General features: G+C 44.6%; 2 protein-coding genes across 5 annotated transcripts; one reads left to right on the plus strand and one right to left on the minus strand.

Moving 5' to 3' along the window:
• The first annotated feature begins 5702 nt into the window (after window positions 1-5702).
• On the plus strand, window positions 5703-13360 carry LOC100285951 (uncharacterized). 3 transcript variants are annotated; one of them, NM_001413921.1, is made up of 9 exons: window positions 5703-5976; window positions 6093-6438; window positions 9240-9402; window positions 9520-10764; window positions 11012-11507; window positions 11626-11965; window positions 12444-12542; window positions 12637-12757; window positions 12867-13360. In NM_001413921.1, exons 4-9 carry the CDS (start codon window positions 10608-10610, stop codon window positions 13082-13084), a joined length of 1431 nt encoding a protein of 476 aa, NP_001400850.1. In that variant the 5' UTR covers window positions 5703-5976; window positions 6093-6438; window positions 9240-9402; window positions 9520-10607; the 3' UTR covers window positions 13085-13360. The 3 variants fall into 3 exon arrangements, with proteins under 3 accessions (NP_001400850.1, NP_001400851.1, NP_001152312.1); NM_001413922.1 differs by having other exon boundaries at window positions 9240-10764; NM_001158840.2 differs by lacking the exons at window positions 5703-5976; window positions 6093-6438; window positions 9240-9402 and having other exon boundaries at window positions 10463-10764.
• Window positions 13361-36145: 22785 nt separating this feature from the next.
• LOC100281270 (uncharacterized) lies at window positions 36146-38726 on the minus strand. 2 transcript variants are annotated; one of them, NM_001154189.2, is made up of 4 exons: window positions 38219-38701; window positions 37015-37073; window positions 36540-36596; window positions 36146-36376 (listed from the first exon to the last, which is right to left on the minus strand). In NM_001154189.2, the coding sequence occupies exons 1-4, from the start codon at window positions 38675-38677 to the stop codon at window positions 36295-36297; spliced, it is 657 nt and encodes a 218-aa protein (NP_001147661.2). In that variant the 5' UTR covers window positions 38678-38701; the 3' UTR covers window positions 36146-36294. The 2 variants fall into 2 exon arrangements, with proteins under 2 accessions (NP_001147661.2, XP_023156042.1); XM_023300274.2 differs by lacking the exon at window positions 36540-36596 and having other exon boundaries at window positions 36179-36376; window positions 38219-38726.
• Between the last annotated feature and the right edge of the window lie 33363 nt (window positions 38727-72089).

Here is a 72089-nt window from a genome sequence, read left to right on the forward strand (position 1 = left end):
TTATCTTGATCATTTTCACTCTTGGATTATCTCTCTTAATGCCCAAACAAGTGAGTGTGACTTAGAGATAGGAAAATGAATTTGATTTGCAAAAACAAACCAAGTGGTGGCAAAGAACGATCCAAATATGTCAAATTTGAATCAAAAACATTTTTTGTTCTCAAGTATGTTGATGTTGCACTTCTATTGGTTGCGTTTTGATGTGTTGGCATAAATCACCAAAAAGGGGGAGATTGAAAGGGAAATGTGCCCTTGGACCATTTCTAGTATATTTTGGTGATTAAGTGTCCAACACATATTGAGTGAGTTATTACATGCCAAATAGAGAATGAAGTGCAAATCAACAAGAAGGTATGTTTCTAGACTTAGTACATTTGTTTTTGTACTAATGAAGTTATCTAAGTGCTAGAAACATGAAAAGAAAGGATTGGAAAAGAGGGTCTGTGTGCAGCCAAGACTCAGCTCGGCTTGGCACACCGGACTGTCCGGTGGTGCACCGGACAGTGTCCGGTGCATCAGGCCAGCTCCGACGAACTGGCCACTCTCGGGAAAACTTCGACGGCGTACGGTTATAATTCACCGGACTGTCCGGTGGTGCACCGGACTGTCCGGTGAGCCAACGACCGCCAGCGCAACGGTCGACCGCCAAATCTGCGGGCGACGCGTGGCCCGCTCCAACGGTCGGAAGGGGCACCGTACTGTCCGGTGTGCACCGGATAGTGTCCGGTGCGCCAATCGACGCTAGAGTTGCAACGGTCGGCTGCGCCAAATTAGAAGGAGATCCGCACCGGACATGCTACAGTGCCTGTCCGGTGGTGCACCGGACTGTCCGGTGCGCCACCCGACAGAAGGCAATATTTGCCTTCCAAGATTGCCTCCAACGGCTCCAAGCTGCCTTGGGGCTATAAAAGGGACCCCTAGGCGCATGGAGGAGTAATCCAAGCATTCCTTAATCATTCCTAAGCACCAAGACTCCATTCTCGCGCATTCGATTCTTTGAGATAGTGACTTGAGCTCCATTTGAGTAGAGAACTCTTCGAGTTGTGTTGTGAGCTCAAGTTGTGGCTTGTGTGCGTGATTGTGCTCTTGTTTTGAGTCTTGTGTGTGTTGCTCTTCCCTCCCTTACTTCCGTGCTTCTTTGTGATCATAAATTGTAAGGGCGAGAGGCTCCAAGTTGTGGAGATTCCTCGCGAACGGGAGAAAGTATAAGAAAGGAAAACACCGTGGTATTCAAGTTGATCATTGGATCACTTGAAAGGGGTTGAGTGCAACCCTCGTCCATTGGGATGCCACAACGTGGAGTAGGCAAGTGTTATACTTGGCCGAACCACGGGATAAATCACCGTGTCTTTTGTGTTGTCTTTCTTTGTGACCATTGTGTTTCACAAGAGCTCGGTCCTTAGTCACTTGGTACTATTGCACTAACACTTAACCAAGTTTCTGTGGCTACAAGTATTTGATTTTTACAGGATCACCTATTCACCCCCCCTCTAGGTGCTCTCACATAGTTAGCACTTAATCCAAGTGACTAAGTGTAGGAAACATACCTTTTCTCCTTGCTTTCTCTAGGGTTTGCAATTTGGCTCATTTCAAGTCCAAAATGCATTTTTCTTGCAGAAATGAGTTAGTAGCCAAAACAAAGTGCTAGCAGCATAGAATAGGGTATGTGCAACTTATTCAAACACTTAAACCTCTTGTTTATGTTGATTTGACGAAAGTTGCGCTTTTGACCCTCCAGTTTAGCTCATTTGACTTGATCTCTTCAACTTGCCTTCTATGGACCTGCGCTCATACTCATATGAAGACAGTTCAAGATGGTGTGTTGAGTACGTAATCACCAAAATTGGTAGAAATTGCCCTATGTAACATTCCCTTTCACGTACCTAGCATTCTCATGAATTAATTATAACTTGAGTAGGATTATGAAAGACAAGTGATCTTAGGATGAGCTTGACGACTTCGTGGTTGTGGCCGTTCCACTTGGCGCTCTTGAGGTTCAAAACTTGGTTGACCATCATCTTGAGCCGGTTCTATATAGCTTGTGGGCCTCTCCTTTATTGAGGATGAACCGTCCTAGTTCTCCCTCGACCATCTCCCTTTGGTGAGCTTGGTGACATGGTCACCTTCATGCACTGTCTTGAGGACATCCCATGTTTCCTTGGTGCATTTCAATCCTTGCCCTTTGTTGTACTCTTCTCAACTAAAAGATGATAGGAGTATCATGGTCTCTTGCGAGTTGGAGTGCCGACTTTAGGTGGCCTTGTCTGAATCATAATCCTCATCTCCCACCTGTGGCACCTGCGCTCCAAATTCAACAATGTCCCAAATGCTTTTGTGGAATGAGGTTAGATGATGCCTCATTTTATCACTCCACATAGAATAATCTTCACCATCAAATTGAGGTGGTTTCCCTAATGGAACAAAAATCAATTGAGAGCATTTAGGAATGAGAGGATAGCGGAAAGGAATTTGGTTACTCTTTTTGTGCCCTTTGGTGCTTGGAGGAGGTCGATTCGGTGTCCGATGCCGAAGGTGATGATTCAGTCTTGTAGATGACCCCTTTCTTCATCTTTTTTCTTCTTGGCATCCTTCTCCTAGTGCGAAATGGTGGAGCCGACAGATTCATCATTCCGCTCCTTGTGCTTGTCACCGTAAGACTTGATTCTCCCGATGGCACCTTGTCCGAAGGCTCGAGCTTTCCTCCCGATGACACCTTCTCGTTCTTGGCATGTTCACCCGACATCTAATGAAGTGTTGGGCTCTGATAATAATTGAAAGTCGCCTAGAGGGGGTGAATAGACGAAACCAGAAATTTATAATCTTGAACACAAAACTTCACCTAGGGTTAGCGTTAGAACAAGTATAGATGAAATTGGAGTGCGGAAGAGTAGTTCTTCTAGCTAAGAGTTTCTCAATCAATTGCATATAACTTTGGAAGCCAACTCAAATCGATCGCAAGCAAGAGAACTAGAGAGATGGGATAGGGAACAAGCAAATCACAAAGATTGTGATCGACACAAAGACACATGCGATTTGTTTCCAGAGGTTAAACTTCGAAGAGTTTACGTTCCTGTTGAGTAGTCCATAAAGGACAGGTCTCTTTCAACCCTTTCCCTCTCTCACACGGTCATAAAGACCGGATGAGTTTTCTCACTATCTCAGGGACACCAAGTCCTGCAAGGATCTCCACACGAAGAACAGAGTCTATTGCTTCAATTTTACAGTCAAGAGAATGAGGAAGGGAGTGCGAATGAAAACTCGAATCGAGAACACAAGAACTCGCTACTCTCAATTGCGCAAGCTGCTAAGTATCTCAAACACAAATCGATCAAATGCGACACGGGATTAGCTTTGAATGCTTGAAGAGGTTGCACTTAATATGTAGTAGGTTGGAATGAGTATTGTGTCTTCAATGTGCTGGTTGGGGGGTATTTCTAACCCCCTAACAACCAAAAGAGACATTAGAGTAAATGGGCAAAAAGTTGTCTACGAAGCAGTGCACCGGACCCTAAACAGTGCCAGTCTGGTGCGCTACCGAGTCGTGAACAGTGTCATTGCAGGTGGCCGTTCTCCTCTTGACAGTCGACCGTTTGGGATGTCAGACGGTTCGGTGCCTCAACTTCAATAGTGTATGTTTTACATGCTCTCTATGAACTCAGTCCGAATAGCCACCAGACCCGCCCAGTGCGCCGACGACGAAATGACCAAGTCTAACCCCTGTTCTCGAACGGTTCGGTGTGCCACCGGACCGGTCTGGTGCCTCTAGCAACAGTGCAATTTTTCTTACTTTGTCCAAATCTTTTTGACTGGCTTTGAGGGTGTTCCTATGACTTAGAAAAACATATCTAGTGACAATCCAACTAGTCTAAGTCATGGTTCTTGGACTTTTTGTTCTCTCTAACTCAGAGTCCTATTTTTGCTCAAACTCAGAGTCCTGTTTTTGCTCAAACTAGCTAACCATCTTCTTTAGATGTGTAAACTAGGTTCCTAGGGATATTTAGAACTTATCCAAAGCATGGAACTACATATAGTTCATATTTTCTAGGTTTTATCCTTTTTGGTTGGTTTTGCATGTTTTTGACTTAGAACTGAATTGAATGGACTTATGCACATGTGAATCAAATACTAGGCAAACTAGTTAGTCCATAAGGTTGTAATGGTCATCAAGCACCAAAATCACTTAGAGAAAATGGTTAAGCCCATTTCCATTCTAGTCATTAGCTTATCAATGCATTAAGAAAACACACGATCTCATTAACCTCAGAAAAAGACAAGTATATGTGAACTCTCTACTATTATAAAGCACCCGTTTTCCTGGTTTCCATGGTTCATCCATCATAAGCATCGAACAACTATGCCATTCTGAAATCCTAGATCACACGACTAAGCTCTATCAAAAACACCCTATACATGTATAGTCTTAGCCTGTCAAGATTCGATATGCGGTAGCCCCTCCTCCCGGCTCCAGCCACAACCCATGGCGATGACGGTGCCGCAGATGGCAGTGACACCTACTGCCCACCATTTGCATGGCGCGAACGCGGCATCCCTGGCCCCCGCTGCACCTCGATTGTCTTGCCACCACTCGCTTCATGGTCACCACATGAGATCCCCTAGACCTACTCCACCTTGTGGCAAGGGAGCATGGCTCATCGTCGTAGATGAAGACGACAAGCGAGACCCACGCCTCTAGGCTATGACCTCCATCGATGTATAAAGCCGCCAACACCCACCTCCTCCTCAGATCCCTCTCCCCTACTCAGATCCCTCGCCACCGTCGTCTCCACTAGAGATGGCAATGGAGCTTCGATCCCCGATTCCCCGCGGGGATTCCTCCAATAGGGAATAAGGACGGGGAAGTTTTTCCCCCACGAGGATGTAAACGGGGAAAATTTTCTCGGGTAAATGTTTCCTCGTCTTCATCCCCGTTCCCCGTGGGGACCCGTTAAACCTGTACGTGATGATGTTTTCGTGTAATAGTTAACGATAAAATAAATGGTTACCATGTTAAGTGATCAATCATTTGACAAATGTGTTTACACATGATGATTTATTACATCTAACAATAAGTATAAGTAAAAATGTTTTGCATTAATAACAAATGGTGTATGTTCTAATTATAATTTAAACGGTCCGTCGGGATTTATCCCCGTGAGGAACGAGGATATGGTAGAAATGTCCCCTATAAGGGCTAATTTGGGAGCCACAAAATCGAAGAGAATTGGAGGGACTAAAATCCCCTCATTATTCAGTTTAAAATAAGGAGAGGATTTTAGCCCTTCAATCCCCTCCGGCATTTGGACTCCCAAACTAGCCCTAAGGACTAGTTTGGGAGTTCAGAAATCGGAGGAGCTTTTAGCCCCTTCTTATTCAAACCCCTTCTTATTTAAAATTGAATAAGAAGGGGATTCTAGCCCCTCCAATCCGCTCCGGTTTTGTGACTCCCAAACTAGCCTTAGGTCTTGTTCGTTTTTATCGGATTGCACCTGAAATCGTTGCAGCTAATCAAAGTTTATATAAATTAGAGAAGCACTTCGGTTAGGAATCGTTTCGACCCACCAATCCAGCACAAATGAACAAGGCCTTAAACGTTTATAAAGATTTTCACGAGAAAATTTTTATGTCGACGGCTATGGGAGCTATTCACAGAATGGGAATTTCCGGTTGCCATCCGTAACCTCCACCCACCTCGCGCTCTCGCTGTTCTGCAACACGTGGGTCAGTCGAAGCGGGCTCATCTGCACTGCTGGGTTGTCTAGGACACGACCCTACATCGCGGCTCGCGGGCGTCAGGGCGCAGATCAGCCATGCCTTCCATCGAGCAGTTCCAGCATTGGATGGCAACCAACGTGTGTGCTCTTGTCTTCGTTTATCCGTGCGTGGGTTCTTTCGTCTGGCTGGGGACTCCTGCACGCCGGCTCTCGTACGACCGCCGTTCTCCCGGACTTCGTCGGCTCCCACTTTTGGAACTTCTAGGTGATTCCATCCCTCCTTGCACTCGCTATGCGTGAGCTTGATGGCGCCTATGCGATTTACTTTCTTTGACGACTCTCAGTGGGGCGTGCCTGATCCTCTTATGGCTCCTCTTCCAGTCTATTGTCGCCTTCTAGCAGAGATTGGTGGAAGACGACGATGTCTCGCTAAAGGAGAGGAGTGGAGGAGGCGGGAGCAGCAAGAATGGCGTGCTCCACCAATCTCTGCTTCTCAGTGTCGATTCCTCCTCTCCCAGCCTCTTGTTCTTCTGACTCCTCCCCCTTCCGCACAATGGAGCGTGTGTCCTGCACTCTGTCCAGGTATGTTTCTTGTTGCCCTACCTCCATAGGCATTGGTGAAGCGGTTACGGTGATGGGGATGGGCAAGATCGTGCGGTGGTGCGCTGGGAAGTAGCACTTCCTCGCCAAGAGGAACACCAGGCGCAAGAAGAGGCTCTCCAATATGGTATTCTTCTATCCATCCACTATAGTGTCACTGAAATTTTGTTCAGTTGCTTAATTTGTCTCAGAGGTCATTTGTATAGCTATAAAATTCTCCGTTGGTCCGTCTCCGTGACATGTTGATGTGGAATGTTGATTTCAATAGCGCAATGTGCTCTCGTCTTTTTATTGCTTGATATTTTTATTGTGATAATGTTCATGGAAATTGGAAATGCAAAATGCAAGGCGAGAGTTTGCTTCGCGGATATGTTCTGCGGTGCTTCATTTGTTACTTTCTAGGCATCTCGGTGTACTCATGGACTATTCCTCAAATGTGTGTGGGCTAATATAGATGGCATGAAAAGCTTTTGGCTACAATTTCTTCTTTTATTTTCACTAGCTAGGTAGGAATATATGTTTGAAAATTAGCAACTTGTAGTGTTTGTTAGGTACTAAAGTAACTGGATTCCACTACTCAACACAGAAATGCATCTCATCCCATTCATCAAATCTTAGCCATGCTAAGCAACCTGACTCCCTGCTATCTAACTACCATATCATGTTTGCTATCACTATTTTTTAAAGCAAGAACCAGTGCATCAGTTGAAGTATACATAACAAATCAAATTTTAGGCGATCACATAGTATGAAATATCATGAGCAAGGATTATCATAGATAATCTTTCATGTAAAATGAAAACACTATAAAATTTACCCAAGGGTAAAAGTAGAATAAGTACTCATACAAACTCTAGCATAGATTATTCAATTCTTTTGTTTTTGTAATTAGCATGTCAAATAGCCATTTAAATTGGACAAATAAGACAAGATAAAGGATCAAGAAAGCAAAGTGCTATATCAGAATTAATGGTTGATGTTTTCACAAGTCGTGTTGACCAGCGCTACTTTTGTATTTGATATTGTGTAGAAAAAAGACATTGGTGTTAGCAATCTTCATGATGTATGACATTCAACAAAAAGGAAGAGGGCTACAAGGACTGTTAAGTAGAGTTAGTACCTGCCAAGTTATTAACACTTAGATCCAGCTCGTTTAGGACCAGAGAATCACCCTTCTGAAGCCCACTAAGCACAAATCTAACAAACACATTGTTTCCGGGTCACAAAACTTTAAGATCATAAACATAATTGAACCCTAGGAGGTCACCAAATAAGAGTGAACTTGCCTGCTTGGGAGCCTAGGAGATCATAAACTAATATGATGTTCATAATATGGTGTCTCTGGTCCTTTTTCCTTAAGAGCTTATGCTGACCCCCTCGAAAAATGGGAGCCTGGACTTGCCTGCTTGGGACATTTTCGCATGTGAGCTGAATGATTTTTTTGTTTAAAAATTTAGTTGCTTATCTTTTTTTGTGTGGAAGGGGAACCATGCAATGTGAACCCTGATGATGCAAATACGCCCTTATAACAGGATAACTGTCCACATGGTAACTAATTGATTATTATTGCAGGGTTTTGAGCATGTATGACATAAGGGTTTGAACCTTTGTTAATTCTATATTCACATCTAGGGCTGGAAAAAAAGCTCGAGGCTCGCGAGCCGGCTCGGTGAGGCTCGCGAGCCTAAACGAGCCCGAGCCGAGCCTAATTCCACGGCTCGCTACACTAACGAGCCGAGCCGAGCCGGCTCGGTGAGGCTCACGAGCCGGCTCGAGGCTCGGTCCAAACTACTACAACTATCACTTGTCAGTTGTTAGTTTGTTTATTAGTGTACAGTCATCTAGATCCAGTGACCAGTGTGTTGTTTTGGTCACAACTCACAAGGAACTAGAGTGCAGGGACATAATTTTTTATTATATGGAACATATTGTGCTTCAAATTTGAACTAACGACTGTAATTACTGTTGTTGAGTACTTGAGTGTCCAGGCTCGTGAGCCGAGCCGGCTCGCGAGCCTATATCGAGCCGAGCCTCGTTACCGAGCCGAGCCTGGCTCGGCTCGCTATTCCACCGAGCCTGGCTCGGCTCGGCTCGTTTCCAGCCCTATTCACATCCACCTAACCAATAGAACACACATATTTTGTGTTTTATTAAACCAAAATAAAGTCTATACATATGATATATAAAAACTGTTGCATTGCTCATGTATTGTACTAGTGTGCATTTAATTAACAGGTTCGTACAATCAGAGTAGCTTAAGAGCAATCTAGATATCTCGCACTCATTACATAGAATCACATACAGAAAATCAGGATCGCCAAACACTTAGATTCGCTAGTCAACAGATTCTCCTCACAACCAACTTTTCTAGGAATTCAGCTTCTCAGGGAAAAAAAACTGTCCTAAACAGGCCCGTGAGCTCTCAGCGTAAATCTGAAGATTGTCGGTTGTATCTGGTGGAAGTAATGCACTAAGCACAGTTTTTTGTGATTAAATGAGCTCTAGACTCATGTACTATCTCCGTTCTCGAATAGTTATCATCCGCTAGTTTATTTTAAAACTAAACTGCAATAAATAAAGAAGAATGGATGGAGTATTTTGTAAACCTTAAGATGACTGCATGCGCCGCCCCACTCAAGATAGAAGAGCAGAAGCTTTCTGGAGACATTGACATGCGGAGACTGTCTTAAAGTTAAATTTATCAATTCTAAATAAAAGATCTTCTTGAGACATTGACATGCCGAGACTACCTTAAAGATAAATTTATCAATTCTAAACAAAAGGTTCTTGTTGTATCAAAAGCTGGATGTGTAGCAAAATAGTTCCATAGTAGATTCACTAGTATATCTAGATTCAATTTTTTATTCGTGGAGTTATTTCAGATATCCCCTCAATCTTATGGTCTGATACTCTGATTGTGTTGTGCAGTCAAAAGAATCATAGACACCATAGATCTCTGGCGATTGTTGCGGTTGGCGACACAAAATTGGAACTTAATGTGTTCCAAATAGCGACAATGCCTCACTCGAAACAGGTGTGGCAATTGCAGCTTCATTTGCTTCCAAGCAAAGAGGACCAATGTTTCAGTAAGGTTGTTTCACTCACTATTTTAAACTCTATAATATAATTTACAATTTAAAATAATGTTTTATATGACTATATATATGCTCAGTCGATTACAGTCTAATAACGGGACTTCTAATAACAGGACTTTTGATTGTCTTTGTCTACAATGGTTTATCAATTTCACCCTTCCTACACATGAAACTCGCACTAGGTACAACAGCTATGACAGAGAACAAAAAGGTAGTCTTTTGTTGACTAAGGCCTTGTTCGTTTCTGCCGGATTGGTAGGTCGGAACGATTCCTGACCGGATTGTTTCTCTAATTTATATAAACTTTGATTAGCTGGAACGATTCCAGTTATAATCCGACGGAAACGAACAAAGGACTAAGACGTCTCCAACCGTCTCCTCTCCCCTCACCGTATTTGCTATTGTGGTCTCCAACCGTCTCCTCTCTCCTCACCATGTTTGCCATTGCATTGCATGTACAACGTCACAATATACTCTTTCAACAACTCACCCCGCTCTATGAATGAGGGAGTTTTAAGGGCATGTTTGGTTCGTATCTAACTGTATTACACTTTGCATAAGGTTAGTCGTTCGAATTGAAGAACTAACCTTCGATAAAAAAAAAGTTAGGCAAAGTGTAGCAAATTAAGCAGTGAACCAAACATGTCCTTAATCTCCCTGCTTCCATTATCTTAATTTAATTACCTGATAATAATGTGTTGTCTTGTTCTTGATTCATAGCGGTTGAAAATAAGTGACCAACAATATTCGTTCCAAATTTTTAACTACCCGTATCCGTTCATGTATCCTGGAGAAATATATTACGTTAGGATACAGAATAACTTTGTATCTAGTTCCTGTTTTCATCCCTAAGCAGACAGCACTGTCGCAAGCCATAATCTGCAATAACAACATATAATTGTGCCATCCAAAAAACGTAATTATTGTTTGTTCGAGATAATGCGCTAATAACGTGTGGCTAGTTCTAGCAACTGGATGTGGGTGCCTGCAGTGTGGGCCCGAGCAAATCCATCTCTTGCGCTCGCAGACAACGGCCTTCCCGCCGCCGGTACAATCAGATGCAGATGCTAATGATACAGTCCGTCCAGACCCCACCCGCCGCCGCCCACCTCCGCGCTGCTGCGCCCGCCAGCACGCCACCGCTCCTCGCGCGTAGGCTGGCCGGTTCTCGTCCAGCTCCCGCCTCCGCCGGAACAATCAGATGCAGCCGATGCTAACGCTACAGTCCGTCCAGCCCCCACCCGCCGCTGCCCACCTCCGCGCCGCTGCGTCCGCCAAGACGCCACTGCTCCTCCCGCGCAGAGCGGCCGGTCCTCCTCCAGCTTCCGCCTCCGCCTCCGCCTCGGCTGAGTTCCCAGGTATCATTCTCTATTGCTTTGAGAAAGAATTTATTTATCTCTGGAATGCATACATAGACCCCTTTCGGTGTAGTCTTCTTGGATAGTTGGATCAATAATCTCTCACATTTCTACTATTCTACTTCCCTCCGTCTGACCAGGCAGCGAATTTGTCGCTGCCGGCCCCGAAAAGGCTGCACTTTCCCCACTCATCAGTCATCACGAGCCCCCAGCATGACACAGTACTGAACCCCGGGGGCAAATGCAGGATCCGTTCCAGACAGCGCTCAGATGGCGCCCCGACGGCGGCGGCGCCGGAGCGTGGCCGGCATCGACCAGGACGAACTCCTCGATCCCGAGGCCCTCGCGGACCCCGACAGCGGCTTCTACGAGATCAACGGCGTGAGGCTGCACCACAAGGTCTGCAGCCACGAGGATGAGGACTCGTCCAGCGACCAGTCCACCGGTAGTACCATTGCCTCAGACTCAGACGCTGTCCTGAAAAGCCAGATTGGCCTGCCCATACTGCTGCTGCACGGCTTCGGCGCGTCAGTCTTCTCCTGGAGCAGTGTGATGCGGCCTCTCGCCCGCATTGTCCGTGCCAAGGTTCTTGCGTTCGACCGGCCGGCGTTTGGGCTGACATCCCGGGCCAGTCGCTCTGCCGATGACGCCAAGCCTCTCAATCCTTACTCCATGGCGTTCTCGGTCTTGGCCACGTTGGCGTTCATCGACTACCTTGGCGCTGAGAAGGCCATACTTGTTGGGTAATACTAGTCCTCATCCCAAATCTGAATTGCTTGCTTCTCTCGCTAGCTCTGTCTATCTGCATTGCTTTCGTGTGATTATTATTATATGTACGTGTGTGATGACCATTGCCCCCAGGCACTCAGCTGGTTGCCTTGTAGCAGTGGATGCATACTTTGAGGCACCGGAACGGGTGGCTGCTCTCGTGCTAGTTGCGCCGGCTATATTTGCACCAAGGAAGGCGGTGAAAGAGGGCCAGTCAGGGGAAGAAGAAGGAGGGCAGCAAGCACAGAGGGTTCCCAACGATGAAAATTCGCCTCCAAATTTGTTCGCTAGGATTTCGGGAGGATTTCTTGAGCTATGGAAGCACGTTGCGGGGCTTGTTCTCAAGATGATCACAGCGATACGAGATGTGGTCCGATCTTTGTGTCTTAAAGCTGTCGTTGCTTTTCTTCGGTCATCGTTGGGTGTGGTGCTGGTAAGTCTTTTTAAAAAGATTTTGTGGAGCTAATTAGTAACGCCTAACCTGATTGCATATTTAACAAGCAATTTGTCTTAGAATCCCAAATTTAATTTGTTTGAGACTTCAGGAACTGGGTTTGTCCTTTTTAGACTTCAGCAACTATAGCAGTATATAGCATTTGCGCAGCCGCTATTGGTGTACTCTGAATCCAGCTATTGGTGTACTCTGAATCCAAGAAACTGATCAGATGCTCCCATCGCACTATTTACATTGGTTTATTTAATAAGCTGAAATCTGTTTGAGCGCTAACTACAATAATTACTTTCCTGGTGATACGTGAATCAGTTCTACTAGGAACTAATACAGTTTCGAAATCTTAAAATGTGCACAAAAGATGTTTACTCAACACAAGAGTTTTTATCTGATACATGTCCATGGGCGCATTCAAAATTTTATGTCACATTCTTTTAATGGTTGGACTTCGGTGACTTAGGTAAGATGGGTGATGGATAAATTTGGTATACTGGGCGTCCGGAATGCATGGTATGACCCGAGCAAAGTAACTGATCATGTCATACAAGGCTACACAAAGGTGAGATTTCCGCGCCTTAATTAGTAGAACTCTCCAACTGTCAAATTCTTAATTGTGTTGTACAACTGTGTGGAAACTCTGCTGGCCTTTCCAGCCTCTAAAATCCAAGGGTTGGGAGACAGCTCTGCTGGAACACACCGTATCCATGATCATAGATTCTGTGTCTGCATCAAGAGTACCAGTTTCAAAGAGGCTTTCTGAGATCTCATGCCCAGGTTTTTATTATTTTTCTCTTGAAAACCTACAGTTAAGAGAAACTAATTCTACCACTCCACAAAATTTCGTGGTAATGAATTTCTATGATAATTTGCCATGTCATTGCAGTGCTAGTGGTGACAGGTGACACCGATCGCATTGTTCCTGCTTGGAATGCCGAGCGTGTGGCACGCGCTATACCTGGAGCAACTTTTGAGGCGATCAAGAGTTGTGGTCACTTGCCCCACGAAGAAAGGCCTGAGGAATTCCTGTCCGTCGTTGAAAATTTTCTACGGACAACGTTTGCAAATCCAAATGAACAAGTATTTCAAGCAGCTGTATCATGAATTATGTGTTGAGTACGATCTATTTGCTTTATAATAAATCTTAAAGACCCACTCGTGTACAATGAGAGTGGAATTTGGAGTTTAAGCACATGAGAAGTAAAAGAAGTTGAAGAAAACTTATATAGTTTGTCTCCTGCTTTTTTTTAAACAAAGCAAGAGAGGGAGAAAACTAAAGCTACAAGTGCGCACGTTTTATGTTTTCTTTTGCGTGATAATTCGTGCGACTTGTGACTTACGATGTGATGATTCATGCTAATTTTATTTCTATCTTTTGTTATTTTCTAGAACCAAACTTCGCATGTGAGTGGTCATTCTAAACCTGATCCCGTGTATAAGCATAGAGAGGATGTTCCTCGAAAGAGATGAGAAATAACCAATCTACTATGAGTTAAGGTTTTATATGAGGGAGCCCTTAGTGATGTGCGGCCTCAGGCTCCTCCATCTTTAGCGTTGGCATAACAATGACGGCGGGAAAGAAGTGTTTCCAAAACCTCGTTCTAGTTCCATTGAAGACCTGCATGTGTTAGGCGAATCAGATTTTTTTAATGATCACACCACTATTCATCGTGTTAGGCGAATCAGATTTTTTTAATGATCACAGCACTATTCATCGACTTGATATGCACTGCTATTAGGAGCTAGATAGCTAGAGGAGGGTAAATATTCTATAAAAAATATTTAATAAATTTAAAATTATTACTAAAGCTAAGTTGATTAATATAAAGACGACACATAAGCTTATTCTTGCTCTAGCTCTTGTTAGCTATATGTAAACCCCCTAAATAATTATTACTACAACTTGATGCATTCTCCAAAAAAATCAAACTAAGCTTTTCTGTGTGCACCAGACATGTCCGATATACTCATCGAACACATCCGATGCCTATAGCTTAGGCGTGTGTATTTGGGAACGTTTATGTTAACCCTGTCTGATGCCATATCCTATGGCACACCGGATAAGTCCAGTGAGTACGTGACTGTGCACAGTTCTACACCCTCTCCGAGTGCTCTGTCTAGTGCAATATTTGATGGCACACCGTATATGTCCGGTGAGCACAGTTCTACACCCGTTCTGAGTGCCTGGTGTGGCATCCGGTACCACATATGATATGTCTGATGATCTAGATGGTTTCAAAATCTCATGCAAGGCATCAAAATTATAATTATACACATCCAAACATCTAGGTAGTTAGAACAATACCGTTATAAATCTCATAGATCACCGTAGTAGGGGAAGGGTTTAAACTTAAATTTCTGCATATTTTCCGACAGATCGTCCCATTTTTCATCTATTGCAGTAGCTATCTTCATATTTGAGTCCCGACCAAAACAACTCTTTGACAAGATTAGCACTGTAATCTTTCTTGAGCCTTTGTTCTGTATCTTCAGTTGAGATACAACAAATTTTGTTGATGTGGATTTCTCATTCATATGTTCTGCCATGGATTTCCAACCTTATCCAACCATTTTGTCCATAATATCTAGATGGATTAAACTCTCTAAGAACTAGTTTGAAAACTTAAATCCCCTCCAGGATTTCCGGGGATTGATGGAAAAATTAGCTTAATTTTTCCTTCAATCCACGGGAATCCCCCAAAGAATTTAAGTTCCAAACTAGCCATAAGCCCATAAGTATGCTAAAAAATAGTACGTGGGTCAGTCCATTGTGCCCTTGTCTCCCTGGCCCCTGAGTATTGACAATGAAAAGCAAGAATTATTGACTTGAACAAGCTAATCACTATAACGAAACAAATCCATGGGCACAAAACTACAACAGACTATGAACTAGTCCGAGCAAGGGATCGAGGACGGTGGGACTAGAGATGTTAATGGGAAATTATCCACTAGGTTATAACATCTCAAACCCATCTCTATACCCATCGGCAAGTACTCAATAAGTGCAAAACTTATTCTATACACATCCTTATTCGGGTTTCGGGTCCCCAATGAGTCTTCATCCCCAATTAAGGGATAACTAGATACTAACAGCTAGCACAAACTATCCAGATTTCAGACATCACTACATCGGCAAGTACTCATTTATGAACCATGATCCATTCATCCATCTATCAGAAAAGAAATCAGTACTTCGGGACCAATACAAGAAATGGAGAAATAGAGTCTGATCACCTTCCTTGGTCACCATCTGAGTTCGTTGGCGCCTGAGAATTCATGGTCGTCATCGTCGTCCTAAGCTCCTAGCAGTCGGCTATGCTCCTCATCGCTGGTGAAGTCGCCAGTGTGCAGTGCCAACGCAACGTCCAGGCGTGCGGCAGTTAGCCGGCTAGGCAGGGCATAGCATATGACTGGTTATTTTAAGGTTTTGATTTTTACTAGTCTGCTAGTTGCCTTCCCGTATTGCCTTGTTAGTCTAGGAACTGGGGTGACAACAACGTCCTAAGATGGTGACATCCCAGTCGACAACGAAGCCAGCGAGGGAGCTCTGCGATACGTTGGGGGGAGCCAGTGAATCGTGCGACGGAGTCGACGAGGGAGCCACACGAACCATGGGGGAGGCGACGGATCAAGCAATGGAAGATTGGAAGGTGATGAGGGAGCCACAAAACCAGGTGATGCCCGCGACATCGTGAGGGAACCACGTAAGGGCTTCGTGAGGGAACCACGTATTGTTCGGTCAGAGATAGATTGAGAGGGATTAGAGGGGATTCAATCCCTTTCTATACAAATTTAAATAGGAAGGGATTTAATCTCCTCCAATCCCCTTAAATCCCTTTAAACCGAACAAGCCCTAACTAGGTCTCAACTATGACCATGCAACATAACAAAACGGAGATCCAGTCCGACCGATATAGACTCGATACAACACGACTTGTTTAGAGCACAACTTATCAGACCTGACGAGCTAAACGGGTTATGCTGGGACAGCCCGCATGCTATAGACTAGACAACGCACGCCAGCTTGCTAACTGTGCTAGAGCGGCCCATTAACCCCGTCAGCCCGTTCGTTTTAATTAAATAGGAAAATCATCCAACAAAGTGGTTAGATGGGGGATCAAACCCACGTAGTCTGGTAGAGGCGGCGAATAACACTGGCTACGCATTGCTTGCGAGTTGAGCCCAAGTTTGTTTACACCAAATAGCTAATAGATATTATAAATATATGTAGACTATTTTTTCAAAATAAAAAAAACATGTCACACTAGGCCGAGACAATAGCCCAAACACGACACGTCTCTTGGGCCGGGTCGGCACGAGCCCAAATTTAATAGTGCCGGGTCAGGCCACGACACTATTAGATGGACCGACCCGCTAGCCACGACCTATTTGGCTCCACGTGATTGGTTGGTGAAAGGGAATTAGGTTTACACCTATTTTCTAAACTGATTTTGGTGGTTGAATTGTACAACACAAATAATTGGACTAACTAGTTTCCTCTAGTTTATAAGTTCTACAGGTGCAAAGGCCAATGAAAAAGACCAAGAAAAGGGTTCAACAAAGAGAGCAGGGGATAACCGAAGGCACCCTGGTCTGGCGCACCGGACTGTCCGGTGTGCCACCGGACAGTGTCCGGTGCACCAGGGGACTTGAAGCTAAACTCATCACCTTCGGGAAAACTCGGAGGCGCTCCACTATAATTCACCGGACTGTCCGGTGTACACCGGACAGTGTCCGGTGCTCCAAGGAGAAGCGACTCTGAACTCGCCAGCTTCGGGAATCCGCTCCGCTATAATTCACCGGACATGTCCGGTGTACACCGGACTGTCCGGTGTAACGGCAGAGCAACAACTAGTCTGCGCCAACGGTCACCTGCTATAGCATTAAATGCGCGCCAGCACGCGCAGAGGAGCAGAGCAAGCGCGGGTGGCACACCGGACAGTCTACAGTACATGTCCGGTGCACCACCGGACAGCCAGGCGACCCCACCAGTCAGAGCTCCAACGGTCGAACCCTAACGGCTGGGTGACGTGGCTGGCGCACCGGACAGTGTCCGGTGTACACCGGACTGTCCGGTGTGCCATGCGACAACAGGCTTCACCAACGGCTAGTTTGGTGGTTGGGGCTATAAATAACCCCAACCACCCCACATTCAAGTCATCCAAGTTTTCACACTTCTACACCTTACAAGAGCTAGGCATTCAATACAAGACACACCAAAGTGATCAAATCCTCTCCCAAATCCACACAAGGCTTTAGTGATTAGAGAGAGAGATTTGTTGTGTTCTTTTGAGCTCTTGCGCTTGGATTGCTTCTTTCTTTCTCATTTGTTCTTGTGATCAAAACTCAATTGTAACCGAGGCAAGAGACACCAATTATGTGGTGGTCCTTGCGGGGAAGTTTTGTTCCCGGTTGATTTGAGAAGAGAAGCTCACTCGGTTCGAGGGACCGTTTGAGAGAGGGAAAGGGTTGAGATAGACCCGGCCTTTGTGGCCTCCTCAACGGGGAGTAGGTTTGAGAGAACCGAACCTCGGTAAAACAAATCCACGTGTCTCACTCTTTATTCGCTAGCGATTTGTTTTGCGCCCTCTCTCTCGAACTCATTATTATTTCTAACGCTAACCCGGCTTGTAGTTGTAATTAACTTTGTAAATTTCAGTTTCGCCCTATTCACCCCCCTCTAGGCGACTTTCAGTATCGGAGCCCGGTGCTTCATTAGAGCCTAATCGCTCGAAGTGATGTCGGGAGATCACGCCAAGAAGGAGATGAAGACCGGCGACAAGCCCACTACAAGCCACAGGGAGACTTCATCGGAAGAGTCCCGCAACAAGAGGAAGGAGAAGAAAGACTCCTCCAACAAAGGGAAGGGGAAGGAAAAGAAATCCTCTTCCCACAAGTCGCATCGGAGAGGCGACAAGCAAAAGAGGATGAGGAAAGTGGTCTACTACGAGACCGACTCTTCATCACCATCGACCTCCGGCTCCGACGCGCCGTCTGTCACTTCTAAGCATCATGAGCGCAATAAGTATAGTAAGATTCCCCTACGCTACCCACATATTTCAAAGCGTACTCCTTTACTATCTGTTTCATTAGGCAAACCACCGGTCTTTGACGGTGAAGATTATAACATGTGGAGTGATAAAATGAGGCATCATCTAACCTCACTCCACACAAGCATTTGGAATGTTGTTGAGTTTGGTGTACAGGTACCATCCATAGGGGATGAGGACTACAACTCGGACGAAGTAGCCCAAATCCACCACTTTAACTCCCAAGCCACCACTATACTCCTCGCCTCTCTAAGTCGAGAGGAGTATAATAAGGTGCAAGGGTTAAAGAGTGCGAAGGAAATTTGGGACGTACTCAAGACCGCGCACGAGGGAGACGAGGTGACAAAGATCACCAAGCGGGAGACGATCGAGGGGGAGCTCAGTCGCTTCATGCTTCACCAAGGGGCGGATCCACAAGCTATGTACAACCGCTTGAAGACCTTGGTGAACCAAGTGCGCAACCTCGGGAGCGAAAAATGGGATGACCATGAGATGGTCAAGGTTATTCTTAGATCCCTCGTTTTTCTTAACCCTACGCAAGTTCAATTAATTCGAGGTGATCCTAGATACAAGCTAATGTCTCCCGAGGAGGTTATAGGAAAATTTGTGAGCTTTGAGCTAATGATTAAAGGCTCAAAGAAAATCATCGAGCAAGGCACCTCCTCAACGCCCGAAGCACAACCGGTGGCATTCAAGGCGACAGAGGAGAAGAAGGAGGAATCTACATCAAGTAGACAACCAATCGATGCCTCCAAGCTCGACAATGAGGAAATGGCGCTTATCATCAAAAGCTTCCGCCAAATCCTCAAGCAAAGGAGGGGGAAAGATTACAAGCCCCGCTCCAAGAAAGTTTGCTACAAGTGTGGTAAGCCCGGTCACTTTATAGCAAAATGTCCTATTTCTAGTGACAGTGACAGGGGCGACGACAAGAAGGGGAGAAGAAAGGAGAAGAAGAAGTACTACAAGAAGAAGGGCGGTGATGCCCATGTTTGCCGGGAGTGGGACTCGGACGAGAGCTCCACCGACTCCTCCGACGAGGACGCCGCCAACATCGTCGTCACCAAGGGCCTCCTCTTCCCCAACGTCGGCCACAAGTGCCTCATGGCAAAGGACGGCAAAAAGAAAAAGGTTAAATACAAATCCTCCACTAAATATGAGTCCTCTAGTGATGATAATGCTAGTGATGAGGAGGATAATTTGTGTACTCTTTTTGCTAACCTCAACATGCAACAAAAGGGAAAACTAAATGAACTAATTAGTGTCATCCATGAGAAGGATGAACTCTTGGACTCCCAAGAGGACTTCCTAATCAAGGAAAACAAGAAGCATGTTAAGGTTAAAAATGCTTACGCTCTAGAAGTGGAAAAATGTGAAAAACTATCTAGTGAGCTAAGCACTTGCCATGAGACTATTGACAACCTTAGAAATGAGAATGCTTATTTATTAGCTAAGGTTGATTCAAATATTTGTGATGTTTCAATTTCCAATCTTAGAGATGATAATGCTAATTTCCTTGCTAACATTGAAAAATTGAATGACTCTCTTGCTAGCCTTAGGATTGAAAATGAAAAATTGCTTGCTAAGGCTAAAGATTTTGACGTTTGCAATGTTACTATTTCCAACCTTAGAAGTGAAAATGGTATATTACATGCTAAGGTTGTAGAATTAAAATCTTGCAAACCCTCTACATCTACCGTTGAGCATGTGTCCATTTGCACTAGATGTAGAGATGTTGATATTGATGCTATTCATGATCATGTGGCTTTAATTAAACAACAAAATGATCATATAGCTAAATTAGATGCTAAAATTGCCGAGCATGACTTAGAAAATGAAAAATTTAAATTTGCTAGAAGCATGCTCTATAGTGGGAGACGCCCTGGCATCAAGGATGGCATTGGCTTCCAAAGGGGAGACAATGTCAAACTTAATGCCCCTCCTAAGAAATTGTCTAACTTTGTTAAGGACAAGGCTCCCATGCCTCAGGATAACGAGGGTTACATTTTGTACCCTGTCGGTTATCCCGAGAGCAAAATTAGGAGAATTCATTCTAGGAAGTCTCACTCTGGCCCTAATCATGCTTTTATGTATAAGGGTGAGACATCTAGCTCTAGGCAACCAACCCGTGTGTTGGGGACTTGTTCTCAAATGCTTCGAATTAAGAACAAGGCAACACAGAAAATGTTAAGTATTAAGGTCCTTCGTCCTTCATAACGATATATCCCTTCGGGATATATAGCATCTCGGACGAAGGTTACAAAGAACATACCTTCGTAAGCACAACAACGAAGAATAAAGCATTCACATAAATCATGAAATAAACATGTAAATATTATCATAGGATTATCTCTACTTGTATTAATGAATATAAATGACTTTGAAGTACAAATGTACCTTCGGTCTTGCGGAAGGCAAAAAGTACGAATGTGATGCGAAGGCCAAAAGCAAGTTCGCGTGAACAGTACAGAGGTACTGTTCATCTATTTATAGGCACAGGTCGCAGCCTGTGACAAATTACAATTATGCCCCTTACAAAAGTTTACAACATTGACTCAGACCTATATGCATAAAAAGGTCATTTTATCTCTATGTCGGTTTGTAACGCCGAAGCTCCATGAAAAAGGGACCTTCGGCCGTCTCCTGGAGGCGAGTTCAGCCGAAGCTGCTTCTTCGTGTAAGACCTTCGGCGCACCGAAGCACGACCCCAACAGTAGCCCCTTTCGCGGTGCTAGATCGTTTTTCGTAACGAGCTTGTCCCGTGAAAAAAAAAACCTCTTCAGCTTCGGGAAGCCGAAGGTCCAAAAAACACCTTCCCTGAGCTCGTTGCGGGGAAACGATCCAACTTTCGAGCGCGTGCCAGGCCCTCTGCAGAGTTACTGTTTGACCCTTGCGGTCCACTGCTCAGCGAGTACGAATGACTGCCCGCGTGGTGTAAAAATCCTGCTGCTTCGCCTTCTTACCTGCAGCACTATATAAACAAACGGGTAGGTGTGAAGTTACCACAGCATTCATTGCTATTTGCACTGTTTTGCTGCCAAAATTTTCCACCATAGCCGAAGCTGAAGTCTCAGAATCGAACGAAGGTCCATTTCAACATCTGCTTCGTCAGAAAGAAGAGCTTCGGAGAAAAGAAAAAAGGAAAAAAGTTTCTGACTCCCCCAAACTCAGAATTAAATGGCGAGAGTACGATCTACTGCCAAAGTTGTACGTGAGGGGGACGAAGCCGAAGGTTCAGACACTGTGCCCATCTCCGAAGCGATGCAGCGCTCCGGCCTGGTAACCGCGGAAGAAACGCCTGCTGCCGAAGCAAACCCGCCAGCTGCGGAAGGAGAAGACAGAGAAGAAACCGACTCCGAGGATGACTACCACATTGCCATGCCCAGCAAACCCAGCCACCTGGATTTTGGGAAATCAACTGTTTCAAAAGCTGATCTTTCGAAGATGGTGAAAGCAGGTTATTTCAATGAAGATCAGAAGAAGCTACTCCGCTTCGGGGGAGAAGAGATCATCCCGAAGCCAGGGAAGGATGAGATTGTTGTTTTCAAGAGTTTTTTGAAGGCTGGGCTTAGATTCCCTCTTCACAATATTATTGCAGAGATACTGAAGAAGTTTGGTATCTATTTTCATCAATTGACTCCTAACGCCATCGTTAGGCTCAATGTTTATATCTGGGCCCTCCGAAGCCAAGCTGTGGAACCATTTGCTGACAGCTTCTGCCGAGCTCACGAATTACATTACCAAACAAAGGCCAGAAAAGATGGGCTACATGATAATTTCGGCTGTTATAATTTTGCCTACCGGAAGACAACAAAGTGTCCTGTCATCAGCTACCGGAGCAAATGGCCAGCAGGTTGGAAATCAGAGTGGTTTTATGTAAAAGTTGACGAAGACAAAGAAAAACTGGTACAAAGCCCTTTGGAGTTAATCTTCGGAGAGACAAGGCCACGATGCCACATTGGCGACCTAAAAGGTCCCACCTGGGCTGCTCTGGGTGAATTTGAAATTATCTCAAAACATATTGGCACCAGGGATCTAGTTCAGGAGTTCTTGGCATTCAAAGTTTTCCCTACTCTAAGAGAGTGGGACATGCCGAAGCTGGAGGGAGAGAAGAAGAAGGGTGAACTCGTCCGGCTTCCCTATCACTTCAAGTTTAAAAAGTACTTCAAAAAACCCTGCAAAGAGTGGTTAGAAACAATTGAGGTGATGTGCAATGAGATCCTGGGGAATTACTCCAAAAAAGAGGATCAATTAATGACAGCAGCCTTCGGTGCCCGACCGAAACGAAGACTGAACCGAGTATTTGACGCCCTGGGCTTCGAGTATTCAGACTATGAGCAGTTGAACAAGGGTGCCGAGGGCCATAAAAGAAAAAGAGTAGCCGAAACTCTGATCAGAGATGAAGAAGGACCAGCAAAGAAAAAGAAAATTATCAAGAAAAGAACAATATCCACTCCGAAGCGCAAATCACCCGAAGAAGAGGGGTCCCCCACACCGCCTTCTACCAGCGACGTGGAGGAAATTTTAAAGGTAATGACTGAACCCATGCCTACGAAGCTAAGTCCACTAGGGCTCCAACTGACGAAGCTTTTTCAAAAGGTGGACGAGCCGGATCAGACGAAGACAAGCAAACCCAAACGGCAAAGAATTATTGCGGTAACTGAAGTTATCGATAAGACGCCGCCAAGGGCGTCAATCCAAAAAATGGCAGCTGCCGAAGGTAGAGCTTCGGAAGTCGCGGCTACCGAAGCTGCCACACCCGAAGATGTAAATTTAGAAACTACTCTTGAAAATATTGACAAAATTTTGACGGAAAACATTGAAGAAGCTGCCACCGTTACTGAAGAAATCCTGGCCACAGTGCCAGGGAAAGGGAAAGAAATAGTCGAAGAAACTTCGGACGACGAAGCCTATTCTTTCCAGAATCTAATTGGGCAGAAACTGACGAAGGACGAAATAGAAGAACTCAAAGACTATGCCAAATCTTGCGGCTACAAGCCAGGAGCCCTTCTATTTGGGGGTGTAGATGATGAAAAACTAGGCTGTATTCGAGACCAGACTGGAGCTAAGGTAATCTGTACTCTATCGAAGAGTATCGGTTTTCCGAAGTTAGAGACAGACATCAGCCGCTACCGACGACAACATATCGTCGGCAGCTTGCTTTATTCTAACTTCAAGGTAAACAACCTTTTTCTCTGGTTTTTATTGCTGTTAACAATAAAAATATTACTTAACATAAGTTGTTTCTGTTCAGAGCATGCTACTGAGCAAAGCTCTGAAGATGCAACAAGACTTGGAGGACAAAAAGCACGAAGCTATAATTGAAAACTTGGAAAGCAAAATAAAAGAGCAATCTGCCATCATTGAAAAGAAAGACTTCGAGCTCCAATCGACCGAAGGCTTGCTGGCTGAAACTGAGGCTAAAATATTAGAGTTGAATTCGAAGCTTATCAATCAATCAAAACAATTTGATCAAGAGAAGCTAGAACTGAATTCGAAGCTTAAAGCCGAAGTCCAGACCAGCTCAGAATTGAAGAAAGCATTAACAAGCCTTCAAGACAAATGCTTGAACTTTGGCAATAATTGTATTGGACGATTAAAGAAGATATTTTACTCTGTTGGAGCCAGCAGTGGGAAATTTAACCCTTCGGCGGAAAATTTACCCCAGGCCTTCGATCATATTGAAGCTGAAATCGAAGAGCTTGACGAAGTTATAGCCGGGCACGGCGACTTCTGTGCCTGGGTGGCTTCTCGGGGTACCGCTGCTGCATTTCTGAAGGCCGGCTGCGAACATGGAAAGGTTGTCAACAGGCCCAACTTCACCTTATCTTCATCAATCCTGGATGATATGCCCGACCTCGCCCGAAGTATCTCCAATAGATTTATAAAAATGGTATGGACAAAGGGCGGGCGAGAGAAAGCTGGAGACGAAGCCCGAAGTCATCTTGAACCAGTATGAAATGACATTTCGTGCTTACCTTTTCCTTTGGGCTTGATTCTTATGATTCCTTGACTCATGTAGGATGACAAAGGTGAAGATGATGCCTAGGATATGTCGCCGAAGTTGTCGTCGAAGCTGAAGCTTAATGAAGACTAGCAGAAGTGTGCTTTAGAAAAACTCAGGATAATTTTGTAACAACTCTTGTAAATAGAATTAAACTGTTCTTCAAGGAACTTTGTACATACCTTGTAATATATTCTTACCCTTCGATTAAGGTGCTTTGATGTGGACGAAATCAGTTTTTTGAGCCGAAGGCGAAAAAACACCTTCCCTTCTTTTCGTACACAACGAAGCATAAAAGGCCGCTTCCTCTTTTTGCCGAAGCCTTTCCTTACATAACAAAACATAAAAAACTGCTACTCTTATCTGCCGAAGCTTTTCCTTACATAACAAAACATAAAAGACTGCTATTCTTATCTGCCGAAGCTTTTTCTTACATAACAAAACATAAAAGACTGCTACTCTTTTCTGCCGAAGCTTTTCCTTACATAACAAAACATAAAAGACTGCTACTCTTATACACAACGATTCATAAAAAACCACCTCTTCGAAACTTTTCTTTTACATAACGAATCATAACAAACCATTTATCCGAAACTTTTCTCTGTGCCGAAGCAACCATTTAGGAACACAAATGCTATGAATGAATGCTTATGCATGCAAATGCCATGATGTAATGTGCAAATGAATGTCCGAAGCGTATGTCCGAAGCCACACTCATCCATCATTTTCTTAGGAGCAAACACACGTCAGCTCTGCATTCCCTTAGGAACGACTTTGGAGCATCTTTGCCTTTTACTTAGGCAGTATCAGCGTTGACTTTTCGCTGTAAGCTCTGCATCCCCCTAGGGACGTCTTTGGAGCTTCTTCGTCTTTTACTTAGACGGTATAAGCTCTGCATTCCCTTAGGAACGACTTTGGAGCTTCTTCGCCTTTTACTTTCGGCGGAATCAGCGTTGACTTTTCGCTGTGAGCTCTGCATCCCCTTAGGGACGTCTTTGGAGCTTCTTCTCTTTTTTAGTTTCGGCACTCGATGGTGCGCTCTCAGCTTTTACATTTACATTCTTTTGGGGGATTTTGCTCTTATAAAACTAAAAAGGAAATTACATATGATGGCCCCATTAAAAACCTTTCTCCCCCTTTAGAAAGGAAAAGGGTGCCATGAAAAAGAAAAGAAAAGTCAAAATTACATCGAGTTATACATAAAACCGCCGAAGCTCATCCGCATTCCAAGATCTTGGAATTTCATTGCCATCCATGTCCTTCAGTCTGTACGAACCAGGCCTTGACGAAGATGCTACTAAGAAAGGCCCTTCCCATTTCAGTTGCAATTTGCCCACTGTATCCGGATTGGCCACTCTCCGAAGCACCAAGTGTCCTGGCTCAATATTTTTTAGCCGGACCTTTCTATCTCGCCATTTAACTGTTTCGGCCTGGTACTTATTGATATTCTCCACGGCCTGAAGCCTGATCCCTTCTAAGGCATCTTTTTCCACGAGACAAGTATCTTCGGGACCTGATTCTGCCGAAGCTACCACTCTTATTGATCCAGCTTTGGCTTCTTCCGGGGTTATTGCTTCGTCACCAAATAACAACTTAAATGGGGTAAAGCCTGTAGATCTTGATGTTGTTGTGTTATGGCTCCATACCACTTTGGTAAGCTGATCTGGCCACTTTCCCCTTGGTTGATTAAAGATTAGCTTCATTATTCCTGTCATTATGATGCCGTTGGCCCTTTCAACAAGCCCATTCGACTCCGGGTGCCTGACTGACGCAAAGTGGATCTTCGTGCCAATTTGATCACAAAAATTTCTGAATTCTTCGGAGTCGAATTGTGTTCCATTATCTACAGTTATAGCCTTCGGCACTCCGAAGCGACAGACAATATTCTGCCAGAAAAATTTTTGGACAGTGGCCGAAGTTATTGTAGCTAATGGCTTCGCCTCAATCCACTTGGAAAAATATTCCACAGCAACTACAACATATTTCAGATTGCCTTGAGCCGGTGGTAATGGGCCCAGCAAATCGAGGCCCCACCTTTGCAATGGCCAGATGGGTTGTATTAGCTGTGTCAAAGACGAAGGTTGTTTTTGATCTCTTGCACATTTCTGACAACCTTCGCACTTTTGAACTAACTCAGCTGCATCCGAAGCTGCCTTCGGCCAATAAAATCCTTGACGGAACACTTTTCCAAGTAACGGCCTGGATCCGATGTGGGATCCACAAAGGCCTGCATGTATCTCCTTCATCAACTCTATACCTTCGGCTCTAGACAAGCACTTGAGCAGCGGGGCACAAACTCCATGCTTGTATAACTCCCCTTCTATAATGATATACGGACGAGCTCTTGCCTCTATTCTTTTATTATAAGCTTCGTCATCTGATAGGAAGTTGCCCTGAAGGTAAGAAATTATTTCAGTTCTCCAATCTTCACTGTACACAGGAGAAATAGTAAGAACTGCTCTTTCAAGTAACTCCACTGAAGGTGCCTTTATTGTTTCGAAGAATACAACCGAAGGTAGCGGCAGCCCCTGTGCTGCAGACCTGGCTAACAAATCAGCATGTTCATTTTGCCCTCGAGGGATATTCTTAACAGAAAATCCTTCGAAGGAAGCTTCGATCCTTCGGACTGTGTCTAGGTATTTTTCAAGCTTCGGGTCTTTAGCCTTGCAACTTTTGTCAATATGACCCGAAACAATCTGAGAATCAGTTTTAAGGATCGCCCTCCTGATCCCCATTGCCTTTAGTTTCCGAAGACCCAGGAGCAAGGCTTCGTACTCAGCAATATTATTTGTGCAGCTGAAGTCCAGTCTTGCTGCATAGCAAGTTTTAACCTTGGACGGTGAAACCAAAACAGCAGCTGCTCCTGCTCCGAAGGTTCCCCAGGAGCCATCACAAAACACTGTCCATGCTTCGGCATCTTTATTCGCTTCTTCGCCCTGAGCCCCTGGCGTCCAGTCGGCAATAAAATCTGCCAATGCTTGAGACTGGATCGAGGATCTGTGCACATAATCAATGTAAAATTCATTAAGCTCCGCAGCCCATTTTCCAATTCGGCCAGTAGCTTCTTTATTTCTCATGATATCTTTCAACGGCTGCGAAGAAGGAACAATAATATTATATGCCTGAAAATAATGCCGAAGCTTCCTGGATGCCATTAGAACGGCATACAACACCTTCTCCAGTTCTGTATAATTTTTCTTTGAGACACTAAGGACCTCAGATACAAAATATACTGGGACCTGCTTCTTGATTTGTCCATCAAACTTCTCCTGCACAAGTGCCGCACTTACTGCTGAGTGCGAAGCTGCCACATACAACAACAGAGGAGCCCCTGGCATTGGTGGAGTTAATGTTGTTAGATCTATCAGGTATTGCTTGAGTTCTTCGAAAGCTTTTTGTTGAGCTGGGCCCCATTGAAAGACTTCAGCTGATTTTAGCACCTCGAAGAAGGGTAGATTTCTTTCCGCTGATCTGGATATAAATCTGTTAAGAGAAGCCAGTCTTCCTGTCAATCTTTGGGCCCCCTTTCTTGTGGTTGGTGGCTCCATTCGAAGTATAGCTTCGATTTTATTTGGGTTAGCTTCAATTCCCTTTGTTGAAACCAAGCATCCAAGGAACTTACCCTTCTTTACTCCGAAGACACATTTTTCTGGATTCAGCTTCAGACCAGCTTGTCTGAAGCTGGCGAAGGTCTCCTGCAGATCAGCAATATGGTCTTCTTGCTTCGTGCTTTTTACAATAATGTCATCAACATAGGTCAACACATTTCTGCCTATCTGAGATTGGAGAACCTTCGCAGTCATCCTGCTGAAACTCCCTCCAGCATTCTTAAGCCCCTCAGGCATCCGAAGATAGCAATATGTACCACTTGGGGTTATGAAACTAGTCTTCGGCTCATCCTCCTTTTTCATCCAGATTTGATGATAACCTGAGTAACAATCCAAGAGACTCATGAGTTCCGAAGAAGCTGCTGCATCAACTAAAGAGTCTATCCTTGGCAGCGGGAACTCATCCTTCGGACAAGCCTTGTTGAGATCTGTGAAATCAATACACATTCTCCACTTTCCATTGGCCTTCTTCACCATAACAGTGTTAGCTAGCCATTCTGGATACTTCACTTCTCTGATAACTCCTGCACTTAGGAGTCTTTTTACTTCGTTACGAGCCCCTTCGGCCTTGTCATCAGACATTTTCCGAAGCCTCTGCTTGCGGGGTCTGAAGGATGGGTCAACATTGAGCGAATGTTCAATAACATCCCGATTCACTCCACAAAGATCATTGGCTGACCATGCAAAAACATCTTTATTGTTGAATAAAAACCTTATCAAGGTTTTCTCTTGATCTTCAGATAATTGCGAGCCCAATAGCACCTTCTGCTCTGCTATATCCTCACACAGCAGCATGGGCTTCGGCTGATCAGCCGAAGCTGCTTTTTCCCTCCTGAACTTGTACTGTTCACAAGCTTCAACTCCATCTATATTATGGATTGCCTTGGAATCAGTCCAGCTTCCTTCGGCCCTTCTGGCAGCTTCCTGACTCCCATGAATAGCAATAGGCCCTTGGTCCGAAGGTATCTTCATGCAGAGATAAGCTGGGTGAAGAATTGCTTCAAAAGCATTTAGGGTACCACGACCAATGATGGCGTTGTAGGGGTATTCCATGTCAACAATATCAAACACAATTTGCTCAGTCCTTGTGTTATTAACAAATCCGAAGGTTACCGGCATGGTAATCTTCCCGAGTGCCACAATCTGCCGCCCTCCGAAGCCACAAAGAGGGTGCGTAGCATCATGAATCTTGTCTTCAGGCTCTTGCATCTGTCTGAAGGCTTTGGCAAATATAATGTCAGCTGCACTGCCTGTGTCAACTAGGACATTGTGAACCAGAAACCCTTTGATCACACAAGAAATGACCATAGCATCATTGTGAGGATAGTCCTTGAGCTGAAGATCTTCCTGAGAAAAGGTAATTGGAATGTGAGACCATTTTGACTTAATGAAGGGTCCCTGCACTCCAACATGCTGCACCCTTCTCTGAGCCTCCTTCTTCTGCTTTTTGTTAGCTGGCTCTGAGCAAGAACCGCCTGTTATCGGGAGCACCAGCTTCGAAGCCGAAGCAGCTCCAGCTTGAGTGTTGAACGAAGCCATCAGCTCAGAAAGGTGGAAGTGAGTTGACCGGAGGTGGGCGCCAATGTTGGGGACTTGTTCTCAAATGCTTCGAATTAAGAACAAGGCAACACAGAAAATGTTAAGTATTAAGGTCCTTCGTCCTTCATAACGATATATCCCTTCGGGATATATAGCATCTCGGACGAAGGTTACAAAGAACATACCTTCGTAAGCACAACAACGAAGAATAAAGCATTCACATAAATCATGAAATAAACATGTAAATATTATCATAGGATTATCTCTACTTGTATTAATGAATATAAATGACTTTGAAGTACAAATGTACCTTCGGTCTTGCGGAAGGCAAAAAGTACGAATGTGATGCGAAGGCCAAAAGCAAGTTCGCGTGAACAGTACAGAGGTACTGTTCATCTATTTATAGGCACAGGTCGCAGCCTGTGACAAATTACAATTATGCCCCTTACAAAAGTTTACAACATTGACTCAGACCTATATGCATAAAAAGGTCATTTTATCTCTATGTCGGTTTGTAACGCCGAAGCTCCATGAAAAAGGGACCTTCGGCCGTCTCCTGGAGGCGAGTTCAGCCGAAGCTGCTTCTTCGTGTAAGACCTTCGGCGCACCGAAGCACGACCCCAACACCGTGCTAAGTTGCCTAAGAAGAAAACTCCTAATGCATCAAATGATCATGACATTTCATTCAAAACTTTTGATGCATCATATGTTTTAACTAACAAATCCGGCAAGGTAGTTGCCAAGTTTGTTGGGGGCAAACACAAGGGCTCCAAGACTTGTGTTTGGGTACCCAAAGTCTTGTGTCTAATGCCAAAGGATCCAAAACCATTTGGGTACCTAAAGTCAAGAACTAAATTTGTTTTGTAGGTTTATGCATCTGGGGGCTCAAGTTGGATCATCGATAGCGGGTGCACAAACCACATGACATGGGAGAAAAAGATGTTCTCCTCATATGAGAAAAACCAAGATTTCCAATGAGCTATCACATTCGGGGATGGAAATCAAGGTTTGGTCAAAGGTTTGGGTAAAATAGCTATATCTCCTGACCATTCCATTTCCAATGTTTTTCTTGTTGATTCACTATATTACAATTTGCTTTTCGTATCCCAATTATGCAAAATGGGCTACAACTGTCTATTTACTGATGTAGGTGTCACTGTCTTTAGAAGAAGTGATGATTCAATAGCATTTAAGGGAGTGTTAGAGGGTCAGCTATACTTGGTAGATTTTGATAGAGCTGAACTCGACACTTGCTTAGTTGCTAAGACTAACATGAGTTGGCTCTGGCACCGCCGACTAGCCCATGTTGGAATGAAGAATCTTCATAAGCTTCTAAAGGGAGAGCACATTTTAGGACTAACAAATGTTCATTTTGAGAAAGATAGGGTTTGTAGCGCATGCCAAGCGGGGAAGCAAGTTGGTGTTCATCATCCACACAAGAAAATTATGACGACTGACAGGCCACTGGAGCTCCTACACATGGATTTATTCGGCCCGATCGCTTACATAAGCATCGGCGGGAGTAAGTACTGTCTAGTTATTGTGGATGATTATTCTCGCTTCACTTGGGTATTATTTTTGCAAGAAAAATCTCAAACCCAAGAGACCTTAAAGGGATTCTTGAGACGGGCTCAAAATGAGTTCGGCTTGAGGATCAAGAAAATTAGAAGCGACATCTGGACGGAGTTCAAGAACTCTCAAATTGAAGGCTTCCTTGAGGAGGAGGGCATCAAGCATGAGTTCTCTTCTCCCTACACGCCACAACAAAATGGTGTAGTGGAGAGGAAGAATCGAACTCTATTAGACATGGCAAGAACCAAGCTTGATGAGTACAAGACGCCGGATCGGTTTTGGGCCGAGGCGGTCAACACCGCCTGCTACGTCATCAACCGGTTATATCTACACCGAATCCTCAAGAAGACATCATATGAACTCCTAACCGGTAAAAAGCCCAATATTTCATATTTTAGAGTCTTTGGTAGCAAATGCTTCATTCTTGTTAAAAGAGGTAGAAAATCTAAATTTGCTCCTAAGACGGTAGAAGGCTTTTTACTAGGATATGATTCAAACACAAGGGCATATAGAGTCTTTAACAAGTCCTCAGGACTAGTTGAAGTTTCTTGTGATGTTGTGTTTGATGAAACTAACGGCTCTCAAGTAGAGCAAGTTGATCTTGATGAGATAGGTGAAGAAGAGGCTCCATGCATCGCGCTAAGGAACATGTCCATTGGGGATGTGTGTCCTAAGGAATCCGAAGAGCCTCCAAATACACAAGATCAACCATCCTCCTCCACGCAAGCATCTCCACCAACCAAGTGGGTCTTCCGCAACAAACAAGATGAGCATGGTGTGGTGACTAGGAACAAAGCCCAACTTGTGGCCAAGGGATATTCACAAGTCGAAGGTTTGGATTTCGGTGAAACTTATGCACCCGTAGCTAGGCTTGTTTCAATTCATATATTATTAGCCTATGCTACTTACCATGGCTTCAATCTCTACCAAATGGACGTGAAGAGTGCCTTCCTCAATGGACCAATCAAGGAAGAGGTCTATGTTGAGCAACCTCCCGGCTTTGAAGACAGTGAGTACCCTAACCATGTCTATAGGCTCTCTAAGGCGCTTTATGGGCTCAAGCAAGCCCCAAGAGCATGGTATGAATGCCTAAGAGATTTCCTTATTGCTAATGGCTTCAAAGTCGGAAAGGCCGATCCTACTCTATTCACTAAAACTCTTGACAATGATTTGTTTGTATGCCAAATTTATGTTGATGATATTATATTTGGGTCTACTAACGAATCTACATGTGAAGAATTTAGTAGAATCATGACATAGAAATTCGAGATGTCGATGATGGGGGAGTTGAAGTATTTCTTGGGATTTCAAGTAAAGCAACTCCAAGAGGGCACCTTCATCAGCCAAACGAAGTACACTCAAGACATTCTAAACAAGTTTGGAATGAAGGATGCCAAGCCCATCAAAACTCCCATGGGAACCAATGGGCATCTCGACCTCGACACGGGAGGTAAATCCGTCGATCAAAAGGTATACCGGTCGATGATAGGTTCATTACTCTATTTATGTGCATCTCGACTGGACATTATGCTTTCCGTGTACATGTGTGCAAGATTCCAAGCCGACCCTAAGGAATCTCACCTTACGGTCGTAAAACGAATCTTGAGATATTTGGCTTATACTCCTAAGTTTAGGCTTTGGTACCCTCGGGGATCCACATTTGATTTAATTGGTTATTTGGGATGCCGATTGGGCGGGGTGCAAAATCAATAGAAAGAGCACATCAGGGACTTGCCAGTTCTTGGGAAGATCCTTGGTGTCTTGGGCTTCAAAGAAGCAAAATTCGGTTGTTCTTTCTACCGCCGAAGCCGAGTACATTGCCGCAGGCCATTGTTGCGCGCAATTACTTTGGATGAGGCAAACCCTGTGGGACTATGGTTACAAATTAACCAAATTTCCTCTTCTATGTGATAATGAGAGTGCAATCCGCATGGCGGATAATCCCGTTGAGCATAGCCACACTAAACACATAGCCATTAGGTATCATTTTCTTAGGGATCACCAACAAAAGGGGGATATCAAGATTGCATACATTAATACCAAAGATCAATTAGCCGATATCTTTACCAAGCCACTAGATGAACAAACTTTTACCAAACTTAGGCATGAGCTAAATATTCTTGATTCTAGAAATTTCTTTTGATGTCTTGTACACATAGCTCATAAATATACCTTTGATCATGTCTCTTTTATATATATGCTATGACTAATGTGTTTTCAAGTGAATTTCAAACCAAGTCATAGGTGTATTGAAAGGGAATTGGAGTCTTCGGCGAAGACAAAGGCTTCCACTCCACTCCATAACTCATCCTTCGTCGTCGCTCCGAGCAACTCTCCAACTTTAGTATAATCCTTCACTCATATTATTTGTTTGCCAAAGGGGGAGCAAGTAGTTTAAAAGGGCTTATATTTCACTCTAAGTATCCGTTTTTGGCGATTCATACCAAAGGGGGAGAAAGTATTAGCCCAAAGCAAAAGTACCGCACCACCACCCTAATTTTAAAACTAATGATTTTCAATTGGTAAATTTCAAATTGGTATCTTATTGTGTTCAAAAGGGGGAGAAAATAGTTTTCAAAAATTGATATCTTAAAACCCTCTTGAACACTAAGAGGAGAATTTATTGAGGGGGAGTTTTGTTTTTAGTCAAAGGAAAAGCATTTGAAACAAGGGAAGAAAATTTCAAAACTTGAAAATGCTTCTCAAAATCTTATTCATTTACCTTTGACTATTTTGCAAAAAGACTTTGAAAAAGTTTTACAAAAAGAATTTGCAAAAACAAAACATGTGGTGCAAGCGTGGTCCAAAATGTTAAAAATAAAGAAACAATCCATGCATATCTAGTAAGTAATATTTATTGGCTCAATTCTAAGTAACCTTTGCACTTACATTTTGCAAACTAGTTCAATTATGCACTTCTATACTTGCTTTGGTTTGTGTTGGCATCAATCACCAAAAAGGGGGAGATTGAAAGGGAATTAGGCTTACACCTATTTCCTAAACTGATTTTGGTGGTTGAATTGCCTAACACAAATAATTGGACTAACTAGTTTGCTCTAGTTTATAAGTTCTACAGGTGCCAAAGGTTCACAAAAGGCCAATGAAAAAGACCAAGAAAAGGGTTCAACAAAGAGAGCAGGGGATAACCGAAGGCACCCTGGTCTGGCGCACCGGACTGTCCGGTGCAACAGGGGACTTGAAGCTAAACTCATCACCTTCGGGAAAACTCGGAGGCGCTCCACTATAATTCACCAGACTGTCGGTGTACACCGGACAGTGTCCGGTGCTCTAAGGAGAAGCGACTCTGAACTCGCCAGCTTCGGAAATCCGCTCCGCTATAATTCACCGGACATGTCCGGTGTACACCGGACTGTCCGGTGTAACGGCGGAGCAATGGCTAGTCTGCGCCAACGGTCACCTGCTACAGCATTAAATGCGCGCCAGCGCGCGCAGAGGAGCAGAGCACGCGCGGGTGGCACACCAGACAGTCTACAGTACATGTCTGGTGCACCACCGGACAGCCAGGCGACCCCACCAGTCAGAGCTCCAACGGTCGAACCCTAACGGCCGGGTGACGTGGCTGGCGCACTGGACAGTGTCCGGTGTACACCGGACTGTCCGGTGTGCCATGCGACAACAGGCTTCACCAACAGCTAGTTTGGTGGTTGGGGCTATAAATAACCCCAACCACCCCACATTCAAGTCATCCAAGTTTTCACACTTCTACACCTTACAAGAGCTAGACATTCAATACAAGACACACCAAAGTGATCAAATCCTCTCCCAATTCCACACAAGGCTTTAGTGATTAGAGAGAGAGATTTGTTGTGTTCTTTTGAGCTCTTGCGCTTGGATTGCTTCTTTCTTTCTCATTTGTTCTTGTGATCAAAACTCAATTGTAACCGAGGCAAGAGACACCAATTATGTGGTGGTCCTTGCGGGGAAGTTTTGTTCCCGGTTGATTTGAGAAGAGAAGCTCACTCGGTCCGAGGGACCGTTTGAGAGAGGGAAAGGGTTGAGATAGACCCGGCCTTTGTGGCCTCCTCAACGAGGAGTAGGTTTGAGAGAACCGAACCTCGGTAAAACAAATCCACGTGTCTCACTCTTTATTCGCTAGCGATTTGTTTTGCGCCCTCTCTCTCGGACTCATTATTATTTCTAACGCTAACCCGGCTTGTAGTTGTGATTAACTTTGTAAATTTCAGTTTCGCCCTATTCACCCCCCCTCTAGGCGACTTTCAGTTGGCGACTATGACTAGGGCTGGACGAAATGCTCGTGGCTCGTCAGCTCGCTCGATTCGTAGTTAGCTCGGCTTGGCTCAGATCGACTCGTTTGGATTTTTCATGAGTAGGGCTGACATCTTAGCTCGGTTAGTTAATGAACTAGCTCAATTTGTTAATGAGCTAACTCGCGAACTAAACGAGCTATCACATTTTAACAAATGAAACTATATACATATCATTTACGTAACAATTGATAAACATATTATATATATGTGGTGTCTATGGTATATGAATTAAACTAATGATTGATAAAATATGTCTATATGTTAAATTAATCTATGACTGATGAACATGTGTGGAAATTGTGAATTAGTAAGTGATGAGTTGTGTTAATTTGGTGTTATATTGATACGATCTGTGAAATTATTGATGTGGTCTGTGAAACTAAGTATGATTATTATTTTTTATTATTAAATTAGTTTAGAATTAACTAAAAATTAATTATTATATACATATTGTTTTTCCTGCAAGCTAAAGAAGCCAATTTTAGCTTTTATTATTTTTTATTGTTAAATTAGTTTAGAATTAACTAAAATTAATTATTATATACATATTGTTTTTCCTGCAAGCTAAAGGAGCCAATTTTAACTCATAAACGAGTCAAGTCGATCTTAGCTTGAGCCAATTTTAGCTCGTAAACAAGTTAAGCCGATCTGACTATGTGGCTGCTGGCTTAAACTCGAACGGATCAATATCTAGCCGAGCCGCATAGCCCGTCCATAGATAAAAACTTCGGTATATTGACAACACTTTGGGTTTTAATACAAATTTTTTTTTATTCCCAAACACCTCTATGTATAACCATAGTATATTCTCAAACATCACTGTATTAAAAAAAACGAAGTCCTCAAACACCCCCTTAATTATTACGCTAGTTACCTAACCCTTTACGATAGAGACAACAACACATACAATCAAGCTTATCCTATAGTTGCAGATAGATAATTTATTTATTATATAGGTTTTGACTCTATAAAATTAAAGTTTAAAATTAGAGTTCTTAGTTTATAAAATAGATTGTCCTTGTCTTAATCGTCACGACTCCATTGTGATTATTTTTCCCAATAGGTGCGCACATTGAGATAACTGCTACATCTCATAACCCACCCCCCTTTTTCTGAGTAAAATGATTTCAAACATCAGCTGTGAAGATCAACCTTTTCTGAGAGTAATGCTTTGAAACATCAGCAGTGAAGACCAACAGATGAGTTATCATATCAACAAATAACATTATACCAATTGAGAACTTTTTAATGAACTCTATTTCTGTGTTTTTCTAGTATACAACATTGTTGTTGAACCCATCATATCATCACCAAATCCACAAGCTTCAAAAAAGGGCCTGCAAAAGGAACCATAATATATGAATAAATGTCATCATCATACATCTATGAATATTAAGATAAGAATCCACATTTATATTTAGTGACAATGATATGGCATTAAAACTGCAGAAAACAACGAAAATCACGTGATGTCAGCTAAACTAGATATCAATGCCATACCTCTCCTTTGCTGTACATAACGCAGAGATGTCATATATACCTCTGCTATGAAGTACCCTGCAGATATTTTCCAGCAATGAACTATTGGATCAAGCATAACTTTCTACCAGAAAACAATTTATCACGGATTACAGAAAACAATTTATCACGGATTATAAGATCGTGGGTTCAAAGTAGCTTCTCCACATTTGCGGAGGACATGCTTGCCACGGTTTATCCCTTCCTCAAGCCTCAACTTATGTGAGAGCCTTTGGTACTAGTTTTGCCCTCTATAACAAGTAATTTTACTTATCATTAAAGCATTTAAAACTGCATATATTCATCTTTTCTCTATGATACTTGATTCAAAATAAAAGATCATTTGAGTCGAACACATTATGGTTAGAAGAAACACTCAGTTCCTGTAGGCAGCAACCATGGTTTCTGTAGTGGGAACATAATGTGCGATATTTTTATTGTAAAATCAGCAAGTTACCTTGTAATTTTGTTCACTATCTTTTGGCCAATTCCTCTCCTCTGTAGTAATGGATGTACCTGTAAGTCACTGAAACTAGTTATATGAACACATGTGACATATCTATAAGTTTTTTTTTTCCTGTTTTGGAACAGAAGTATAAAATATCAAAGCTAGACTACTGCATTTGGCACCCTCCACAATCCACATCATCTAGTTTCTATAGCATTATTTAGCTGCCACAAGCAATTTGGTGACATAGCAAGAAAATTAATGAGAAAGAGGGAAAAATGGTTTCCTCCTTGAGAAATCAGATCTACACGCGCAACGAAGACACAAAAAACCACTGTTTTAGCGTTGGAGATGAGCATCCAGTTTCCATCTGTGAAGCCCACACACAGCTCACTTGCCGCGTCGTCACATCCAGATTTATTACGACACCACAACAAAAAAAAATTAGCGTTGAAACTTATAGCTTCTATGAGTGATTTCTTAGTGAGGTGGCAGCTATGGAAATCACTTAGTAGTTTCTGGGTTGTGATTGCTCTAATGCCCAAAATTCCAATACAATTAATTCAAAACAAACTTGCCAAGTTGCACTTAATGCTACATAGAAACTTTCAATAGAAATACACAAGAAGTTTACTTACTGTTGGTTAATTTGTACAAGATAACACACTATTAATGCAAAAGCACAGAAAGAAGTACAGTAATGCAGAAGCTTATTCTTCCAAACTTGCTTACCAATCAATAGGCATTACATTGTAAGTTTAGGACAAAACCACTGTTATTTCTACAAGGCTATGTGTTCTTAGGCCCTATTTGTTTGTCTTGCAAATGTGGAAGAAGATTGTTGGACCTTTATAATCTGGCCTGTGGACCAATAGAATCTTATGGCTGCTTTGTTTCATCTTGCAGATTGTAACAACCTAAAAGCCACAATCCACAATCTGCTAACCGAAACAACCTTGCCCTTGTTTTTGTTAATGTTCCATGGTATTCAATCAAATAAACACTTCCTCTAGCCCAGTAGCAATGTCTCTTCACAGATTCCAAAAAAAAAAGATCAATTCTTTTGCAAGAAATGACAGATGGAAAATGTGTTAATGCCAATGAGGTTAACAAGAACAGAATAGAAAAATAAGGTTTCACACAGTTAATAGTTTCTACCCACACAATCAGGGTTCGCTACCACGGGCAAATTCACTGCGAAAGAGAACATTACCACAATGTCATGGACGGATGCGGTGAGCCCGAGGTCGGAGACGGCGCGCCCGAATCCGACAAGGCGCCGCTCACCCTGAAGATCGAGACCGATCTCCAAGCCCAAGAATCTCTGTCCCTCCCCCTCCCTTTCCCTGTCATGTGTGAAGAACCTAGCACCGCAGAAGACAGATACGACGACGAAGCTGTGCGCAAGGGCAGTCCGGAGCTTGCTGAGGTCGACCGGCTCAACGGCGGAAACTGATAGCGCCGGCGAGAGGCGGAGCGTGCAAGAGTGGCCGCAGGCGAGCATAAGGGCCTGCAGGTGGGCAGGGTCCACGAGGGCCGGATCCATGGAGATGGAGATGGGTGGTGGGGCTCTAGCTCTGTGTTTGCTGGACTTCGGACCGAAGGGGTTTGGAGTCGGAGAGAAGAGCGCGAGGGTTGTGAGGTGCGCGACCTTGATGGATGTGGCGGCCATGGCTGACCCAGCGGTGAAACTGATTAATGACCAGGGTAGTAGGGCAACTACATGAAACAAAAAGAAGAAATTTAAGCAATAAACGTGTTTGCAGCAACACAACTTTAATCATTCTAGGCATAAGCTACAAAACAAAAAGAAGAAATTTAAGCAATAAACGTGTTTGCAGCAACACAACTTTAAATGTGTCCTAAGTGTGTCCTATACGTAAGTAATTGTGCCAACAACAGTATAAATGTGGAGAAATACTAAATTAGCAACAAAGGTATCGATAATTAATAAATGTAGCAACAAATCTAACATGCTATCATGACAATAAAGAAAATTAAACAAACAAACCGACGTATAGTGGTAATCCCATGACTCACATGTTCATAGGATCAATCTCTAAGTTTCTAAGTCCAAAACAACTCAACTCCAAGCAAAAAGGGTAAACTTTGGAGAAGATGAACTTTCAGTAGTTCAACACTTTGGATAAGTTCTAAACACCTGTTAACACATATGTGAACCAAGCGAAGCAACTGAAAAAGCTCGGTTTCTAAGTTTCACACTTTTGGAGCTAGTTTGAGCCAAAACAAAATATGAGTTAGAGAAATCAAAATATCAAAAATCATGGGACTACTCGACATGTTCGTCTACATCTAGATGGTTTCCCCTGCCCTGCACGTCTAGTGGTAATCCCATGACCTATAACATCAGTAGATCTTGGTTTTATGGAGCCAAAAAATTATTTTACGCTAGCGTAACCTCCTCATAATCCTACATTGTCCACTTGCAATTGGCCTCTTTGGTGGCTCACATGTCCAACCTTGAAATCTGAGCAATGTACCTTTATGGAATGTAATGAAGTAATATTATGATTGATATTATATGAAAAACTTTGAATATGTGGCATTGCACTAAATTGAACATAGCACACATATTGATCACACATTGCATTAACCATCTAGCATTGTATGGTCCTTGTTTCATATCATAACTACAATCACATAGTTACCAAGTTACCATCATTGTATGCAACCACATAGTACATTGTTTGCAAATGTGGTTAAAATAGGAACAAAAGTAAACTGCCATGACAATGGAACTTCCTAGCTAAGTCATGGTCTTCCTAGCTACTCCTTTTTGTTCTTTTTGGTTGGTCCTTGATTAGCCTCTGAAGCATTCTTAGATGGTTTCCTTTGCCTTTTTGTTACCTTTTTCCAGCCTTTGTTGCTATTGTCAATGGAACTCCAAGCATCTCCACATGTTGGTTAGACTTAATGTGTATAGAGTCTGGTAATGCACCATGGGGTTGGTGCAACACAAAAGGTTGGGATGCCTAGAAATGACATAGTTAGCTACCTTCAATTATTTAAACAAAGGTGTATGCATAAAGAACAATCAAGGCCAATGTCATACCTCTTGAGTCATCTAGCTGAACACAATAGATGTTAGCTGAGATAATAGATGAGAATGACATGTTGCTTCGTTTAGTTGATCCTATAGGGAAAAGAAATTAATTGAGTTCATGTTAGTTCATCCAAAAGTTGTACACAAAGGTTACTCTAATTAGTTGGATACCACAGTTATAATAGCCTTATGTTCATGGACATCTGTGTCATTTACAGATTGCTCTTCTTGAAGTAGCCTTCTCTTTGTAGCTAGTTTGGGCCTTAGTCCAAGTTTCTTCATCTGACATGTGGCCTGATCATGTTCTTCAGATCCATAATATTTGTAATGCATGACAACTCCATGCTTTGACAATGTAGGCCCATTTGGCCCTTTTTTCTCATGAGGTTGTTTCTTCCTAGCTTTTATGGGCATACCAACTTTCTTTTCTGTACACTGGTGGGAGAAGTTGTGGCCCATTAACATGTTCCCACTTCTTTTTGTCCCTACATGGTCATATCTTGAAATTATATGTTGCTGCAAAGGACTACAGGGAATAGCAAGCTGGCACTACAGACTCAGTAGGAATTCTTTGATGTCTTAGGTAGGTAATAATACATGATTACAGGGACTCCTATTAGGTCCCACCTTTGATAATCACAATGCCTAGTCCCAAGCTCAACTATGTACTGATGTTTTTGCTCATTCACTTGAAAGACACCTTGATCCTTAGACAACACACAGCATAAGTTCGCCCAGTCATACCTCCTGAGTATCTTCTTCCTAATCTTAGGACCAATAGTTCCTATGAACTTGTCCTTTACTTCGGTTTGCTTTTTCACTATCTTGGTCATCATCAACTTTTTTTATTTTTTCAAACATACTCAATATGGGCAACTCCCTAACTTATAGTATATACCACAACTTAAGCCTTCATCATCTCCATGTTTTTGTTCCATTCCAAATTGATGATGACCTTACACAAGCCTAGAGCTAATTTTTTAGGATTTCACCTATGAAATGTTGTTGGAAATTTGAATAGAGTTGCCTAACATAGAACCTATGTTCTGAGTCAGGAAACACTTGCCCAACAATAGGAGCTAATCCCTTCTGTCTGTCTATCATTATACTCCAAGGTGTTGTGTTGTCAATCCCAAGACCATCCTTCAACATGTTTAGGAACCACTTCCATGTCAATAGTGACCCTAGCTCGACAATTGCCATGGCAATAGGGTTTATCCAGCCATTAAGATCCACTCCAACTGCTATGAGCAGAATATCTCTAGCTTTGGTTTTGATGTGGTGCCCATCAAGGCATATAATAGGTCTACATGCACTAAAATATCCCCTATTGCAAGCATCTAGGCTAAAGTAGCAAGTGCTAAAATGACCTTGAACTGTGTGCAGGTAGAATGAGGATCCAATGTTACTTCTTCTCACTTCTTGAGCATAATCCCACAGTTGATTGTATTGCTCATCTTCATATCCATGCAGTCTCTACAGATAGATCCTCCTGACTCTAGCTAACTTGCTCCTGCTAGGTGTCATATTCCACTCCCTTTTGACTATTTTAGTGAAGTTGTTTAAAGATATTTTGTCATTACTCCAGAAGGTCTTTGTATACTTATCAACTAGCCACCTGGAGGTGCATCTTTTTAGTATCCATTCTCTAGAACATGTGTGCTCGCCACTATATGTCCTTACCATGAAAGCCTTTGTCCTGCTGTCCATTGAAGCATACATAGTCCAAGGACAATATGAAGCTCAATGTACATTGATCCAAGTCACTTGAGCTCCACTCTGTTCTTCACACCATACTCAGTGATTTCTCACCTCAATAGCTCAATAGTTGCAAGCACCATCCTAACTTTGGAGACATGATTTTTTAAGTCCAGTGGTCTGAATGTCCTGAATCTAAGCATATCCCTTTCTTCACCTATATCTGCAACATAGAGGTCCTCATCATCACTAGAGGTATCTGCATCGAGCACACTCCTCAATCCTCATGGACCTAGACCCTAAAGCATTCTTCCCTTTAGATTGAACCTCACTCACTAATTCATCCACATTCTCAGCAAATAGGTCATCATCCAAATCTCCCATTCCATTGTCACTATCCACAAAAACAAAATCCTCATGGCTATCATCACTATCAGTGGCGCACGATTCCTCAACATTGAAAGGGAAATGTGCCCTTGGGCCATTTCTAAGTATTTTGGTGATTAAGTGTCCAACACAAATGTTTATGTGTTAAACTATGCCAAATGGTGGACAAAGTGCAAATCAATACAAAGGTATGATTCTAGACTTAGTACATTGGTTTTTATGTACTAACATATTTGTCTAAGTGCTAGAATCAGAGAAAAGACAAATGAAAAAGACTTGGCTCGAGCAGCCAAGACTCTGCTCAGTCTGGGTGCACTGGACTGTCTGGTGGTGCACCGGACAGTGTCCGGTGCGCCAGGCAGGCTCTGGTGAAAAGGCCGCTCTCGGGAATTGAACGACGGCGTACAGCTATAAATCACCGGACTGTCTGGTGGTGCACCGGACTGTCCGGTGAGCCAACGGTCGGCCGAGCCAACGGTCGGCCGCGCAATCCGCGTGTGACGCGTGGCCGGGCCAACGGTATGATGGGGGCACCGGACTGTCCGGTGTGCACCGGACAGTGTCCGGTGCGCCAATGGCTCCAAATCTTCAATGGTCGGCTGTGCCAAAATAGGAAAGCAATCTGCACCGGACATGCTACAGTACCTGTCCGGTGGTGCACCGGACTGTCCGGTGCACCAGTCGACAGAAGGCAAGATTTGCCTTCTTGGATTGCTCTCAACGGCTCCTAGCTACCATGAGGCTATAAGAGGGACCCCTAGGTGCATGAAGAAGTACACCAAGCATACTTAGAGCATTCTTGATCATTCACACTTAGTCTTTGCACTCGTTTGACAATCTTAGTGATTTGAGCTCCGTTCTAGTGAGAACTTTATGATATTCATTTGAGCTCAAGTCTTGGTCGTGTGTGTGTGTGCGTATTGCTGTGGACTTGTGTGTGTTTATCATCCCATCCTTACTTCCGTGTTCATTTGTGATCATCTTTTGTAAGGGCGAGAGACTCCAAGTTGTGGAGATTCCTCGCAAACGGGATATAGTGAAAGGAAGAAAAACACTGTGGTATTTAAGTGGGTCTTTGGACCACTTGAAAGGGGTTGAGTGCAACCCTCGTCCGTTGGGACGCCACAACATGGAGTAGGCAAGTGTTGGACTTGGCCGAACCACGGGATAAACCACTGTGCCTCTCAGTGTTGATCTTTTTATGGTTATTGTGTTTCGCAAGAACTCCTCTCTAGCCACTTGGCTTTATTGCTCTAACACTTAATCAAGTTTGTGGCTTTAAGATTTAAGTTTTTATAGGATCGCCTATTCACCCCCTCTAGGTGCTCTCAATTGGTATCAGAGTCGTTCTCTTCAAGAAAGGGACTAATCGCCCGAAGAGATGGATCCTAAGGGAAAGGGGATGGTGGTCAACGACAATGAGAAGGAGTCCATCTTCAACGAGCCAAGTGACGACGAAGTCAATGACTCTGGCTCAAGTCAAAAGAAGAAAGACGGAAAGAAGAAGAGGCGCATCAGGAAGGTTGTCTACTACGACAGCGACGAATCTTCCTCTTCTCAAAAGGACGACGAATACGAGGAGAAAAAGAAAACGGTTAACTCGAACTTTTCTTTTAATTATTCTCGTATTCCACATAATTCAAATGCTCATTTGCTTTCCATTCCACTTGGTAAACCCCCACACTTTGATGGAGAGGACTACGGATTTTGGAGTCACAAAATGCGTAGCCACTTGTTTTCTCTTCATCCAAGTATATGGGAGATAGTAGAAAATGGGATGCAATTTGATAGTTCTGATAACTCCATGTTTATCAATGAACAAATCCATAAAAATGCACAAGCTACTTCTGTTCTTTTAGCATCCTTGTGCAGGGAAGAGTACAATAAGGTGAGCGGCTTGGACAATGCCAAGCAGATCTGGGACACCCTCAAGATCTCGCATGAGGGGAACGGCGTCACCATGCTCACCAAGATGGAGTTGGTGGAAGGCGAACTAGGAAGGTTCGCAATGATTAGGGGAGAGGATCCAACTCAAACGTACAATAGGCTCAAGACCCTGGTCAACAAGATAAGAAGCTATGGAAGCACGAGATGGACGGACCACGACGTCGTCCGACTCATGCTAAGGTCCTTCACTGTCCTTGATCCTCATCTTGTAAACTCTATTCATGAGAATCCTAGGTACATCAAGATGACGCCCGAGGAAATACTCGGAAAGTTTGTAAGCGAGCGAATGAAGATCAAGGAGGCGAGATACGTTGATGAGGCATTGAATGGCCCAATCTACGAGCCTCAAACTGTTGCTCTCAAAGCAACAAGTAGCAGGGAGGCGCTACCTAGCAAAGTGGCGCAAGTTGAGGCGGCCAGGCTAAATGAAGATGAAATGGCCCTCATCATCAAGCGCTTCAAGACGACGCTCAAAGGTCGCAAGGAGCACCCCAACAAGAGCAAGACGAAGGGGAAGCGCTCCTGCTTCAAGTGTGGTAAGATTGGTCACTTTATTGCTAACTGTCCCGATAATGATAGTGACCAGGAACAAGGAAAGAGCGGAAAGTGGGAAAAGAAGAAGACCTACAAAAAGGCGAAGGGCGAGGCACACCTTGGAAAGGAGTGGGATTCGGATTGCTCCTCGTCCGACTTCGAAGGACTCGCCGCCTCAGCCTTCAACAAGTCGGCTCTCTTCCCCAACGAGCATCACACATGCCTCATGGCAAAGGAGAAGAAGGTAAATACTAGAAGTACTATTACATATGCTTCTTCAAGTGATGATGAGTCTAGTGATGATGAAGTAGACTATGCTAGTTTATTCAAAGGTTTAGAAAGAACTAAAATTGATAAGATCAATGAATTAATTGATGCCTTGAATAAGAAAAATAGATTGTTAGAAAAACAAGAGGATCTTTTATATGAAGAGCATGATAAATTTGTTAGTGCACAAAATTCTCTTGTTCTAGAAGTTAAAAGAAATGAAATGCTTTCATGTGAACTATCTACATGCCATGAATCTATTTCTAACTTAAAGAGTATTAATGATGACTTGAATGCTAAGTTAGAAGTAGCTAATAAATCTAGCTCACGTATTGATCATGTAGTAATTTGTAATAGGTGTAAGGATTTTAATGTTGATGCTTGTAGTGAACACTTAATTTCCATTTCCAAATTAAATGATGAAATGGCTAGTCTTAATGCCCAACTTAAGGCTAGCAAAAATGAATTTGATAAACTAAAATTTGCAAGGGATGCCTACATTGTTGGTAGACACCCCTCAATTAAGGATGGGCTTGGTTTTAAGAGGGAAGCCAAGAACTCAACAAGTCATAAGGCTCCCATCTCCGCCAAGGAGAAAGGGAAGGCCCCTATGGCTAATAGTGTTCAAAAGAATCATGCTTTCATTTATAGTAATAGAAAATTCTCCAGAAATGCTTATAGGAATTGCTCTTATGATTCAAATGCCATGTTTGCTTCAAGTTCTTCCTTTGTGCATGGTAGAGATATGCCTAGGAGAAATGTTGTTCATGTACCTAGAAAATCAAGTAATGAACCTTCTACAATTTATCATGCTTGCAATGCTTCTTTCGCAATTTGTAGGAAGAATAAGAAAGTGATTGCTAGGAAATTAGGGGCAAAATGCAAGGGAGATAAAACTTGCATTTGGGTCCCTAAGACCATTGTTACTAACCTTGTAGGACCCAACTCAAGTTGGGTACCTAAGACCCAAGCCTAAATTTGCCTTACAGGTTTATGCATCCGGGGGCTCAAGCTGGATTATCGACAGCGGATGCAGAAACCACATGACGGGGGAGAAGAATATGTTGACCTCCTACGTCAAGAACAAGGATTCCCAAGATTCAATCATATTCGGTGATGGGAACCAAGGCAAGGTTAAAGTACTAGGAAAGTTTGCTATTTCATCCGAGCACTCTATTTTTAATGTGTTTTTAGTTGAGTCGCTCGGGTATAACCTGTTGTCCGTTAGTCAACTTTGTAATATGGGTTATAATTGCTTATTCACAAATGTAGATGTGTATGTCTTTAGAAGAAGTGATGGTTCACTAGCTTTTAAGGGTGTACTAGACGGCAAACTTTATTTAGTTGATTTTGCAAAAGAGGAGGCCGGTCTAGATGCATGCTTAATTGCTAAGACTAGCATGGGCTGGCTGTGACATCGACGTTTAGCACATGTGGGGATGAAGAACCTTCACAAACTTCTAAAGGGAGAACATGTGTTAGGTCTAACAAATGTGACTTTCGAAAAAGATAGACCTTGTGCAGCTTGTCAAGCAGGTAAACAAGTGGGAAATGCTCATCACAGCAAGAGCGTGATGACTACATCAAGACCCCTGGAGCTGCTGCATATGGACCTCTTCGGACCCGTCGCCTACCTTAGCATCGGGGGAAGTAAGTATGGTTTAGTAATTGTTGATGATTTTCCCGCTTCACTTGGGTATTCTTTTTGCAGGATAAAACAAAAACCCAAGGGACCCTCAAACGCTTCCTAAGGAGAGCTCAAAATGAGTTTGAGCTCAAAGTGAAGAAGATAAGGAGCGACAACGGGTCCGAGTTCAAGAACCTTCAAGTGGAGGAGTACCTTGAGGAGGAAGGAATCAAGCACGAGTTCTCCGCTCCCTACACACCACAACAAAACGGTGTGGTAGAGAGGAAGAACAGGACACTCATCGACATGGCAAGGACGATGCTTGGAGAGTTCAAGACGCCCGAGCGGTTTTGGTCGGAAGCCGTGAACATGGCTTGCCACGCCATAAACCGAGTCTACCTGCATCGCCTCCTCAAGAAGACTTCGTATGAGCTTCTAACCGGTAACAATCCCAATGTTTCATACTTTCGTGTATTTGGGAGTAAATGCTACATTCTAGTGAAAAAGGTAGGAATTCCAAGTTCGCTCCCAAAGCTGTAGAAGGGTTTTTGTTAGGTTATGATTCAAATACAAAGGCGTATAGAGTCTTCAACAAATCATCGGGTTTGGTTGAAGTCTCTAGCGACGTTGTATTTGATGAGACTGATGGCTCTCCAAGAGAGCAAGTTGATCCTAATGATGTAGATGAATATGATGTTCCAACGGACATAATTCGCACCATGGCAATTGGAGATGTGCGACCACAGGAACACCAAGAGCAAGATCAACCTTCTTCCTCAACAATGGTGCAACCCCCCAACTCAAGACGATGAACAGGTTCATCAAGAAGAGGCGTGTGATCAAGGGGGAGCACAAGAGGATCATGTTATGGAGGAGGAAGCACAACATGCCCCTCCAACTCCAGTTCGCGCGACGATTCAAAGGAATCATCCCGTCAACCAGATATTGGGTGATATTAGCAAGGGAGTAACTACTCGCTCTAGATTAGTTAATTTTTGTGAGCATTACTCTTTTGTCTCTTCTATTGAGCCTTTCAGGGTAGAAGAGGCCTTGCTAGATCTGGACTGGGTTTTGGCCATGCAGGAGGAGCTCAACAATTTCAAGAGAAATGAAGTTTGGACACTAGTGCCACGTCCCAAGCAAAACGTTGCGGGAACCAAGTGGGTGTTCTGCAACAAACAGGACGAGCACGAGGTGGTGACAAGGAACAAGACACGACTTGTGGCAAAAGGTTATGCCCAAGTCGCAGGTTTGGACTTTGAGGAGACTTTTGCCCCTGTGGCTAGGCTAGAGTCAATTCGCATATTGTTAGCCTATGCCGCTCACCATTCTTTCAGGTTGTTCCAAATGGATGTGAAGAGCGCTTTCCTCAACGGACCAATCAAGGAGGAGGTGTACGTAGAGCAACCTTCTGGCTTTGAGGATGAACGGTACCCCAACCACGTGTGTAAGCTCTCTAAGGCGCTCTATGGACTTAAGCAAGCCCCAAGAGCATGGTATGAATGCCTTAGAGACTTTTTAATTGCTAATGCTTTCAAGGTTGGAAAAGCCGATCCAACTCTTTTTACTAAGACTTGTGATGGTGATCTTTTTGTGTGCCAAATTTATGTCGATGTCATAATATTTGGTTCTACTAACCAAAAGTCTTGTGAAGAGTTTAGCAGGGTGATGACTCAAAAGTTTGAAATGTCGATGATGGGCGAGCTAAACTACTTCCTTGGGTTCCAAGTGAAGCAACTCAAGGACAGCACTTTCATCTCCCAAACGAAGTACACGCAAGACTTGATAAAGCGATTTGGGATGAAGGACGCCAAGCCCGTAAAGACTCCAATGGGAACTGACGGACACGTCGACCTCAACAAAGGAGGTAAGTCCGTTGATCAAAAAGCATGTCGGTCTATGATAGGTTCCTTGCTTTACTTATGTGCTAGTAGACCGGATATTATGCTTAGTGTATGCATGTGTGCTAGATTTCAATCCGATCCAAGGGAGTGTCACTTAGTGGCCGTAAAGCGAATTCTTAGATATTTAGTCGCTACGCCTTGCTTCGGGATCTGGTATCCAAAGGGGTCTACCTTTGACTTAATTAGATATTCAGACTCCGATTATGCTGGATGTAAGGTTGATAGAAAGAGTACATCAGGGATGTGCCAATTCTTAGGAAGGTCCCTGGTATCCTGGAGTTCTAAGAAACAAACTTCCGTTGCCCTATCCACCGCTGAGGTCGAGTATGTTGCCGTAGGACAGTGTTGCACGCAACTACTTTGGATGAGGCAAACCCTCCGGGACTTTGGCTACAATCTGAGCAAAGTCCCACTCCTATGTGATAATGAGAGTGCTATCCGCATGGCGGATAATCCTGTTGAACACAGCCACACAAAACACATAGACATCCGGCATCACTTTTTGAGAGACCACCAGCAAAAGGGAGATATCGAAGTGTTTTATGTTAGCACCGAGAACCAGCTAGCCGATATCTTTACCAAGCCTTTAGATGAGAAGACCTTTTGTAGGCTGCGTAGTGAGCTAAATGTATTAGATTCGCGGAACTTGGATTGATTTATAGCATACATGTGTTTTATGCCTTTGATCATGCATTTTTGTTGTTTATTTATGGTGCTCAAGTTGTACAAGCACTCCCCGGAGCTCACAAGTCCAATTGCAAGCAATGCATATATTTAGGGGAAGATGTGCTACAACTTGACCCTTTGAGACTAACCATGTGTTTGAGCTTGCTTGATTTAGTCTCAAAGGTGGATTGAAAGGGAAAGATGGACTTGGACCATGAAAGGCTGCCACTGCACTCCGATGAGAGGGTAACAAACTCCAAGTTCATTTCCATGCTCTTATTGCCTCTTTACTCTAAGTTGAAGATTTTGGTGAGGTAATGGGGTTTAAGGGCCAAGATTGATCCTGTTTTGGTGCTTGATGCCAAAGGGGGAGAAGTTAAGGCCAAAGCAAGAAATGGATCAGCTACCACTTGAGAATTTTGAAAATAGTAGAGTTAGAGTTTTTGTTTTGTCAAAGTACTCTTATAGTCTCTTATTTGGTCTCTTGTGGGGAGAATGTTTGATTATGGGAAAAAGGGGGAGTTTTTGAATCAATGATCAATTTCTCGCGGAATACCTTTCTCTATGCCTCAACAAGTGAATTTGACTTAGAGAGAGAAAATTGAATCTGATTTGCAAAAACAAACCAAGTGGTGGCAAAGAATGATCCAAATATGCCAAATTTGAATCAAAACAAATTCTTGTTCTCATTTGCATTGATGATGCACTTCTATATGTTGCTTTTTTGTTGTGTTGGCATAAATCACCAAAAAGGGGGAGATTGAAAGGGAAATGTGCCCTTGGGCCATTTCTAAGTATTTTGGTGATTAAGTGTCCAACACAAATGGTTATGTGTTAAACTATGCCAAATGGTGGACAAAGTGCAAATCAATACAAAGGTATGATTCTAGACTTAGTACATTGGTTTTTGTGTACTAACATATTTGTCTAAGTGCTAGAATCAGAGAAAAGACAAATGGAAAAAGACTTGGCTCGAGCAGCCAAGACTCTGCTCAGTCTGGGTGCACCGGACAGTGTCCGGTGCGCCAGGCAGGCTCTGGTGAAAAGGCCGTTCTCGGGAATTGAACGACGGCGTACGACTATAAATCACCGGACTGTCCGGTGAGCCAACGGTCGGTCGCGCAATCCGCGCGTGACGCGTGGCCGGGCCAACGGTCTGATGGGGGCACCAGACTGTCCGGTGTGCACCAGACAGTGTTCGGTGCGCCAACGGCTCCAAATCTTCAACGGTCGGTTGTGCCAAAACAGGAAAGCAATCTGCACCGGACATGCTACAGTACCTGTCCGGTAGTGCACCGGACTGTCCGGTGCACCAGTCGACAAAAGGCAAGATTTGCCTTCCTGGATTGCTCTCAACGGCTCCTAGCTGCCTTGGGGCTATAAAAGGGACCCCTAGGCGCATGAAGGAGTACACCAAGCATACTTAGAGCATTCTTGATCATTCACACTTAGTCTTTGCACTCGTTTGACATTCTTAGTGATTTGAGCTCCGTTCTAGTGAGAACTTGTGTGATATTCATTTGAGCTCAAGTCTTGGCCGTGTGTGTGTGTGTGCGTATTGCTGTGGACTTGTGTGTGTTTCTCATCCCATCCTTACTTCCGTGTTCATTTGTGATCATCTTTTGTAAGGGCGAGAGACTCCAAGTTGTGGAGATTCCTCGCAAACGAGATATAGTGAAAGGAAGAAAAACATTGTGGTATTTAAGTGACCCTAGGAAGCTGGGCAACTGGATTGGCTACAAAGTCATCCCATACCAGCTCACCTACAATGTCATCATGATCAAAGTAAACCACAAAATTTTCCCTGCTCACGATAGATACCATGCTATTCATGTCTGAATCACTACACATGACTCTAAGTCCATCTGGTAAATCCTTCCCAAGTAATAATCAATACACCTTCACATCCTGGTTTTTCTCATACCCAAGCTTTTCTATGAAGTCAACAAACTACACCGGAGACCATGTATCAACCTCAACGTCATCAATCCAAGATACTTTTCCATCAACATAAATCCTCAGAGCACCATGACCAAGAAAGAACCCACCATGGTGAATCTCCAACATGAACTCATCATCCACGATACCTGAACCAAAAATATTGTGTCACTGTTCTATCATCTCCATCAAAAACAAAACCGCCCTAATTCCTAACAAATGTGGCGAAATCAAAATTTTAACTTGACAAAGAGGTGAACTTTACACTACCATCACGACCTAGATGCCAGAAATCACCAACAATTCAAACCAAACGACCAATATTAGAGGTGAATTCACGTACTTTACGATGACGTAGGGGCTGCTTTTAGGCACAGTCACGGATCCATTCTTGAGTCTTCGACCTCACCAAACGTCCTAGATCATCTAATGTTGGCGGCTGATTGATTTCTTGTTACTCCAGCTCTCTTAGTTCCTTAGCATTCGACGGCGACAAGAGTCACCATAGTCACCCATGTCGTCAGCCCGGACGAGAAGGTGAAGCGACTCGAGAGTGATTTGGGAGGAGCAAATGGGTACAAGGAGATGTGGGTTCACATATTTCCAAAATGAACCGGTCTGCCACATCACCAGTTGGCTTGTGGTGGAACAACAAATCAACAGTTAGACCGAGCCTTGACCTATTTTGACTCATTTGACACACTTTAAATATTTAATTTGGGGGGAGGGTTGTGACGTTTAATAGTACATGGACCTAGATGACACACCTGAAAGAGTTCATGGACTATTGATGCACTTTACTTTTTTTGTCTATTGTTTTTTGTGTTGTCTATTTAGCTTGTACGACTAAAACAGGGAAAATGAGAATATCCCGATAAAAATGGGATTTTGGAAATACGGACCAAAATACGTCACAAAACCCCAATTTCCACAATATACCATCATGCAGGCCCGGGCCTATGCATGAGGGTGCCCCTGCACAGGGCCTACAAAATGAAGCCCCCCCCCCCAATTAGCAGAATTAACTAGCACTTCAATTTTCTAAAGTCGTGTTAATATGCAACGAACAACTATATTCTTGTCTACCCTGCTGCTCGGGTGCAATTGTGCCTGGCGAGCGCCACCTCAAAGAAGAATCTTCCTAGGCTCCTAGCACCTGTCTTGCTTACCTGGTGCTTTTATGTTCTCTAGTGGCTATTACCTACAAGTTGTCATAATACCTAATTAGAGATTGTAGATAATACCTAATTATCTACAACCTATGTAGATAATTAGAGATTGGTCATAGTGCTAGGCCTGCGCAACTGAGTCCTTGTTCATGTCTTGGTGATTAGGATTGAGATCGACAACCCAACTTTATTAGGTATTTATTTAATCATATGTTTATTTAACCATTATTGATGTGATTATATATTGTTGTATCAATATGAACTAATTTTATTTAATTTATATACATGTGTAAACGGTGAATCACAACGGTAAAACGACAAAGATCCCACGACCACGTAATGTATGATGGCTTTGTAAGAAACCGTCAGCGGTTTCCTTATATCCGACGACATTTGTTACCCGTTGAAAGTAACTGTTATCTTCGACGTCTGTCAGTATAGCCGTCGGAAGTAACATTTATCTTCGACAACTATATTAACAACCGTCTGAAGTAACCGTTATCTCCAACGGTCGTCATTATAGCCATTGGAGATAACTCATTTTTAGGTAACGGCGTCGGACGACGTTTCAATTTTCTTCACGCACTCATACCCTGTGTGTTGCGCTCTCTCTTTTCTTGTCGCTGCCGCCACCGCGCCTCGCCGCTGCAGGCCTACCAGCGCGCCTCGCCGCCAGCTCGCCACAGGCCTGCCAGCGCTCTCGCCGCCAGCTCGCCGGCTGCCTCAGAGCACCCGTCGTCGACCGCCTTGGAGCACACGCTGTCGTCCTCTCCGGCTTGAAGACAACAGTCGGACATAAGATTGAATTAAGTCCGAGGGCCGCTGGAGGCCGTCGGACATAAGATTGAATTAAGCCCGAGGGCTACTGGAGGTCGTCGGACATAAGATTGAATTAAGTCTGAGGGCCATTGGAGGCCGTCAGACATAATGACGGGACCCACGAGCGACCGTTACGTCCGTTAACTACCATAAATGCTGGTAGTCTTTTGCGGCCGTCGGACATAGGCTATTTTCGACTGGCGCTGTCGGAAATATTGCTATTTCTGACATGTTATGTCCGAAGGAGAGCTGCCGTCGGATATAAGACGGTGGCCGTCGAAAATAACCTATGTCCGACGATATAGATCTTATTTTCGATGGCTTTGATCGTCGGATATTTTATGTTTTACCGTTGTGAATCATGTTGTACATCAAAATCACATTTTTCATAAATTCAGGTTAAAAATATAAAAAGAAACAAAGAATACAAAATTGAATTCAATGTCAAAAAGAGGCCACAGATGGATAGTTTATTACAATGTACACCATTACAAGTTTTAGATTGTTAGTATTCGTTGTTTCTATAATATATAGGCCCTATTTTAGAGTTGGCATAGGGCCTTAAATTTCCACGGTCCGGCCCTATACTATCCGATTTCCATTATTTTCGATAAATACGAAAACGATCCAGATAAAAACAGAGTAAGATACCAGATTTTTACGGTCTCTTTTCATCCCTGATGAAACGATCGACAGCGACGGACAGACACTCGGAGGGACTAAGGGTCTGTTTGGTTGGGCTGTGGCTGTGAAAAAAGTTGTTGTGGGCTGTGAGCTGTGGAAAAAGCTGTTGTAGGCTGTAAGCTGTTAAAAAGCTAAAAACCGTTTGATGGAACCCATTAAAAGTCATTAAAAATTCTTCGATATATGTTTTCATAGTTCCATCCGAAAAGCCACTAAAAGCAGGTCCAGAGGTGCTTTCAGATTTGCACTACGAGAAAGTCGGCTTTTAGGAAAAGCTGCTTACTGGATCCAGCCCTTTGGTTGGCTTTTGGCTTTTAGGGGGCAAAAGCCAAAGCCAAAAGTCAAACCAAACACACCCTAAGCTCATCCCATTTTCTTGGCCCATTTCTCTTGTACATGGCCCGTTTCTATTTCTCTTGAAGGCTTTCGAAGTCGAAGTCTCGTGTTCCAAACTTTCTAGGTCTCTAGACTTCTAGTCCTACATAATTAAAAAATCGTTTATATACATATTAATAGCATGAGTGCTGAGGCTATCCGCACTCGTGGAACCCTAAATTTCTACTCTAAAAGGAATATTTCATCCTGGTCAGCGAGATTCTCTACTCTATCCTATAATACTCCGCGTTCATATTTACCCTAAATATCTACTCTATACCAACCACCTCATATTCTATCATTTTTCCCCACACTTTTTTATCCCCACCTGCATGCATCTGCCTCCGTGGCGCCTCTCGTTCTGGCTCTCTCCGTCTGGCCGAGCACGCGAAGATGGATAGAGTTGACGCCGTACAACGCTGTATATAGCGTTTCCAGGTCCCTACTACATGATAGCGCATGCGATTGAGTATTCCGCTGCAGCTCGTTTCTGTCATCGAGTTACGCTATCGGTATATAGCGTGGGTGATAGAGTGCCCAGTGCGGGCAGCCTGAGAGGAAAGTGTCCGTATCTCCAAAACCATCAGATACGGACTAGCTATTCTGGTCAGTTCCTCGATGAAACACAACGGCTTTGTCATGAACTTGACCGATTATTTCTACAGTTTATTCGTTGGTCGATCGGAGGTGTGGAGAGTCTTATTTCATCGAAAGTATTTTAACGAGTGTTCGATAAATTGCACTCGGCAAAGCGTCGAACACTTGATAAAGAGAGAGACAGATCTGTAGTGGATGTTTATGCGTTCTTTGTCTATATTATTATCTGGCATCAAACACATTACTGTTTTCTCCTTCGTTCCGCCCTATTCTCACAGCTTCGCCCTCTTCGTTTTACGACATGCTGGCCGCTCACATCAATTCACGTGTCCTAGAATCCTTCTCTTGTTCATAGCCATCCATGTGGTTGCTTTTCTGCCACTACCGGATTGCCCGCTTCATTTGGCGATAGAGTAGATGGAAGCACAGGAGAGGAGAGGAGATGAGGAAGAGTGATGCAACGATGGCGAAGACGAGGAACATGACGACAATAGCAGTGATGCTGGCCACGAAGACGAAGACGAACACCACCATGACAACAACCTGCTGCAAAAAGTCTCAAACTGAAGTGTGGCTTATAATTCAGCGCGCTCTTCGAATGATGAGGACAGATGCGTGAAGAACACAGTAATTAAGGATGATGAGGATCCCCATCGAGGAACACGAGGTTTAGAATCCAACGTAGATTGTGGTGGTGGAGGATATGAGGTAATAAGCTCTGTGCCTTCTCTCCTCGATATTAACAGCAGCAACGACGACGTGGCGTTCGTTTAGGAACACGTATAGATGCATGGTGACGCTGGCCGGCCTGATCGACATCATTTTGACTACCATATATATATATAGAGGTTGCTGGAGTTCACTTGTTGGGAAAAAAATATTAGTCAAGGATACTGGAGTTCCACATAAAATACAAAACCCCATAGTTTCTTTGTCTCATGTTTGTACATATTAATTCTATATTGAGGTTTTTGTTTTATGTTCAAATTCACTTGAAATAGGGTCCTATAAATGACATTAGCACAACTACTAGCTGCAGTCAACAGATATCTGCAGCTTGGAATTATAAGGCCTGTGTCCCTTTCTAGGGGAAACTATAACAAAAAGAGTGGTTTCAGCCTAGAACACTAGAAATAACACTATTTATCAGAAACATATATATATATTGACAAACGTTAGTTACTATCCAGCGGTACAACGTAGCAATTAAAACTTCCCGTTCCAGTAAGACTTTATCTTTTTCCTGCAACAGAAATCTTAATCGTAATAACTAATGTTGTTTTTGATAAATATTGCTGTTTTTCAATGTCTCATGGCTGAAACCACTCTTTGTCGATGTGCCATAAGTAGTTTTCCCCTCTTTTAATTGAAAAAGTAGTGTCTTTTGATTTGTATTAAAAAATGGTTAATTGCGATTAATTTTTTTTAAAGCGCATAAACATAATATTTGCCTAGTAATCATCAGTCATAAGCTTGTTCTGAAAAATAAAGAAATTAACAGTCCATTTTTTTTTAAACAATGAAGGTAGTGCAATATAATGCTAGGTAAGTGCGTGTTGCAACTTGCAAGCAGTCGAAGACAAACAAGCAAGGGAGATATTTCCAATGGTGAGATATTGCACGCCCCCCTGCTCCACATGTTTTTCCAGCCCCGACGACCACAATTCCGATCCATTTTCTCGCTAGTACTGGTGCCTGGACACCGATGGGGCAGTCATCTAGCGCTAGCCGTACTGACGCTACAGGTGAACCAATGCGGCGCCTTCGTTTTCTTCTAGGAATTAGAGGATAGGAAGTCAGGAGCTGTATGGTCCATGGGGAGAGGCAGCAGCATTGCAGCAAGATATTTGTACATGGACGTAGACATTTGTACTTGCGAAAACGTCAAAACATGTAGAGTGCAAGTTTTTGTAAGAATATAGGAGTAGATCAAATGCAAAGTCTACAACCTGTTTTTAAGTATTGATGGCAAAAATGGTTTGATATAGTTTACTGAGAAATGGATTCAATCGCCTCAATCTCCTCCGGTTTAGGTGAAACCGAACATGCTCTTATTAGGTTGCATGTGGATTGAAAGAGACTGAGGATCCTTTCTATATAATTTTGACTAGTGAGGGATTTAATCACCTTCAATTCCCTTTAGACCAACTAGCAACGGATTTCATTTTCGTTAATCCCCTCCAATCCTCGTGTAACCGAACAAGGCCTTAATCTACTTGTAACCGAAGAGCCCTAAACTGTTTTTCCGCACCACAAATTTCTATCTTGAAAAGCATTAACCAAATGTAGTTTAGGGTATAATAGTAATTTTATTCTATATTTCCAGTTTATCAAATTGAATTTGTGATATTTTATTTTTTTAAAAAAGAATTGATGTCAATATTTCTACAAATACTATGAATTATTTTAAGACTTTCCACTAAAAACAAATTTAAAAACACGCAACGGATTTCAAATTAAAAATCAAACATTTTTATAGCAAAAATAAAAAAAGAAAAATATAAAAAACTCACTATTTGGGCCGACTAATCGGGCAATTTAGCTGATTAGCCACCCCCGCTAGTTGATTAATCGATCCTAGATAGAGATAAGTCGAGGGCCTCTAGTAGCTAGGTTTTAGAGATTTTCTCCCTTTTAACTTCAAATCTTTTTAGCATTGGTATTGCTACTTGTTAATAATAGTTCATATTATTGCTATTTTTAGGGAAGTTAGATCGGATCGATTCAGTTTGGTAACACGAGGACAACATATATCTCGGATTCAAGTGCAAGTATTGCAAGAAACGGTGGAAGATGTGCAGTGCTACATGTTTTAAACAACACCTTGCATCACGTGTGGGGAATGTGCAAGGTTGTCGCAATGTTCTGCCAGGCATTGTCGATTACTTTCAGCTGGAGATTGACAAGGGTCAAGATAAAAGGAAAGCAACTGGAGCACTTTTGCTTTGGTGCACACAAAGGTCGTTCCGCTGGACATTACTGATTGCTTTGAGATTGGTTTCACAATGTTGTTCCTCCAGTGGTTGTGAGCACAACTGGAGCACTTTTGCTTTGGTGCACATAAAGGTTCGAAATCAGATGTCACATAAGAAGCTCCATAAGCTTGTGTATGTCAACTACAACCTAGGGCTATGCCTAAAGGATGCATTGTGGTTCACAAGTGTGCAAGGGAGGAAGATTCAATTCATTAGTTGATGGTTTTGTCATTATATGACACAAACAATCTAATCCGCCAGTAGATGGAAATGGGTCGCTCAAACACGGATCCGGTGCTAGATGAGGAGGACACCGAGTGTGACACCCCAATACTATCAAGCATTATGGCTAAAGGCATTTAAAGGAAAATTTTGGTTGAGTGGACTAAGAAGAATGTTGGAGAAACTCACATTGGTAAGCGAAAGGTGCAGTTCGTGTTACCAAAAACGAGAAAGGAAGGAAAGAAAGTGGTGGCAAGCGACAATAAGACCAATAGTGGTAATGTATTTCACCCATGAAATCGTGACATATAATGTATTTGAACCGCTAGATGTTGTTACTGGACTTATGATAACATTTAGGCCATTTTTTGTTCAAATTTTGTCACCTTAATATGCTTTATTTGCCAAAAAACAATAGGAGGCCTCCCTTTATGACTAAAGGAGGCCTCCCAAAAATAAAAATTTTAAGGACTAAAGTTTAGTTTCTAAAGTTTAAAAGGGTAACAAAAGAAACCAAACAGTCGTTAGGGCTTGTTTGGAAGCAAGAGAAATAGAGAGGATTGTACAATCCCCTTGCTAACTAATTTTGAATAGTAAGGGGATTATAGCCCCCCAAGTCCCCTACATTCCCCTATCACCTAAATATGCCCTTAATAACATGCTATCAGTCAACTCCAACCTCTCGTCATCGTTGGTTTCTTGAACCGTCAAAACCAAAGCGACAATAATCATGTTTTTTCGGAAAACCATGTTTGGGCAAAAAAAAATAGAGCACTTTTTTAATACAACGAGACACCAATAGGCAACCGCACACGTGGACCATCACAAGTCATGTGTTCTACTTATTACTACTCAACAAATTAGACAATTATGTCTATTTATGATATTTGTTCTATCTATTTTATATTCATCTAATTGAGTATTTGGGACGTTACCTGAATTTAATGGAATAAGTTGTCAACTATAGAGTTTTATGACTTTTTGAGATCTAAAACTTTTATTTTGGTCATTTCTCCATCCATCCAAAGTCATTTGAAGAATTTGGATTTCAAATATGAAGAGATATAATTTTCCTTGAATTGATTATTTCAAATAATAAAGTTGCCAACTAAGTAGTTGCATAACTTTTTAGGATCTGTAACTTTTGTTCCAATCATTTCTCCATCTGTTGTTATCTCAAAATTCAAATGGTGGAATTCAAACGTAATTTTTGTTCTATGGATGCTTTCAAATAAAAATGTTGTCAACTACGATGTTGCACACCTTTTTGATATTTACCACTTTTGCTTTAATCACTTCTTCATTCAAGGTCCTTACTTGCTACTACAAACTTACTACTGACTATAGAGCATGTGGACTTCTTTGGTATTAACTTCTATAAAATCTTATGAATCAAATATTTCTTAATTGAAATAACATCAAATAAAAAAGTTGTGAGCTACAAAGTTGCATAAGTTTCTACTGACTATAGAGATCTATAACTTTTTTGGTTGTTTCTTCATGTGAGATCATTTTCTACTATACATACTCGTTACTATAGCGCATATGGACACATTTGGTATCAACTGTACAAAATCTTGTGATGCATACTAGGACACTCAAATGATCTAAAATAAAAAAGTTTTGAACTACAAAGTTGTAGATCTCATCGAGTACTACAACTTTTGTACAAAGTTTGTCTTCATCGAGCATCATATGATTAAGTTAAGAAGTTTTTGTTGTAGCCTATCACTGTTAGTTCAAGAAAAAACCAGTAGTGGCAATCTAATATCAATGTGGATCATGACTAAAACTAGTAGTTGTGACCCAAATTTCATTGTCAGTTGGTCCTATCTCTACTGGTTCAAGCCATGATCTGGCAATGATGGGTTGCAGACACTATCAATAGTCAGTTCTAGTGAAGGTTAATTTTGTAGTAATGACATATAATATATGATATATGATCTAAATACATTATAATACTAGTTTTAAAAGTGACAATAGAACTTTAACATAAATAAATAGGTGAATACAATATCATAGTGTCCTTTTTTACATTATTGAATTTCAAACCATAGCTAAAAACTTAACCATTGTAAGGGTTGAAGCCAAAGTCCCCACAATGCCAACTAGGGAGCCCTCAACTAAATAGAAGTGAAAGAAGCATAAGAGAACACTTTTCCATGGGATGAGCTACAAGAGGACAAACACCTGGGAAAGACATAGGGTTAACATATCCAATAATAAGGTAGAACAAACCCTATGTACACAATATACTAAACAATACTTACCTAACTAGGTGGTTATAGCTCCTCATTCACAATGATATGTTGGGGTGTTGGGTTTGGTATATATTTAACTTTTGCATGAAAAGTATTAATAGAAGTGCATCCTTATGTTCCAAGTATTAGTAGTCACATCAAGTCCATTACCCATCCATTCTAAGTAAGAACTTGCACTACTTTCAAGTGAGTTATAAGCAATTAGGACAAGTGTATCAATCATTTGCCACCACATTATGTTATAATTAATACTATGATCCCATATATCAAGAGGATGACGATTGCAACCAGTGTACAACTAGCTAGGAAATTCCAAACACACACCAATACTTCTCAAAAGAGCAAGTATAAGACAACCATTCCCATCGCACTGCCAATGTTGGAAAGTGACTTGAATACCTCAAGCAACCCATCACAGGTGGGTTGTCCTAGATGGGCCTCTCTCAAGTTTTACCATGGGCATTCATCGCCTTTAATAACTCCTCGAACGTCAAAAGAAACACTACAATAAATTGTTTAGTACCCTCAATAGTAGACAGTACTAAGCTTCATTATCAATTATAACTTAGATCCGTGTTATGTGTTTGGTACCTTCAAACTTGTCACAACGCTACCAATAGTACTATCCTTAATCAACTGAGGTGGATCTAAATAGAAACATAGGGCCAACATGTCCTATTGCTTTAGCAACACCATTTTCCTCTTGGTCTCTAATTATTACCAAATCTACATCATGTTACATAAGAAATGAAGAATTACTTGATCAGGAAGGAAGGATTACCGGCCGAGTTGTCGTTTGCTTGATGTGAGCTCTAGTTGATGAGTTTCTTCAGGATACGATAGTCTTTAGGAATGTGATGTGCCCCTTGCGTAGGGGGTTTCTAGGAATTCTTGGGGTGTGAGTTGTCGCCGAGACATTGTGTTTTAATTGGAATCTTGAAATTTGGTCTTCCTCTTCAAGTTGTGCGAGGATTCTTTCTAGGTCCTCCCATGATTACGTTGTCGCTACCGAAGGCAGATCTAACAGCATGTCTTTCGACTATTTGAAACAAGACCACCACATATGTTGGAAGATTTCTAGCTAATTCCAATGACAGGATATCATTTGACATATTCTTTATGAGGATTCGTATTATGGTTTCTCTAGGATGTCCGACGTATTTGCCATCTCATCCTACCACCTTCTGATATAGATGTGTAGTGATTCTTCCTCTCTTTGATTATCTATTGTAATCGATGTCAAGTTATGGTATAGTTGTCCTGGATTCTATAGCGGTGGATGAACTTATATATCAAAATTTTCCAAGAATCTATCGAGTTAGGAGGCTATCCTAATAACCATTACCTCGGAATAGGACGACACATTTGATACAGTAAATTGCCATGACCAGAGGACCACATCCTACTGAAGTGATTGATAGACGGTAAATTTGTAGCCACTCAATAGGGTTGGTATTTCCCTGATAGGCTTTAAACTTTACAAGGTCAAAGTTCTTGGCCATTGTAATGTCCTTAAATGATCCACGAAGGGCCTGACCGGTATTATTAGCATATTACTAGTGACCTTTGAATGGTGGTTATATTGGTCCTATTGTTGATGCCATCTATTTTTGGTCGGCCTTGATCCCTATCTTGCATATAGGGCTGAGTAGGTCATCATGTTATTCAACTAACCTAGATCGTCTTCCATCAATGGGACATTTCGAGGAAGCAATGTATGAGCCATTGATTAAAAAATTAGACTCAGTGATGTCCTGCATTGGTGTTGCATGGATGATCTGGACCTAGAAATTGATCATTCTGGAAAATTCTGAAATGTATGGCACGTGGGTCCGAGGCCCACCCATCTCTTTCTACATAGACTAGTGGAGCGAGTTGTTTGAGATCTATCCTGGCAGTGTAATTTCCTTGCTCCAGACTGAAGTTGGCTAGACTTCTGCCTTTGAATCTAGCTATTTAAGATAGGTCTATGTGTGGTGTGGTAGGGTCTCCTCTCTACCACACCACACATAGAGAGGAGATCAGGCCTCTTTTGCTGGCAAGAGCAGGCATTTGAAAGAACTATCGTTCAAGCGCTCACTTGCTCTGGTGAGGGATGAGCAATCACATTTTTAGGACACATTTTTAGGAGTCTCGGTGAGACGACCGTTCGATTTCTTCCTGCATCAAATCATCATTGCACCGACCGTACGTTGACAACAAACGACATAATGTCTGCCGTCGACATCTCTAATTTTACTTATTTTTCTTTCAAATACTTTGCAGCATATTCATGTTTATCTTGCTGACTACACGTGCGCACCTTCTTGTTGTCACTGATTATTTAATATCAATTTTCTAGATTAATACTCCATATCTTTCCTAAATTAAAATCAATTTTAGATAATTGATAGATCCATACAATACTTGATGTACGTGTGTTTTATATGTGTGTCAAGATTTATCACCATCCATATAAATATAAACATAAAGATTAAAAGCTAAAACGAATATTATTTTAAGACGGAGGGAGTATATACCTGAAAAAGTCCAACACCCTAACAGGTACTGGTGAAATAAAAGAAGACTTGCCTGTATGAAAGATCAAGCGCACAAAAAATCACAATAGACAAATCCCCTTCACAGTTAGGTGAGTTATTATGTGCATAGCAATCAGTTTGGTATACACACGCTTGAAAAAAATGTTCTCCAGAACAGTGGCTGGGTCTGCTTCCAAGTGCAAGAAAAATATCTACTGGCCGGCACCGATTTCCAACTTGGCACACAACTTGCACGTAGTAGTCAAAGGACAGACAAAGCTAAGAAAGATATTTCCAACGGCGAGAGAGACCGATGCACAGCACAACACAGACCAACTCCAGATATTTTCGGCTACTGCTTCCCTTTCCTGACGCTTGCACTGGTGGACGCTGGGCAGTCAGCTAGCTCTGCCGTCGCTGCCGACTGCCGTGGCCCGTCGACGGGGGGGGCCACGAGATGGAGTGAGCCTTCTGGGATTCCAAGGATAGGAAGAATCATCACGATTCCAAGACTCATTGTTCATGTGGACAAGAGTCGGCAAGATATTTGTACGTCGTGCACTTCTGAACTTGGAGAAAAGAAGAGAAAAGAAAACTTAACTACTGGTGTTGATTGTACACCTAATTAATGCAAGAACAATATGGCTTCTGTTCTCTACCTTCTTTGTATACATGGAATTATGGAAACAGCTGAGTAGATGAAAGCAGTATGCATGCATGCAACGATACACTTACATCTAGTAGGTTGGCGATTATTACCTATCGATCAGGATGGTTTGAATATGCTAGTAACGTAGTTCATCACTATAGAAATGTTTTTCTTTTCCGAAACATTCAAAATATGCAGACATTATTATTTCACAAATCAGAAAAGTAATGAATGTCACGGGTTAAACATGGGAATGATGTATTCGTGGATGATAAAAGAACCTCAGGAACGAAGTGTATGGTTTGTATATATATGGATGCATAACTTCACAGATCATGCCATGTGGCCCGGCCCATTGAGGCATGTCCACCTGCCATAGGCGGTGGCGCGCTAGGAACACTACATAAGGTTCTGACGCCTCATGTGTCATAGTCAATGGAGCAGTTGTTAGAAGCAACTTATCTAACCAGTGAGCATGCTAGCATCGTCATAGTTGTGTTGCACAACAAAATACAACAACCTCAAGAGGATAAGTGCCCACACTATACCTAGCTGCCAAAGGTTGTCATGGAGAAATACTAGAGTATGTAAAGTACTATAAAGAAGAAATTTTCTAGGGAGAGCGAGGGCATTGGAAAGTGGTGTGTTGAACCTAGGCACAACCAGGAACTAGCGTGTTAGCAGTTTAGAGAGGTTCAAGTCACGGTGTGTGTAATATCCTACGTACTCTTGCTACTCATCGATTGATGAACATAAAGGTGAAGAAGATTGCAAGCTAAATAATCAACTGAGCATCGTGACCTCCTAGTTTTTCCCTTTATGCTTGGTTCGAGTGGGGTTTCTAGCATGTTCGTCGTTCTTATCCACCTTTATGCTTGCCCTTGGTTGTCGATTGTGTTGATCTCCTCGGTGTGATCCGAGCCTCTACGTGGGTGTGTGCCAAAGTACTGTGTCCTATCCCCTATAAGGAATAGTCTTTAGATTATCCTTAATGTTACTCTGTGTCCCTTTTTATAGAGCAAGGGAAGAGAGAGGTTTACATAAGTTGGACCATGGGTCCAATTGGCTAAGATTCCATAATCCTGATCTTATCATATTCGTGAAACTGTACATACAGCGTTGGATTCTTTAGTGCTTGTCATACATGTTGCAGTGGCAGGTATGTTATGTTGCTTCTACAAGTGTTGAGGCCTATGCCATTAGGTACGACGTAGTTGGTAGCTATTGTAGCATTCTATATTTGATAATACTTCATGGTACATTGTCCAACTCATGTGTGGAAACAAGGTTGATGCACATACCGGGTAGTGGTCTTGAGTACCCTATTGCTCTAAGTCATGGTGATAGTATGTATATCTAGATATAAAGCAAAACATTACACATTTATTGTGTTGTATAGGAAACTTATCCTACATACTTGCTTCATGGTCCCATCAATAGGCCCTAGATATGAGCCCGCTTTGGAGTTGTAATGCCATCGATGGGACCAAGCACATCCTTCTGTCTTGTGGACATGTTTTCACTTAGTCGTATAACATGTCCTATGACAAGATAGAAAGCTTAAGAAAACCGATGATATTAAGAAAACATGGAGCTTGCACTAATTAGCATATTAGTAGAACTTATCAATTACAACCATGATTAATAAGTACGTAGGAAAATATCTAATACGCATACGACGTTGAAGCCGTAGTCACACACATGTTTAGTTTTCGTCGTTGACAACTTGCTCACACAACATGGAATCTAATGTGGACATTGTCGGCGTTTCGAGACCGGGGGGTCCCCGAGCCGACGAGTGAAGTGTCGCCGCGTGCCCCAGCCCAGATGGGTCGACGCGAGGCCGAGCGTGAAGGGGGGAAAGCGAGGAGGCAGGAGATGGGTCGTGAGAGAGGTGGAAATCCCGCGGCCTTCGTGTTCGTCCCGCGCCCAAGTCGGGTGCGCTTGCAGTAGGGGGTTACAAGCGTCCACACGGGGGAAGGAGCGAGCGGCCTCACGCGAGCGCCCGTCTCATCCTCGTCCCCGCGCGGCCGACCCTCTCTAAGAGGGCCCTGGTCCTTCCTTTTATAGGCATAAGGAGAGGATCCAGGTGTACAATGGGGGGTGTAGCAGAGTGCTACGTGTCTAGCGGAGGAGAGCTAGTGCCCTAAGTACACGCCATCGTGGCGGCCGGAGAGATTTTGGCGCCCGGTTTGTGTGATGTTGTGGCCGTCGGAGGAGCGCCGGAGCCTGGCGGAGGGACAGCTGTCGGGGCCGTCGAGTCCTTGCTGACGTCCTCTTGCTTCCGTAAGGGGGCCGAGAGTCGCCATCGTCAGGGAGCGTGCGGGATGCCATCATCGCCTATCTGGCGGAGCGAGCCAGATGGGACGCCGGTCTTGTTCCCCGTAGCCTGAGTAAGCTTGGAGTAGGGTAATGATGGCGCCTCCTGTTGACGTGGCCGGTCCGCGCCCTAGGTTGGGCGATGTGGAGGCTCCTCCGAGGTCGAGGTCGAGTCCGTCTTCCGTGGCCGGGGCCGAGTCCGAGCCCCTGGGTCGGGCGAGGCGGAGTTCGTCGTCTTCTGGGGCTGAGCCCAAGTCCGAGCCCTGGGTCGGGCGGAGCGGAGTTCGTCGTCTTCCGGGGCTTAGCCCGAGTCCGAGCCCTGGGTCGGGCGGAGCGGAGTTCATCGTCTTCTGGGGCTAAGCCCAAGTCCGAGCCCTGGGTCGGGCGGAGCGGAGTTCGCCGTCTTCCGGGGCTTAGCCCGAGTCCGAGCCCTGGGTCGGGCGGAGCGGAGTTCGCCGTCTTCCGGGGCTTAGCCCGAGTCCGAGCCCTGGGTCGGGCGGAGCGGAGTTCGTCGTCTTCCGGGGCTTAGCCCGAGTCCGAGCCCTGGGTCGGGCGGAGCGGAGTTCGCCGTCTTCCGGGGCTTAGCCCGAGTCCGAGCCCTGGGTCGGGCGGAGCTTCCTATGGTGTGCGGCCGGGCCTGACTGCCTGTCGGCCTCACTCTGTCAAGTGGCACCGCAGTCGGAGCGGCGCAGGCGGCGCTGTCTTTCTATCAGACTGGTCAGTGGAGCGGCGAAGTGACGGCGGTCACTTCGGCTCTGTCAGCTGAGGGGCGCGCGTCAAGATAAAGGTGTCAGGCCACCTTTGCATTAAATGCTCCTGCGATTTGGTCGGGGTTGCTTCTTGGCGAAGACAGGGCCTCGGGCGAGCCGGGAACGTATTCGCCGCTGGAGGGGTGCCTCGGGCGAGGCGGAAATCCTTCGGGGTCGGCTGCCCTTGTCCGAGGCTAGGCTCGGGCGAGGCGTGATCGAGTCCCTCGAATGGACTGGTCCCTGACTTGATCGTACCCATCAGGCCTTTGCAGCTTTATGCTGATGGGGGTTACCAGCTGAGAATTAGGAGCCTTGAGGGTACCCCTAATTATGGTCCCCGACAGTAGCCCCCGAGCCTCGAAGGGAGTGTTAGCACTCGCTTGGAGGCTTTCGTCGCACTTTTTTTGCAAGGGGACCAGCCTTTCTCGGTTGCGTTTTTGTTCCGGTTGGTGCGCGCGAGCGCACCCGCCGGGTGTAGCCCCCGAGGCCTCGGAGGAGTGGTTTGACTCCTCCGAGGTCTTAACGCCTCGCGCAATGCTTTGACTGGTCTGGTCGTTCCCTCATGCGAGTTGGCCATAGCCCGGGTGTACGGTCGGGTCCCAAGTTCTCGGGCTGGTATGTTGACGCTGTCAACGGTTTGGCCGGAGCCGGGTTTGCGAGAGCAGCCCCCGAGCCTCTGCACAGGGCGAGAGGGCGATCAGGGACAGACTCGACTTTTTTATATACGCCCCTGCGTCGCCTTTCCGCAAGGAGGAGGGGGGGAGCGCCATGTTGCCCTCGGTGGGCGCCGAACATGGTGTCTCCGGTGAGCTGCAAGCGGGTGATCCGAGCGGACGCCCGTGCCCCATTCGTTAGGGGTCGGCTAGGGGCCCAGAGGCGCGCCCAAAAGTACCTGCGGGTGATCTGCCGGACCCGGTCCCCTGGCGACGGGGTCCGAGGGCTCGATGCCTCCCTCTGATGGGACTCCGTTACAAGATCATTCCCGCTGGTCTCGGAAATGTCCTAGGGTACCTCGGGAGCGTAGCCCGAGCCTTGGTTATGTATCGAACGTACCCATGGTCATCCCTCGCTCTGTGTCTGAGGCGGCTGTGAACCCTTCGGGGGCCAGCCTTCGAACCCCTGATCAGTAGTGGGCGCGGAGCCCGAGTAGCCTGAGGCGGTCGTTGAACCCTTCCGAGGGGCCGGCCTTCGAACCTCTGACCAGTAGTGGGTGTGGAGCCCACGTGCTCTGAGGCGGCTGTTGAACCCTTCCGAGGGGCCAGCCTTCGAACCTCTGATCAGTAGGGAGGCTCGGAGCCTGGTTCCTCCACAGGGAAGGATCCTTTTCGGGGTATCCCCCTTTCCCGGTCCCTGTTGCAAGAGAGAGAAAGAGGAAAAAAGGAAAGGGATACGAAATTGAACGACGCAGCGTACCTTTTTTGACGCGGTCATTATGGCGAAGGCGAAGCGTCGCTTGCTTCCCCTGCCAAAGGCGTCGTTTGTCCCGCCGTGGAGTTAATGCGACGGGGCGAGTGGTTTGCAGGGCAGCCGTTGCGCGTGCGCGAGCCGTTCGAGGAAAGGAACACGGGCGCGTTGTCTTCACGCCGTGAGAGAGGGTTCTCTCGCTGCCCCCGGATGGGACGTAAGCTTGGCTGACGACGTGACCGCTGCTTCTGCCCGCCTGCCACCGCCATCACTGCCGGCCCAATTTTGACCGCATTTGACCGTCGCGCTTGGCTGGCATCGCAGGGTTGCCTCGAGTCGCGGTATTGACTCTGCAGTCGAGGAGGCGTGGTAGTGGCGTGAGTGGCGGTGCAGTTACTCACACGTAGCAACCGGCGCACCAGTTGCATGACGCGTGGGCCTGGTCCTCCAAGCTGGGCGCGTTGGAAGTCGGAGAGGTGCGCCCACTTGGCGCGGTTGCATGCCGCCTGCATGGCTGTCCGCCCTTTCGCCCGCTGGTCTGGGCAAAAGTGGAGAGCCACTTGTAACCGCTGGGCGGTTGCACGCACCGCGCGCGGCGGTTTGGCTTCTTCTACCCTGGGCCAACTTGCATGACGTGTGGGACCCAGCCCCGCGCCGTGGGGGAGGACCTTGGAGCGTGTTGGGGAAGACTCAGCCCACGACGGCTGGGGACGCAAGTAGGGAGAGTCGCCTTTAAAAGGAGGGTGACCCTCTTGGAAGGCGACCGTGTCTTCGCGCTCCCTTATGCATCGTGTCTTTCCACCTTCCAAGCCCCCGGATAGGGGACATCCGCCGTCTTTCCGCTTCGTCGTTGGAGGAACGCAACTCTGCGGGAGTTGGTACCTTTCAGCCGTCATTCGGCTTCAAGGATTTTCATCAGGTAGCCTGGCTGCATCCCCTCGCCGGTGGTCACCCAAGACGGTGATCACCAGCCTCTGGGTGGGGAGGAGCAAGCCAGGCTGCGATCTTGGCTCCGCCCTCAGCAGCAAGGATGTTCATCATCCTTGCAGGGGCGGAGAGCGGGGCGAGCCGGGGCTCTACCTCCTGCGCGGGTCGGCTAGCCACCTCCTCTTCCAGCTTCTGGTGATGGAAACCATCCTCCAGCTCTGCGGAGGAGGCGTCCTCCAGCCATGCCGGAGAAGGCGAACTGTTGCTGTCCAGCTTGGATGCAACATTCCGTCCTTCTCCTCGCTTTCGCGGCGAGGACGGGAGTGAGGACCTGCCGGTGCGCCTTGCAGACCGTCAGCGTTGGTGGAGAGGCGGACGCCGCCGTCCGTGCTGATGTGGTGGCAGCCGGAGGAAGCTCCCCCCCATTGAGGTCGTCGACGTCGCCCACGGGCCGGCCCCCAGCTCTTTGGCTTTGATGTCTGTTTCGCGTCCCTTGAGTGGGGACGCGAACGAAAGCCTACCGGTGGCCACGCCCGTACTGGGATCATGGCTGCTGCTGTGGGGTCGGAACCGGAGTTCCGTTTGTAATGGCACCTTGGGTGCCGGTGTTTTTGTTCATTGTGGTTGTCGAGGCCTGAACATGTACGTAAATTCGGCACGGAGCCGTGTTTTTCCCCATTTTCGAGCACTAAGACTCGCCTGTTGGTTGTCTGAACCGCTTTACCAAGCGCGAGTCGCCCCGTGTAAAGGTGACGAGGTGTCCGTATCCCGGAGGCGTAGGAGTCCCTCGGCTCGGCCAGCCTTGTTGTCCGAGGCTTCCCTTGCTTAGTTAGAGGAAAGCCCTCAGCCACTCTTCGATGAGCCGAGGCCAGGGGTAGCGGTGCCAGCGCGAACAGAGGCAGAGTCGGCTCGAAAAGAAGACCAGGTCGGCCGGAGCCTGGCCGGGTCGTCCATTAGTGGGACCGACGTCGGAATCGGCTTGCCGAGGCCTCAGGTCGGGCTGATGTCCTTGGGGGACAGCTAGCCGAGGCCCCGGGGTGACCGGTCGAGCCGCCTGCTCGGACCGGATTCTTGGAGAAGACCCTGGCGGCGATGGCCCGGGCTTGGCGATGACGTTCTCCTTCAGAGCGGAGACCCTTGGACCGCGTTGCCGTCCGAGGCTAGGTCGGACCTCGCCAAAGGTGTTGTTGATGCCGAGGGTGCTGCCGCTCCCTTTAGCCGTCAAGATCCGAGCCTGCAGGATCGGATTATCTTGTAGCGCGTGTTTTCTGCGGCCGTCGAGGCCGAAACACACCCTCTCCGTATTGTAAAGCCGCGTCTCCTTTCCTCTTGTTTCGAGTATCTGGACTTTTTTGTCGGTAACAGAACTGTTTGTGCGAGCGAGAGTTGCTTCTCACGGAAGGTGATGAGTGAGGTATCCGTATCCCGGAGGCGTAGGAGTCCCTCGGCTCGGTCGACCTTGCCGCTTACGCGCACTCTTACCCGTCCATGGGGTTCTGTCACCGACGCAGTCGAGAAGGCTCGAAGAATCGCTCCGGCGGAAGAGCTTCCGAACATGAAGACTTGTTCGGTCCACGGAATCACTTATCCAAACGTGAGTTACTTATGGCAGAAGGTGATGAGTGAGGTATCCGTATCCCGGAGGCGTAGGAGTCCCTCGGCTCGGTCATCCTTGGCTGCTTACGTGTACTCCGTCGTTTTCAGGATCCACTTTCGAAGTAGTCGAAAAGCACGAAAGACATTCCGGCAGAAAAGATCTTTTTTCGAGGAAAATTTCGACGCAGAGGGGGTTCCCCCCTTTTAGCCCCCGAGGGAGGGTCGGGCTTTGCCGAGGCAAGGCTGACCCTTCCTTGATGACTAAACTTTGCGTGGGAGCGAGGTATATGAACAACTTGAAAATATCTTAAGGGTAGAAGCGACGTAGCTGTTGGATGTTCCAAGTGTTGCTGTAGACCTCGCCTTGACTGTTGGCCAGCTTGTATGTTTCGGGCTTGAGAACTTCGGCGATGACGAACGGCCCCTCCCAGGGGGGGCGTGAGCTTGTGTCGACCTCGGGCGTCTTGTCGCAGCCGAAGCACCAGGTCGCCCACCTGGAGGTCTCGGGACCGGACCCCTCGGGCGTGGTAGCGTCGCATGGACTGCTGGTACCGCGTCGAGTCTAATAAGGCCTTGTCCCGAGCCTCTTCCAGCTGGTCCAGCGAGTCTTCTCGACTAGCTTGGTTGCTTTGGTCGTCATAGGCCCTCATCCTCGGGGAACCGTATTCCAGGTCTGTGGGCAAGACGGCCTCGGCCCCATAGACTAGAAAGAACGGCGTGAAGCCCGTGGCTCGGCTTGGTGTCGTTCTCAGGCTCCAGACCACCGAGGGGAGTTCCTTCATCCATCGCTTGTCGACCTTGTTGAGGTCGTTGTAAATCCGAGGCTTGAGCCCTTGTAGAATCATGTCGTTGGCACGCTCTACTTGCCCATTCGTCATGGGATGAGCCACGGCGGCCCAGTCTACCCGGATGTGGTGATCCTCGCAGAAGTCCAGGGACTTTCTGCCGGTGAACTGGGTGTCGTTGTCGGTGATGATGGAGTTCGGGACCCCGAAACGATGGATGATGTTGGTGAAGAATGCCACCGCCTGCTCGGACCTGATGCTGTTCAGGGGTCGGACCTCGATCCACTTGGAAAATTTGTCGATGGCGACCAACAGGTGCGTGTAGCCCCCGGGTGCCTTCTGCAAGGGGCCGACGAGGTCCAGACCCCACACAGCAAAAGGCCATGTGATGGGTATCGTCTGCAGAGCTTGAGCGGGCAGGTGGGTCTGCCTTGCGTAGAACTGACACCCTTCGCAGGCGCGGACAATCCTAGTGGCGTCGGCCACCGCCGTTGGCCAGTAGAAACCTTGTCGGAAAGCATTTCCGACAAGGGCTCGAGGTGCTGCGTGGTGGCCGCAAGCCCCCGAGTGTATTTCTTGGAGGAGTTCCTGACCTTCGGTGGTGGAGATGCATCGCTGGAGGATGCCTGAAGGGCTGCGGTGGTAGAGCTCCTTCCCTTCTCCCAGCAAGACGAATGACTTGGCGCGCCGCGCCAAGCGCCGAGCTTCGGCTCGGTCAAGGGGTAGCTCTCCTTGGTGGAGATATTGCAGGTACGGGGTCTGCCAGTTTAGATCAGGCGTGACCCCGCTTTGCTCCCCCTCGACGCACAGCGTTTCGCCCTCGGGGGCCGAGGGTACCTCGGGCCGAACCGAGGGTGCCTCAGAAGGTGCCGAGGGTACCTCGGGCTGGGCCGAGGGTGCCTCGGGCTCGGGCGCGTCGTCGATCTTGACAGAGGGTTGATGCAGATCTCGGGAGAAGATGTCCGGGGGAACCGTCGTTCGCCCCGAGGCTATTTTTGTTAG

The sequence above is a fragment of the Zea mays genome, chromosome 6 (assembly GCF_902167145.1).
Source record: "Zea mays cultivar B73 chromosome 6, Zm-B73-REFERENCE-NAM-5.0, whole genome shotgun sequence".
NCBI lineage: Eukaryota > Viridiplantae > Streptophyta > Magnoliopsida > Poales > Poaceae > Zea > Zea mays.

Coding starts and splice junctions, on each gene's coding strand:
- LOC100285951 (NM_001413922.1), top strand. CDS start 10,608: ATGCAGCCGATGCTAACGCTACAGTCCGTCCAGCCCCCACCCGCCGCT. Junction 11,966..12,443: donor CATCGTTGGGTGTGGTGCTG/GTAAGTCTTTTT, acceptor TCGGTGACTTAG/GTAAGATGGGTGATGGATAA. Junction 12,543..12,636: donor TCATACAAGGCTACACAAAG/GTGAGATTTCCG, acceptor TGGCCTTTCCAG/CCTCTAAAATCCAAGGGTTG.
- LOC100281270 (NM_001154189.2), bottom strand. CDS start 38,677: ATGGCCGCCACATCCATCAAGGTCGCGCACCTCACAACCCTCGCGCTC. Junction 37,074..38,218: donor CATCCGTCCATGACATTGTG/GTAATGTTCTCT, acceptor AGTGACTTACAG/GTACATCCATTACTACAGAG. Junction 36,377..36,539: donor TTATGTACAGCAAAGGAGAG/GTATGGCATTGA, acceptor TTCCTTTTGCAG/GCCCTTTTTTGAAGCTTGTG.